Below are 71,633 nucleotides of genomic sequence, written 5' to 3'. Positions count from 1 at the left end.
ATCCACCAACATCAGCCATTATTATTTTTCATCTTTACAGTATGGCATTATCCAGCACATCCAATGCTGCTATGTGTAAGCCTCAGAGTATTTTCAAGAGCCTCAGCCTTTTTCAAGTAACAGCGCTTCAAAGGAAGCTCAGCCTTGAAAAAAAGGAGTGTGCACCGAGGTGGGATAAATCAAGGCATTAATATTGCTTCAGCCCTAACCTCCCTCATCCAGAAGTGGGCTGGCAATGAGTTTTTCTTTCACGGCTTTTAATTCGGCTGCTATAGAAGCAGTCTCGGCCAACTCAGGAGGTAGAGTATTGTCATGGGAGGTATGGCTTGTAGCAGAGAAGGTCCCAAATGCCTTCTGCTCCCCTAGTTTTAGTTCCTTAGTTTTAGGTCTACTCTGAGAAAAACATCCCACCCTCCTCCACACTTTATTTAGTCCAGACAGGTCAGAGAAGAGGGAGGAAAGACATCTCAGGATGGTTTTTACACAGAAATTTCACATCTGATATTTCATCTCTGTGGACGGATGCTGTTTCCACACCAAGTCCCACAGATCTTCGTGGGATTCTAGGCACAGGATAGAAAGAAGCTCTAAAGCTCTACACTATAAAATACCAGAAACTAGTTTTAATACCATTACAACTTTTCCTCTTTTTTGTCCATTTCCCTCTAACCTAAATTTTCCCTGCCCGAACATACACAAACTGGACAATTACAAGGGATGCTACACTCCTGCGCAGCTTCTTGACTCTCTGAATCCAGCCTTGCCAAACTTTGGGACAATTATCTGTGAGTCACGGTTCATGTTGGAAAATCCCAGCATCACATTTTAAATGATATTTTCCAGTTTCTTCCACCTCAGCCCCCATGATGCATTATGAAGATCTTAAAATTCCTTGAGAATTTTAACAACGAACAAGTCGCAGCTAGCAATTCCAAACAGATGCTGCCGGATAGATTCCCACCCCTGCACTGGGTCCCAGCCCCACACTGATGAGGGCACAAGCAGAGCCCCTGATTCCACGGAAACAGAAATCCCCGCATACCCTTTGCATTTAAACCTAGAGAAACCTCAAGCAACCCAGCACAGGGCCCACCACGGGAAACTATGGGGGAGACCACCTTGCAGGTCAGGTCTGGGCTTCTCTGGGTTGAGCGCCCAGAGTCCCCTGTCCCATCCTGCCTGCTAAAGGAATGAGGACCCAGAGGCAAGTTTATTTTGGGCGTTAATAACCAAATCACCTTAGCCGGGCTGGATTTTTGCCTGCCAGATTTAAATGCCACTCATCACAGGAGCTGCCCGGGGGCTCCTGGAGGAGGGGAGCGTCGTGAACCCAGGTTTCCCCAGCAGCCCCTCACATCCTACCTTGACGAAGAGGGAGATGTCGTGTTCCTGTTTCTCCTCATCTTCATCTTCCTCCTCCAGGGCGGCGGGCGAGCCCGTCTCGTCCTCCTCGTCCTCCGCCCGGCCCCGCACGCCGTTCAGGCTCCGACCTGCCGCGTCCCACTCGCCGCCCCCGGGGCCCGGGGACCCGCCGCGCTGTCCCGCCGCTGCCGCGCCGCCTTCCCCTGCCCCCGGGGCCGCGCTCCCCTCTCCTGCCACCGCCGGCGCAGCGGCTTCCCGCTCCGCCACCGGCCTCTCCGCTCCGTCCTCGCCGTCGGGGACACCCGGCGACCACCGGCCGCCGTCGGCCCCCCCGCCGGCCGGCACCGCCGACTCCGCTTCCCCGCGGCTCTCGGGAGCCACCTCGCTCTCTGTCGGGGCCGCCGCCTCCTCGGGGACCGTCCCCGCCGGAGCTGCCTCCCGCACCGCATCCTCGGGGTCTGCCCCCCTCGGGGCTGTCGCCGCAGCCTCCCCGGGGACCGGCCCCGCCGGAGCTGCCTCCTGCACCGCATCCTCGAGGTCTGGCCCCGCCGGGGCTGCCGCCGCAGCCTCCTCGGGGTCTGTCCCCTCTGGGACTGCCTGCCTTAGCGCCTCTTCGGCGTCTGCCCCCGACGGGGCTGTCGCCTCCGCCTCTTCGAGGTCTGTCCCCGACGGGGCTTCCTCCCTCACCGCCTCCTCGGGGTCTGGCCCCATCGCCTCTTCGGGGTCTGGCCCCGTCGGGGCTGTCGCCGTAGCCTCCTCGGGGTCTTGCCTCGCCGCCTTTTCGAGGTCTGTCCCTGCTGGGGCTGTCACCGCCGCCTCCTCGATGTCTGTCTCCGTCGGGGCTGCCTCCCTCACCGGCTCCTCGGGGTCTAACCCCGCCGGGGCCGCCTCCGCCTCTTCGGATTCTGGCCCCGTCGGGGCCGCCTCCGCCTCTTCGGTTTCTGGCCCCGTCGGGGCCATGGCCGCATCCTCGGGCTCGGATCCCGCCGGGGCTGCCTCTTCGAGGTCTGTCCCCACCGGGGCTGCCTCCTCGGGCTCGGTTCCCGCCGGGGCCGCCTCCTCGGGCTCGGTCCCCGCCGGGGCCGCCTCCTCAGGCTCGAGGTCTGAGCTTGCCGGCGCGGAGCCCTCGGCCGCGTCTACCCCCACGTCCGCCGCCACCGGTTCCCCTCCTGGCAGACCCTCGCTCCCCGGGTCGCCCCCGTCGCGATCTCGCTGCTCAGACCCCGCCGGACCCTGCTGCTCCGCGCCCGGCCCGCCCGGGGTCTCCGCCGCCCCCTCGGGGGAGCCGCTCCCCGTCCCGCCGCTGCCCCCGGCAGGCACCGCCGCTGCGACCGGCTCCTGCCCAGCCGCCGCCTCCCCGCTCAGTCGCGGCGCCTCGCCGGCGGGGGACCCGTCCGGGGGCTCCGCCGCCCCCTCGGGGGACACCCCAGTCTGCGGGGGCTGCGGCTCCCCCGCCGCCGCCGCCGCTTCCTCATTGCCTCCTTCTCGCGGGACGTCGCTCCCCTCCGGCGGCGGAGGGGCGCCGAGCCCTCCCGGGCTCTCCGCCATGCCGGCCTCCCCCGGGGGCCGCCGCCCGAGAGCGCAGCGGGGCGGGAGCGTCCGGCCGCCGGGACGAGCGGGGACCGGACCAGCCGAGACGCTGCCGCCGCCGGGGATGAGCGCCGGGCACCGACGGGGGGGACGGCGGCGCCTGCGCACGGCCGCCCCCAGGGCCCCGCGTGTGCGTGTGTGTGTGTGTGTTTGTGTGTGCGGGGGGGCGGCAGCCACAGATACCCGCCCTCCTCCTCCTCCTGCGCCTCCCCCGCACAGGGCACGACCAGAGGGTCCCCGCCGTCCCGCCCCCACCCTGCTAAAGCGCTTCTCCACGGATTTTGGCTGCTGCTGGCAGCTGGCAGAGAGAGGTGACCGTGGTGGCACCAAGCGCTGCCCGGTCTCTCCTCGACCGTCTCCTCCCTGCCCGCCGGCTGCCTGCAGGTGCTCAGCGGAACTGGAGCCTTTGCAAAGAGTGGCCAAAATCTTGCCCCACTCCTCTGCCGGCCCCACCGGGGCTGGCCACGCTTGCCCAGCACCTGCTGCCTGCCCTGCCCGGGCCTCACCTCCCACCCCAAAGCCCCCCGAGCCCCATTTCTGCCCTCGCTTGTCCCCATCGCTGCTGCCCACGGCCTCAGATGCAGCATCTCTCGCAGCCCCTCCAGACGCCCTGCTGCTCTCCCTGGCCACTGGCCTGGCACGCACAAGCCCTGGGCCTGCTGACAGGTGGGGCTGGCAGCCACCCAGGTACTGGGGGGGTTGCTTGCCGCCAAAACAAGGAGAGGGATGCCATTTCCCAAATCCAGGTTTATGAAGGGAACCACTAACACCTCCACTGCTGCTGACACCCCGACAGTCTTGCAGGGTTTCTTAAAAATACAGGTGAAGCAATATCTCGTCCCAGCAGCTACATAGTATCTGAAATGTGTTCCCAAGCCATCTTTGGGCTGCACCAAACATTATTAAGAAGGAAAATGTATCCTTATCAACTTCAAAAAGTTGTAAGAGGGAACGTTGAAACTCTCTGTGTAAAAAAAAAAAAAAAAAAAAATTTGCACACTTTTAAGTAGCTTTCCTTTATATGTGACCGTGCCAGCACTATGTGCCTCTGTGAGAGTTTGCATTTAAATGTGATGAGAAATACCATGTTCTTGTGCAGAGCAGGCAGCTGGTGTGAAAGAAGTGGTAACTTTTAGTTTGGGTAAGGCAGCTGCAGATTCATCCCTCAGGCCTTCTTCTGTTCCAGATAAAAGACATCTTTTCACATCTTCGGTAATTTCTCTGGCTTATGGAGGCACTTTACACACACACAAAAAAAGGCAATCAGCAGGTTCTGGTGTGAGGATAAGCTTCAGTAGTTTTGCTTGTAGGCAAGAAGTCATTTTCTAGAAGATGCAGCCTGCTCTAGTCCTGCTCTTCTCAGAAGTGATTTATGTGAAAGCATTACTTAAGCTATTTGAACAGAAAATAGTCGTAGTTTTCTAGGTGCAGAGTGGACAGAAAAGTTAGCTGACAGGAGTGAGGCATCATATTTAAAAAACATGCAGTTAAACAGTTTTATGTATGCATATATAAAAATACTTTTTTATATTTAAGAGTGAAAAGAGTGGGGACAGACTGAACACAGGGTTTTGGAATGGGTGGGAAAAGAGAAGATGCAGCCACCACGAGATGAGAAATACTACAGGATAAATCATTCCCTCTGGTCTAATACCTGCTCTGATAAAAATAAACAAACAGACAAATAAATAAACAATCCCACAGCTATTTTTCATAGAATTTATGCTTGTCCAGTTGTGCATTGCCAGTCAAACAAAAGAACAGGGACAGTCATGGTCAGAAGGGATGTTTCTTGAACATTTGGGAATGGAGTCTCAGCATCTGGCAATGGAGGTCTTGCAGCTGGATCCATCATAAGGCAATTATTTCACGTCTCTCTTATGGGGTCTGATATCATTAGAATGACACATCTCAGTCATCTCTGTTTCTACATAGGTAATACTGGTTTACTCGTCCTAACCCTTGCTGAAGGGTTCTTGACCCTTGGCCTGAAGGCTGGCCGCATCCCCCAGGTGCAATACAAGTCCCATCTTACAAAGCTTTCAGATATGAGACAGAGCTGTCTTCAACTGTGCAGACCACCCACAAGCACTGCCATGTTGTCTCCTGTCCAGTGGTGGATAGGACCCTGGCTGGAAGGGAGAAGGCTTACCTCAGGTTTTCACTGTGGGAAAGAATAGCAAAGCAATATCCACGGCATAAAAGTGGTGGGAATTTTGCGGAAGAAATGGCAGGCTATAGACACAACCACTGAAGTCAGCTCGTTATGTTTATATGAATGCTGTGTTTGGCTGCACCCCTCGAGAAGCCCTCTCCTGCCCCCAGTCCCCATGAGCTCACCTTTGCCCAGGTTTGGTGGCTGATGGCCCCCCATGTGGCGCAGCCTCCTCCAGCTCACTGGAGCTGCCTCTTCCTAAGTGCTTCTTCTTTTCAGCTGTCCCTTGGATCTGCACCACTTCTCTAAATACCTCCTTCAGGTATCAGTTTCAGTTCTTGCTCAGGTTATGAGCTTGACATGGGACTTGCACCCTGCTGACCTGATGGAACTACGTGGGAGATGATTGTTTCTCACCTACACTTACCCATTGCAGAGCTTATTCCTTAACACCAGTATGCTATTTTTCTTTATTTGCCTATTCCCTGCTCTGTGGCTCTTAGTACAAAACAAGGTGAGGATTTCAAGGCCAGCAAAGAAACCTTCTCAGTGATAAACACTGCCTGATTATTAACATTGGGCAATGTTTAAGCATAACGTAAGATTAGCTCTTGAAATACTCATGGAAGTCTGAAAAAGGCAGAGCAGAAAAGGACTAACAGTTCACATAGCCAAGTTGTTAATTATCTTTGTAGGATGGAGAAAAGTTTAAGGTATACTGTTTGGTGCAGTTACCAATTTTATGGAGTAATGACTGTAGTTTGTAACAGATCTTGCTGTGTCTTTCCTCAAGCGTAGGAACAGCATTTTCTAATTCTGCTGGAGTTGAGACCCAGCAATGACGTGTGCAGGCGCTGGGTTAATGTTGCCGCTCCAGCAAGTCACCCTGCTGGGGCTTATGCCGGGAGGTCCCGGTGCAAGCAAGAGAGACAAAGTAGGAAGTCAGGGAGTTGGGGACAGGGTAAAGAGGGATGGGGTGGGCACATTTCAAAGGAGAGCTGGCCACTAGCCCGACATTGCTTCTTGTCGCTCTTCAGCACCATGGATTCACATAGGCAGTTTTGGAAATACACCATTAAAATTAAAACCGTCCCAGTGAAATCCCGGAGCTTTGGATATCTGTTGTTCTGTGCTGTCTGCATTCAACACAGCTCCCCTCTATCTCAATTACTTAACAATTAATCTCTCCTGCTTCACACTCTTCCTATACACCACCTTCAAGCTCTTTACACCCCATCTGTTTCTAAACTAGGCCTTTGGCTAATAAATATTATTTTCTCAGTTGGGCTTCAGGAAGGATTACTGCACACTTTCTTCATTTAAAAGATGAGTTCAGGTAATTAAATATCACAGATGTTAGACATTAGTGGACAACATGAAGATCCCTTTATAGTCTGTTAGCGGACAAGTTATATCCCTGGGGGTTATCAATTAGGCTGTACTTGCTTGGGTTATTGTAACTTCTTTTCCTTCCCTGACTGTACAGGGAGTTGCAGATCAAAGGTGCGTTTTTTTGCAGCCTGAGGGTAAGGAAAAAATGCCTTTTGCATTGTAAGGGTCTCAGAGAGAGCCCTCCCCACTGGCCCACCTAACTCCTGTGACAGGTCTGCCCCACCGCAAAGGGAGCAGACCGGGGTATTTGTTCATGCCTCTGTGACACCGATTCACAGTCCTGTGCAGTGCCAAATACACAAATGTCAATTATTTAATGGTTTGCCCTAAGTGAACTGGGGTAGTGGAGCCAGCAAGGCTTTTTTGCCTCCCGCTACCCTCCCACTCTGCCTATTCCCTGCTGCCTGCTCTGGCTGAAGTTGTGCTGTTTCATCAAGCGCATGCATCTGCTCTTCTCAGGGTTTGCCACATTTCAGCTCTGAAGCCACGTATCCCCGGGCCAAAAGCTGCCTGCACACGATTTGAATTCTGCTTGTTTCTGCCAGATGCTGAGTACCTGCTATTTTGCAGGTACCCACTGATCTAGGTGGGAAACAGGGGTGAGCAGAGCCTCCAGAAATTGGATGGCATTTAATTGGGTTCCCCACCATGGGATGGAGGGAGGGATTTATCAGAGTATAAAAGTATCAGATGGGTATAAACTGCATGTCTGCAGACCCTAGAGCCAACAGAGGTCTAGTGAGCAGAGTCAGTGAAATGATACTTCTCGTCCCAAGGTACATGTCTAAACCAGATCAGATGGTCCTTGATGGAAAAGTGCCTATTTCTCTACACTGACTGTACAAGGACCTGAGGGTGACTGGCTCAGGGGGATGATGCTTGTGCTGGACACATCTAAACTCATACGAGATGAATCCTGTCGCAGGTGATTTCCTTACAGACTGAAATTTGAAAATGGAGTCAGCAAAACGTATGCCAAAGCCACATTTTCTGCATTATTTTTATTGCAGCTAGCGGTTTAACTGGAATTTCCACAAATTATGTTGTGGTATAAAACATTATCCCATATAAGAATATGACTGCCTCGCCCTTTGTGATGGAAAAAAAGTAAGCCAAAATTTTATTAACGTTTTTATGTAAGTCATTTCTGTATTCTCCTATTTAAAGTATGTTATTTCAACTACAGGAAAGACAAAGTTGCAAGTGAAAAAATGGTATTGGAGGACTACAATTTTTACTGCTTTCAAAATACATGTATGTTTGCAATGTTTGTCTCTGGTTTCTTAAAATTCTGTCAAGAAGTTGGTGTGGCATTCTGCTGCTTTGTAGTTGAGAGGGTGTTCAGTCCACCCAAACAAAATTAAGAGGGAGAGATGCCTCGTTGAAAATTGCAGTGGCATGCCGCATCCTGGGGGGTGGGGGGTGTGATGCCATCTGTATTTAGTGTTCTGAGCTTCCCAGCACTAAGCTGATTAGGGGCAATCGGCTCCCTTCCCAGCTGCTTAGAGGCAGTCTGCTTGGGAAGAAGGTAAGGATGTAGACGTGCAAGGGGGGAAAAAAAGCCTGGTTGCTGGGCTAGGAAACACAGAAAGCCAAGCTACCTCTAACCAAGGCTGAAAAAGCAGAGAGGAAGAGCAGGTGCACCTTCTTGCCAGATACCGCCAGTCCCTCTCTTCCTTCTGTTTGTTACTCAATTCTCCAAATTCACAGCATCCCACAAAGCTGCAGGCACCAAAGCAGCCTTTACTTAAATTCTGAACGAATCATTCTGCAGTGTGTTAAAAAAAATAGAAGAATATAAATAGAAAAGCTTTCCAAAAAATAAACTCTGTACTGCTTACTATTTTTTTAGGTGCTTAAAATCTGTTAATTCTCCAAAAGAGTCTTTGACTTTCCTATTCTTACCTTTCATTTTTGCTAAGCAGCAGTATTTGAACGAAGCAATAGCATCCTCTGTGTGCCTCAGGCAAGATAACAAACACACCTTCTATGTAGTTTTTTATTATCAAGTATCATACCTAATTCAATTTGGAATTAACTTTGAAAGTGGCCCGGAAGCATCAACGTCCTAGAAATTCTGATGACTATCCTGGAGTTCTGTATCATCTCATTTGCTAGCTAAATAAGGCCAGCTCAGCACACATTTTGTCGTTAACAACATGTCTGGCTTGAACTCTGGACCTGCTCTCATTTTGGACAACTCTGCCCAGGCTTTTGGTTCTGCTTGGGAAATCGCCATCAGACTTACTTCACTGAACTCCCGCCTCTCCATCACTTTCAAATGCCTTTCAACCATTCCCATCCCCTACCTCCTGCACCATTGCTTAGGGAAGGGCGTGCACACAACACTATTTAAAGGACCATCTTGATTTGCACATGATTCAATAGGATTACTGATATGTTTAAAGCTAAGAGTCTTTGCAAGGATCTGGGTCTTATTAAGTAACTGTGATTTCATTATTGTCATCCTCATCGTTCCTCCCTCCCTCTATTTTCTGACACTGAATTTGGGGCGTGACTTTTCAAAAGTGATGAACTGCTCCGACTTCAGCTGAATTTCATCAGCTCAAGGCATCTGAAAACTAGTCCTTAAAATATAATCTCTTCAGAGAAGAAAAAAAATGCCTTTACCTGTTTTGCGAAGTGCCCAGAACATATTTATACTCAAAACTAAATAGATAAACTACATATGGTGTTTCACGTCCTTTGTGTTATAAATGCTGCTTTTCTCACATTCACCTGGTTTACAAAATTGCATATGAAGTCCCTAGTTAGAGCCATCAGTGCGTTTTACTGTGGAACCTGGAAATAACTCAAAGCTTTTTCTAAGGTCCAAAAGATTTTCTTCTCTTGTAATAAAGTATCTAGATTTTCTTGATTTCCTCTATTATTTTAATTCCTATTACATTAAACTGTCATTTATTTTAAATGTTTCCTATTTTACTGTGCCTGTTGCATCTTGAAATAATTTCTTAAAATATAATCCCTAATCACAGCTCATTTGATCCTTTTCATACTCTTGCCTCTGTTTTAAATTTCAGTTTATCTTTCATAGCTCTTAACAGATTTTTTTTCCCCATGTAAAAGAGAGTCACATTCTGTACCATTTCCACTTGAACTTGACTTTTAATACAATTCTTCTTTGCAAAACTCAGAGAACTTTTAGAATTATTATAGCTTTTAAAATAATTATAGATTTTGGAAACAAAACTTAGAATATTTCAAAATAGTAATAAAATTACTTGAGTTAATACCTAGAAGTTACACGTGCAATCAAGAGGTACAGTGACCACTTGTCTTTTATTACTGCTGTTGCAGTATTTGCAGATTGACTGTTACACTTACTGTTAAATTACTCAATTCATTAGAAAAACAGATCACATCTATATGTAGTTGTCTATAAATTAATATATAGCTTTAGCTTCAGCAGAATTTTCTGAAATATTTCTATACACTGTAATAATAGCCTTGAAAATAGTTTTTCATAAATCAAAATTTTTTGATTCAATGTTTTTGCAGCCTTGTAGTGAGGGGTTGGAATAGGTGATCTCCAGACGTCTCTGTATCCCCACTTTCCTTTGCTTAGTTCCAATGTGGAATTCCCATGACAGCTATGCAGCTGAATCTTTTTTTTCTTTTTTTTTTTTTTTTTGAAGGGGTGTTCAATGAAGCTGGTTTTGGTGCATCATGCTCTAGAAGTGATGATAAAGACTAGGAAACTGTAGAAAAAGGCAAGCACCGTCTGCCTTGGGATAGAATTATACAGTTTGTTCTGTATGGGCCCAGGTCCATTTTTCACTAATGTTATTTCCCTGCAGGTTATGCCACAATTGGTCTCTTTCTTTTTGCCTTTTTTTTCCTTTTCTTTTTCTTTTTTCTTTTTTCTTTTTTCTTTTTTCTTTTTTCTTCTTTTTCTTTTTTCTTTTTTCTTTTTTTCTTTTTCTTTTTTCTTTTTCTTTTTCTTTTTTCTTTTTCTTTTTCTTTTTCTTTTTCTTTTTCTTTTTCTTTTATGTATTTTTCTTTTTTTCTTTTTCTTTTTTTCCCCCCGGGATTAGGAACCCAACCTTGGTCTTTCTATTAACAGCTTTGACACAGTTTTTGTTGAAATTGTTCTCTATTTATTGTTCCTTTTCAGAAGTGCTTACTGACAAACCCCATTTGTTCTACAGCACTCATAAATGAGCTCTACAGTAAATCAGTAACCAAGTTTATTACTGATTACTCCTGAAATAAATGGCTCTTTTACTTCTACTATGTATTGCTCTTTTAGACCTAATTTAGGAGCTGACTTACCAGAGTGCAGTTTAAAAATCAGTAAGAGGTACACGGTAACCTGCTGCATTACTATAATGAAAAGCGTATCGTTATGAGATCTGGAGTGGCATCCAAAGGTGGCAGTGACCTTGGGAGTCCAACCCTGCCAGGCACAATGCAAATATAAGAAGATGCATTCCAGAGCAACTTACCACCTAACTGAGGACAGTGGGAGGGAAGGAGCATAATGAGCCACGGGAGACGAGGGAGATACATATAAAAGAGAAGAGATTGTGCTGATAGACATTTAACAAAGCAACTGATCTGAATCAGTTACATGAGCTTTGTACATTACCTACCTCTTTAAAGACTCCTTAACAAGCCTTAGCTTCTGCACCTCAAGACTTTTTTTTTTTAGCCTCCTACCAATACCAAGGTAAAGAAACCTTAGCTTCATTGTAGTTATTTTATTTAACAGCATTTTATTTGTATGTTTCTTCTCTGCCCTGGGACCATTCTTACTCTTCCAAGTGCTAGCAGTTCTCCTGCATAACACTCCTGCAGGTGCCAGCTCCTTCTACAAAAGACCCATCTACACAATATGGAACAGAGAGGCTATTATTCTGCTTTCTTATTCTCACTACTGTGTTTTTGAGACAAAGACGATCAGTCTGTACAAGTTAAAGAAGCAAAAAAAAAGCATGGTGTATTGTACTAGCAAATGCAGTGCACCAAACTGCTATCAGAAATAACCCTTTATATTGTGCTGTTAGAGATTTTTTGCTATGAGAGTCAGACTTGAGATACTTCCAGCCAATACAGCTGGAAATAGCTAGTGTAGATGCTCGATATGATACAGGCCTTAGCAATTCCTCGAATGCTATTGGCTACAAAGGCCATAAAAACATATAGAAAAGTGATCTATACAAACTGTTCTAAGCCACCAAAAAAATCAAACCTGTGGTAATGGTGTTTTAAGATGTATGTTTGCCTCGGGAAGGTTTGGGGAAGGCTATCAAACCGGAGTAAGTGCGCTCAGGACACCTGGTTACTGTGGCTGCTGCAGCTACGGGTGGACAGAGGCCAAGCTAAGCGGGCAGCTGTGAAGAGCGCAGGCATCCAGGAGGAAAGGCAGGGTTGAGGGGCACGGGGGTGCTACAGAACTACGGCAGGAGCTTGGCAAGCAACGCTGGATGGCATCCAGACCCTCAGAGGGCAAGGGTGATGATGGTACTCTGAAAAGGAAATGTCCCTTGGGATGTCTGGATTAAGTCAAGGGAAGGAAAGGGAATGCGATGGGGAGAAGTATGGACCAGGCGTGAAACCACTTTTCAGCAGCTCTAAGAGGGAAAACACTCTTGAGAGATTTGCAGGACTGGATCTGCTTAGCTGAACAAAAAGAATAGTGAGGAGGGAGGGGCTCCAACATAAAACATCAAGTACTGGCAGACTTTTTATTACAGAGGAGAAAACCATAACCAGAACAAATGGATAGAAGTGAGAACCAGGCAAATTTAAGCTAGAAATAAACCAAACCTTTAACAGCATTTAACATCAGAACAAACTGTTAAATAAGACTGGGGATTTTCTTTGTATCTATTTTCTTTTCGGGGCATATGCTTTGCTCAAACTGAGTTTAAAGTAAAAAGTAGTGAGATTTTGTGTACTTATATATTCACTTTAAGGTGACTGGCTTGCCTTGAAAAGGGTCAAACCTCTCTGTGTCTATGGGAGGTTGTTTTATGGGAAAGAAGTCTATCTGTGAGAAATTAACCCAGAGGGCCTGCTTGGCAGATAATAAGCACTTGAAAGAGGTAAATTGAAGACTTTACTGAGTAGGATTTTTAGTGACAGCTCCTAGAGAACACAGCCTTCAGGATGGCTGCAGGAAATGTAAGAGGTAAAGCTCTTTGCGCAGCCTGTGAAGAAGCCACCACTGTGTGGAAAGGTCCTCCTGGCTCTGGGAAGGAATCAGGGATGGGCATGTCCTCTCCAACAGAAGAACTGGATTTGGAGCAAATGGACTGAAAAGTGGCTGGCACAGTTAAGGTATGCCCTTCCCCATGGGAGTTAGAGAACCTTGTCCTTGAATCTTGTTAATAAATAAGATCCCCACAAGTCAGTGTTGTTGAACCAGTCAGGCTTTTATGAAGTTTGTATGATCTAACAAGAGAAATTAAGTAAATATCTAAAATGCCATATCATACACTGGTTTGCCATGCTTGTCTGTGAGGAAAGTATCAGTATGGATCAATTTCTTTCGACCATCTTTTAGATTCACCTGGATGGTTGGGGTGCTTTGAGATTTTAAGTCTGTGAATGTGTCGGACATTTGTTATTGTAAATCTATGAGGTTATTTGGTTAAGGTTTAAGAAATCAAGATTTTCTGTTATATATGTACACGGAGAACTGATATACAAATATTTCAATGTCAATATAAGGAAGCAACTGAGGACACGTGCTTTTGTACTTGCAGGATATGGGAGTAAAAAGAAAATTTATTTTAACGAAAACAAAACTGTGTTATTGATTGATAGCCAAAATTAATCTTCAATGTTAATATATGCATATTTTAGGTATGCATATCCTTTGTTAAAGTCTACAGCCAAGGAATGACTGCAGTATTCTCTTGTGAATAGGCTTCTATGCAGGAAAAACCATCAAAGTCTTCTTAAGTACTGTCACTGTTACCAATGACGTGTTTAAATTGCTAACTATTATCTGCCTATGTGTAGCCATTAAATAGGTGTAATGAAAATCTATTCTGAGGAATATTAAATAAGCCAGTGGTTCAAATGAGTGTTTAGGAAGTAAAGTTGCCCATAGGGCTGCATATTCAGTCTTTCTCCAATCATTTTCCATTTAGTTATAATCAAGTTTTGTAAAGCTTGATTGTCTTTTGGTTTTTGTTTGTTCCGGTTAGCTACTTTTTTCTTGAGAATTAAGGATTTTTTTTGCAGATGCACGTAATAAAAAGAAGCCCTTTTGACATCCACCGTGCTCTTTTTTCTACCACTAGATGGTAGTGTGTGTCGTTTAAAACATATGAATGGCCCTGTTCTAGTGTGCATTTAGCGATTTACCCCTGGAATCTTTTTTTCCTGCGTGTAAAGAAATCATTATCGTTAATCATTGTCACTTACATCAAAAGACGCACTCTGTCCCCAAAGATGAACATTGGGGTGAAGATCTCCTTTTTTCTTGGCTTACCAGCTCTTCCAGTCAAAAGCGTACGTCACATTCCCTTCCTATATAACAAAAAGGAAGGATGACACTGTTATTAAATCCTAAGATTAGGGAGATTCAGGTTTAATTTTTCTTCTGAAGCCTATGACTGAATTAGTGCTGGGGGTGTGTGTTCACTCATATTCGTTTTAATTTGCCATATTTGTAGAACGTCAGCAATGCTTTCTCTGAATTGTCTATTTCAACTTTTAAGCTCTTAGGGCAGATAGGTTCTTTGGCTGTGGAGTACAGCAGCGCTTGGTAGGATGTGATAGTGATCTCAGTTGAGTTTTGGGTGCTATTATGAAACAAATACAATTAATAACTTATTTTCACCCACAAATCTGACACTTGAGTTACAATAACCATCTGGGGGGTGGCTTATGCCATTAGACTAATAGTGGGTAGATGAGTCTTTTTCAACAGCTACCACAATAGTAAGATAGCAAGCTGCAATTACAGGAATTTGTGGTCGGCAGGTTTTGTTGCTTAACTTTAAGTTTTTAAGTATACTTAACATCCGATTTCCATTTGGATTCCTCAGGTGGGATTTCTGTAGGGGGCTAGAGCTCTTGATGCAGAGACAGACAGATAGCTGCTTCTCAAAGAGGCAACTGTCACCAGTCCCGTCAGGAAGCAACTCTGAGATCAAAGAATAAGGTTTAAAATGGCATTAGCTTGTCTGGAGGTTTTAATGCTAGTTTAGCATTAAAAAGTTTCAGCTCGGTTCATATACGTGACTTTTCTTTTAAGATACCATTTGTCTGAATTTTTGTGAAAATTGGTGTGAGAACATACAGACTTGTGTCACTTAGCACAACCGATCACCAAAATATCCTGTATCTAAGATGAGAGTTTATCCCTCCGAAAAAGGCTTAAAGGGTTCAAAACAGATTAGAGAGTCTGAAGAAACTTCTAACAGAAGAGGTGGGAGAAGGCAAACGATTATCTCTTCACATGGTATTTTTGTCTTCCTTGTTGTATCCTGCAAGATCTCATTAAAATTGACTGAGACCTGTAACTCATCAGTTTAAAGTCTGATCTGTTGGAAAAAAAGGTCAGCAGTGCTAACTTCAGATAGGGTAACAGCGGTGTCTCCAGGAGTGGGGCTGTTGACTCTGCTGTAACCTTTGCACACCGCAGATCAGTAGGTGGGCACAGCATTCGCAACTGTCAAAATTAGTTTTCCACCTAATTTAGTTTTTCATGTTCCTGCATTTTGGAAGAAAATATCTGTAAGAGCATTTTACTTTGAACACCATTGAAAATATTTGCCATACCAGAAGTGACCAGCCATAGCCTGCCTCAGTATGTCATCTCTTATGCAGCCCCCCCAACAGGGGTAGAATATTAAGCAGGTACTTTACCAACTACTGCCCAGCATCATCTTACTCCTTACTGCCTTTTATTATTCTGCTTCATCCATGTACTAGTACAGGATCTTTGAGGTAGATGTGTGAATGTCACAATAACGTTACAAAAAACCCCCTGTGACCTCTGAAGCTCACTTTTGTGCCTTCTCCTGGAAGGTGATGCTACATGTATACATGTAAGAAAAGCGTCTAGGTCAGTTAGGTTGGATTAACCACATAAGCACATTGGATAAACTTTATTCTTCTACATAGGAATGTCTGACACAAGCAGCTCCTCGAGTGTAGCCACAGAAAGTGCAGCTGTCCTTTATGGCCTTATTGACACAGGTGGTAAAGAAAGGTTGTAGGAAAATGTCTCCTTTGCATCCAAAATAAGGAGGAAAGGACACAGACATGGCTTTATGTGCCATTGTTCAAAAATTTTGAAGTCGAAACACTTTTGGTCTCGTCCCAACAATAGGATACATTTGAAAAAAAGTGTAAAGAAAGGGTGAAGATTAGCTGCATCAGTCGCCAGCAAGAAGAGATGCAAGTGTCCAAACAATGTTATAGGCTTTTTATTTTTCCTCTAAGCTTCCCTTATGTTGTCTGTTCAGCAAACTGTTTGCAGAACATGAAGGGTTGGTTGGCTTGTCCTTAAGGCAGATAAGAGAATTAAGATGTACACGATGGCAACTTTCGGCTGATTTGAGTAAGGTCTTATTTATTCATCTCCTTGTTGCACAGTATTCCTTGTCCTTTAAATCAAGACGTGTTGTTCCGTGCTCCACTTCTGCCACAAACCACAGCAGGCCTTGGCCAGCCACCTTGGCCCTGGGTTGCCGCCATCACCCCTGACCAGGCGGCCACACTTACCGGGCATGTGCCCAACCTCAGCTGCTGGGTCACCTCACCCTCCACGCCACCCTCAGCGCCCTGCCGCCGCTCACGCCCCGCCGTGTGCGTGCCGCTGCCCCACGGGCGGCCGCCCCACGACCCGCCGGCTCCCTCACACGCTTCGGTCCGCCCGCTGCCCTCACTCAAGATGGCGGAAGCAGCGCCCGGCTCGGGCGGGCCCACCTGTTGCTGTTGCGGCGGCTTCCTATTGGCTCATACGGCGCCGCGCGCCCTATGCGGGGGGGGAGGTCAGGAAGGCGCCGTTGTGTTGAGGGAACAATAAGGGGGTGAGGGGGGGGGTGGTGTAAGTTTTGTGTGCGCACGCCAAGGCAGGGAGGCGCGAGGCCTCGCCTCAACCGACACCAGGCCCGGCCCCGCCCCGCCGGGGCTCCGCGCGCCCCCGGCCATGGAGAGCGGCGGTGGCGGCAGGAGGGGCCCGGCGGGGCAGGAGGAGCCGTCGCTCCGGCAGCCGCTGCCGCCCGGGGAAGCGGAGGAGGAGGAAGAGGAGGAGGCGTTGCTGCCGCTGCCGCCCGAGGCCGAGACGGACTGGAGCTTCGTTGACGGGGAGATGGATGCGGTGGCACTGCGGGACCTGCCCACTGCTACCATCGCCTGCAACCTGGACCCGCGCGTCTTCCATGACGGACCGTGCCGGGTGAGCGCGGCGGCCGGGCGAGCCCGCCCCACCGCCGGGGGGACGGCGCGGCAGGGCCGGCTCCCTCTACCGGCGAGCAACCGCCGCCGCCGGCTTCCGCCGGTGTGGGGAGCGGCGGCCTGCAGCGGGGGCGGGCGCTGCGGGCCGGCGGTGGCGGGGGGCGGCCCGCCTCCGCCCGGGGCTCGGCGCGCGCCCGCTCCCTCAGGAGGCGGGGAGGGGACGGGACGAGTCGGTGGCCCCGCGTCCCCGCCCGCTGCCCTGACGCCGAGCGCGTGTCGGGGGGCGCCGGGGCGCTGGCCCAGCCTCTCCGCGGGCGCGGGGTCTTCCCTCGGGTTTTCCCTGACCCGGGGTCCGTGTGGAGGGTCGGCCCGGCCGATCCACCCGCCTGCAGACGTAGGTCAGGGCGAAGAGGTGCACAGAGCAGAAGGGGGGGGAAAACCCCTGCCCTGGACCGCTCTGCTCAGAGGACCAGCAGCTTGTTGATGTATCTGAAAGCGTCAGGGGGGACAGGCGGGTGACAGGAGGGTGGCAGACAGGGTTTGGAGACCTGGGAAGGTGGCAAGTTCGTGGGCAGGGGCCCGAGTGGGTGAGGAAACTGCCCACCCGCGGACAAAGGGAGCTGTTGGGTGGCACACGGGGATCTATAGTGCTGGTCTGAGTTGAGGACTGCTTGTTTAAAAAATAAAATAAAATTAGCAGCCGTTGTTTCAGAGAAAGTTAATAGCCACTCTCAGAGGAATCCTATAAACAGTCTGAAGTAAACTGCAGCTCTAGGTGTAATAAGTGGATACAAATATTTCAGAATTGCTTCTCATGTTATCTGTGGCCTTCTTGATGAAGAAGTAATTCAAATCAATCTTAATTTTTCATCCTTCTCTCAACCCTGGCCAGAACTAAAGAACGAGTGAAACTAACTCTTCTGTCAGTTTTTATAGTTGGTTTTGCTATCAAGCTCTTATTTTCTAGTGACATTAAGGCTGAAATTTTTAAACAGATTGAGATTAAATGAAATGGACTCGAAAAATTAGGCAATAATTGTACTGTTTTAAAATCCTATTAAAACAATTGGCTGTCTCTTTGTGAAAAACAACTTAGAGTTGTTGTAGTAATAGTCTAACAACTCAACCCTGCTAACAGTTATAATACATTAAAAATGAATGGGGAATACAAGATGCAGCTACATGGTATTCCAGTTACTTTCTAAGGCTATATAACTTTTAATGGCAGTATACCTTTGTATGGCTTTGGGCACCTTCAGGTGTGGTGGGAATGGTAAATTGGGATTTACCCTGTTTACTTTAATTGAAATTCACTCCAAGTATGCTTAGGAAAACACCTATTATCAGTTCTATGTAGTATCATCAGTTGCATGTAGTAGTAGTATTTTCTTAGGTGGATTCTTGTTGAAGTGCATGTTTTCAGACAGCAGTTAGATGGATGACAACTTAGATGCATAACCCCATGCAAGTCCAGGAGGTATCTGAACACTTAAACCAATCTCTCCAGACACTTAATTTAGATTGGGACAAAGTCTTGCGCATTCCTAACGCTACAATAAAAAATTGTTTTAACTACTTCTTTTTTTTTTCTTGCCAAGTGCTGCAGCAGGAAGGAATGCAGATTACATAAAATAATAACAAATTAATTCGAGGTTAATCATCTCAGCATAAACTGTGTTATCTTCACTATGGATGACAGCATGTATAGTTACTGCAGCAGTTACTGCAGCATAGCTGTTGCTTTTAAAATTTAAATTCCTAAGGCAAAGAATGAAAGAATTCTCTTGAACTTGAATACATATATGTATCCAAGAGGGAAGAAAAATCTTTCTCAAGGTTTTATAAATAACGTGAAATAAATTAAAAAAGCATTGAGGTGCTTGGGACCTGGTGTTTTGTGAATGTGGTAGATGTATACAGACTTCCAATAGACCGAAAAAACAGCTTAGTTTTTTTGCTAACTGAATCTCAGACTTTAAAATACATTATTTAGCTTCAGTTAATACAGTTATAGAGATGGCAAGAGCTAACTCTTTAAAGGTGGAAATGTATGACTGCTGTGTAGGAAAACAGCAGATTCATGGACTGGATACATTTCTAATGTGTTCTGGTGGACAAATGTCGGGCAGTTGCAAAGAGAGGAAAAAGCAGAACGAGGCACTAAGGCTGGGTCTCAGACTGGATGTGTGAAAGGTGGCTTCAGCACAATGCTGTTAGATGGCATGAAAAGAACAAGGTTATATTAGAAGTGGGGAGAATATTACGGTCTTCCATGCATGTATACGGTTTTACCTTAGCATTTACTGATTCTGGTATCCAAGAAAAGGAAGGTGTTTTGGTCTAGAGTGACGACTTAGCATCTGAAAATAATTCCAAGGTAATTTCAATAGGCTATTCTTCGTTAGGGGGTTAATTTTAAGAAAATTCACTTAGTTTACTATAGGATGTATATCAGTGTAGCAAACAGTTGTGTGGAACTTCGTTTCTGTGATGATAAAGGAATGAGTAAAGGTATTGTAAAATATAACATCACCAGACATAGTGTTTTATAAATATTATATGAATTTTGGTGTGTGTAATAGGCTTGCTTCTGTTTTGTGAACTTCCTGCTTTTTCCAGTATATGTAACGCTCCTAAAATACCTTGTCTTTTTTCCTCTTCAGTAGGCCCCTTAATAATCCTGGATTGCCCTATTTGAGGAGGGTTGATCCAATCAAAGGGGAGATAGGACAGCTAGGCGATGGCTGACAATATTTATTTATATTTTGCCCTCCCCCTTCCCAAACACTAATTTACACTTGAAATGCTGATTGTATGTTCTTGTTCTTCCTCTTCTTAAAAAAAAAAATAAATCTTTTTTTAGTGAGGTGTGAATGTCACAGTTGAGAAATCTGAAGAAGTTTTACTGGGTTTCTGATCACTCTCTTAAAAATAGTCCGCCTTCTCAAGTAAGGTTCTATTAAATAACAGTTTGGTCTCTGCTTTATTCTTATAAGAAAGAATCTGGCTTGTTTAAATACCTTATGGCTAGTTTTTCAGTGTCAGTTCCAAAATATTCCAGAGAACATTTAAATACTCTCAGCTTTTTTTCTAAAGCACAGCTGGAGGAATACCTATAGATTCTGCATTCTCTTTTCACTGTAGTACAAGAAGTTATCTTAAATGAAAACTCTTTATCTGATCTTCAGGTTGGCTAGTTACCTCGGAAAAATGCTGTTCTGATTTCCTGAAGTGTCTTTTACCCCCAACCCCCAGCTTTTTAGTAGTTTTAATGTTGACTCTGTGGTTGAGAAATTGTAATTCTTTCTTAGAGAAAAGCAATATTTCTTCATGCAACATGCAGATGAGTTTGTATTCTTGTATACTCATTTAAAAAAAAAAAGGTGTCAGTAGCTAATTACTAGACAGCAGTTATGCTTTTGCATATTTCCGTCCTCCTCAACTGGTATTCAATTTTTAAGAGCCTTTTTATGTCAGTAGAGGACACTCGGGTTTTTTTATAGAACTTCTACTGTCAAATGGCAAGTCCAGTAGGTAATAGGCTTGCTTGTATCTTGTAATCCTGGAGGGATGTGGCATACTTCACTGATGACTTTAAAGTTCTGAGTACAGCCACGGGGGGGCTAAATAACTTCATTTATGCCCTAGTAGTCTTTTGCTAAGTAGGTTACCTAGGTCTTTTCTAACTGTCAGTTTTCCATTTCAGCTTAATTGTAGACAAGTATAACTCATTTAATTTGTGAAAAGAGGAACATAAAGAGAATCTAGAAAGAATTCAACTTTGGGCTACTGAGAAAAGATTTGGTTAGGCTATTTATTTTTATTTTTTTTTTAGAATGGGTCAAGTTTCTTAAATTACTTTAAAATATCTATAATTGCCTTAATCTGCTAAATCTTGAAAGTTACCGCAAACTAATGAGCAGAATGTATCAGAAGGTTTCCCATAATTAGTGAAAACGTATGTTCATAGATAACTCCTGAAAACAGGCTGTTATGTCATGATAATAATTTTTCTCTGGAGCTTGCTAGGGAATACTTCACTGAAAGCTGGATTTTTAAAGAAACTGAGCTTGATTGCTTTTAAGTGCACTGGAAGGAGGAGTGAGCCAGTCTCCTGCAGCAGTCTGTGTCCTCACATAACCTCCAGTGGCAAGCAAAAGTAGAACTGGCTGTGAAAGTGTCTGTGATTGTTTACCTGTGGGGGGAGGGGATGGGGTGGGGGGAAGAGGGAGAAAGATTATAATTCTGTTTGAAGATAAGGCCTAAATAAGGTCATAAGTCTCTGCAGTAGTAAAACCAAGGGAAAAGCAGTAATGGCAGGTGTACTTAATCTTGTTAATGATTATCACAGCTTTAAAATTCTACTCTGTCTTTAGCTTTATGTAGTTTCAGTATGGAAAAAATTATTTCTGAACTGATCTGAAAATAAAGCCATTGTTAAATGAACCATGCTTTTAGAAATTTTTAACTGACTTACACCCTACTGGAATGATCATGAGATATTGAATGTATTTCATGTTTTTTAAATACTTAGAGAAATACCACTTCACAGGAAGCTTGTCAAATTTCTCAGGAGTATTTATGAAACTTTCTTTACAAAATAGTTCTTGGGTTTTCTGGTAATCTCTTCCTGTCGGTCACATGCCTCATTAATCCTTTTACTTAAAGTTTGTTAATCCTCTTAGATCACATTAAAAAAAATATTTTAAAAGTAAATTTCAAAAAGGTGAGTGTTTTTAACATGTTTATATTTTTGTGACCACAACTCTGTTTCTGGCAAAATGCTTCCTAATGGTAATGTAAAAATTACTTAATCTGTGCTTTTCTGCTTGTATTTTGAATATTTTCATTCTTTCTCTGCCAATGTTTTTCTCAAATAATTTTTTTTTGTGACAATGTTTATAGTTCTTTCTATGCTATTGCTTTCCAAAAATCATATCCCAATAACCATTGCTTTCCAAAAATCATATCCCAATAACCTGTTTTTACACTGAACAATAAAATGATTAAGGAGGATTAAAAAAAAAATAATTAAAAATCTTCCGTTATGAAAATTTTTTGCAATAAAACTTCTGGAAGTATTTTGGTCCTGTACTTTCAGATGATGCAGAGTTATTCTGGAGCTATTAACAGGTTAAGGCAGACTTCTGAGTGATTTGAAGCCTGGAAATGATATAAATATAATGCTATGGCTGACGTAATAGTCTTTGACATTACGGTAGAGCATAATACCATGCTAATGCAGTTTTATGGCCCCTGAGATGCATCCAGTTTGCCAAGTGACCAGTCAGAACTTGTTCATATATCTGCGTCTGAGGACAAACATGAACTCCTGAGAGTCATTGAGATGCCTAACCTCCTCAGCTTCTGAGGGCCTTGGGAAAAAATCGTTTTTGTCTAAAAAGGTACTTTATGAATGATACAAAGAGTTATAACACTTTATATGCATTCTGTATGGAAACCATGGCAATAGTCATGAAGAGGTGAAACATCCAGAGAGACTGAAGTTAGAGTATTCCTGACTTTGAAGACAAAAACTGTATGCTTTATAGACTCAAAGTAAATAGAGATTTTAATGCTTGTAGTTTGCTTGGTGACAGTGCTGTTCTGGGGTTTTTGTCCATTCTTTCTACTCTATGCCTTAATAAGAAAACGGAATTAAAATATGAATACTGTTGTACATATTATCAAGTATTAAAGTTGTATTCAATGTTAGTGTGTCTGTTTAGTTTAAGGATGGTGTCTTCAGTCTTCTCGCTTGAGTAGCTATATTTGGCCTGTGAGCCCAGAGTAGTTTTTCTAGTTGCTTATTTTCAGTTCTCATGTGGGATGCTGAGAGGTGATTTGAATAAATTTCAAATAAATAATTCACTAAAATTCAAATCACAAAGGTGATTTGAATAAGCTTTGAGCTGAATACTCTGTTTTCAGCTGGAGTAGAAGGATTTGAAGAGACTGTACAGTATAAAAGTTTTTGGTGAAGCAGTGTTTGATTGCTTTTTTCATATACTTGGACTTTGAGGCATTGAAAAGTGATTTAGGTGGCTTCCTTTAACTGTTGTCCACATGTTACTTATACTTCTTGTTAAAGTACAGATAATACTAGCTAATGTAGTAGAAAGGCTGACTTCACAAGGGGAGGGAGAATTATTTTCATTTCTGTAGCTCTTTGTTGTGCTCGAGGCATTTCAGAGTGCATTGTAACCAGTTGAAACCGTGATAAAATAAGGTGCTAACAGAAAACCCTCATGCTGCAGCTTTGAGTGTGTTGGTCTTGTTAAGAGGAGGTATTCGAGAGCAGGTTCAGGTTTATATTGTACTTGGAGCCTCTGCAGGTCTCCTAGCTCAGGTGAAAACAGAGAAATGCTTATTTCTATGTCAAAAATCCATGGCTAGTTAAGTCCTTTGTGTGCTGATCATTCTATTCTCCAAGCAAACAATGCAAATACCTTTATAAGTAGAAATAAAATGGAAATATATAATAATTATATAATATGCCAAGATAAGTCACGCATATGGGGTAAAATAGGAGTAAGCAGCAGACAAATTTATCATTGGTTAGAAACAGTTTCACTAATGGTGCACAAGATGGTAGTTGAGTGACTTAAAAATACCTAAAGTAAAAACAGATATTGTAAAATTGTCATTAAGAGCATAATGTTGGAGATATTAACAAAAAATTTTTCCATATGATCCAATGCACTCTCAAAGTCATGAGAAAAGATCATAGGTAAAATCTGTGCTACGAGATTAAGAGCTTTAATCTTCCTGGAGAATCGAATGGAAACTTGGAGAACTTTGTCTGGTTTAAATCACCGTGCCCTGGTCACACCAACAAGTCTAATATACGTTAGAACGCTATGGAATGTGTTTCCTTATATTCTTTGCTATCTGTCTTTTTTTTTTTTTAAGGAACAAATTTAGCTTTGTTCTCCAGGAATACTGGAAAATACATACCTGTGTAAAAAGAAAAAATATGAAAATAATTACAGAATACTAGATGGGATACTAACTTGAAATATATCCCAAACACCTCTCAATAATGTAAGCATTAATGAAATGATTGAGTGACTAAACTCTCCTATGCAGAAGAGGTTTAAAATGCAAAAAATACAATCTTTTTGGCAGCAATCATCCAGAAAGCATAATTCTACAGCCATTTGTTACTGAAATTGCTTATTCAGTTGGGCAACTTTTAATAAGCAATGTTTATAAACTTGTATTTATAAATAATATTGGTCATTAATAAAGAATATGCTTTTTAATGTCATAACTGAATGTTAGAAGAACTGAAAATTAAAAATGAGATAATTTTAAAATGGTTGTACAAAGTTCATATATGGTATGTTAAATAGAAATGACATTGTAGTTTTGTTCTCATATGTGTGAAAACATATTAGAGATGTGTCTGTGTGCATTTGTTTTTGTTGGGTTTTTTTAATGGTATTCTAGGGAAGAATGCCACCTTCCTCAACTGGGATGTTAGGTAGTTTTAAATGGTATTGGTTTGGGTTTTTTCCTCTTGCTCTAAGTATGACTAGATCCAAAGCATGGTTATATACTTCAGATTTTTCATGGAGATGCTGCTCAAGTTAGAGAAGAAAAATTAAGTTTTGTTGTTACTGTTGCTGTATCTTCTGATAAATAATCCAAGAGCTGTTTTGACACCAATGTGGCAGGTAAAACGGAATGCGAAAGAAGAGTTGGTGAAGCTAGTTAACGTTTTCTATGTACTTGTTTATAAAAAATGTAAGATAATTCAGAAGCTCTGCTTTTCACTGAGACTTCAACTTGGTGAAACAAAAGTCCCTCAGCCATGACATGGAGACTGTGGATGTTTTTTTTTTAATTTGTTTTGTGTTTTTTTTTTTTTCCCTCTCAAGACTTGATACATCTGATTATAGAAGTATCTGGGGGATAGATCCAGCTGAGACTCTTGTAAGTAACATAAGGACTTCACTTTGTCTGTGACAAGCGGATTCTAGACACCTCTGGCCTAAAAGCAACTAGGAATCACTTTATAATTAGTTACAGATTTTTCCATTCAGATAGCCAGAACCTGTCCCTGACCCCCAAGGGAAACTGTATTTTTTAAGTCTGAAGAGGTCGTTCATATAATATGAATTATTGTAACCTGGCATTTATGAAGGATTTCCAGGCTTGGTGTATTTTTTCTCCTTAAGAAAAAACCCAAGAAAGACTCAGTATCCACCAAATTCTACCAAAAATTTTGAAGGGTGAAGGATATTCATTTCCATGAGACAGGGGAGCTGTGGGAGTGAGCCACTGTGTGAAATGTTTCCACTCTTATTTTTCTCACAGAAAATAAGAATATGCTGGAAATGCATTAGCGCAGCTGAAATATTCACTGTCTTCAATGAACCTGAAGTTGGGACTGAGGTCTAAAGCATGATTTTTTTGCAATTTCTGTGTGATGCAATAACTGTGGAAGTCATTGTCCTAGAATGTTTAGGAGTCCAGGAGCCTAATATTAAAAAAGGGGTGGGACTGATTCATGAGTAGTATCTGTCAAGCACAGTGATTAGGGTATAACTTAATCCTCAGGGTTTGCAAAGTGCTGTTGCCAGTTTTAGATGGGAGAAGAGTAGTCTATATATACCTGGCTTTATACCTTTTGTCTCTTTCTCCAAGTACTTGTTACTGCTGGAGGTACATAGAATGGCTTTCGTCTTTTCATTAACTATGTGAGTCATTACTTATTGCTGGTCCCACTCATAAAAGCAGAGCTATCAATACTCATAGGGCGTGCAGTGGATTTCATGTATTAAAATATAATCTTATTGTCCAAGATAAACTTTTTTCTTCACTTTGCAGACTTTCAGATAGTTCAGAAGTCAATAGTTGGATTTGAATTGTCTTTCCTTTTTGAAGTTTTCTTTTTTGGAGTTATTTTGGTGTTGGCTGAGTTCCTGGAAAGAAAAGGCAGTCTTAGATATTGACTTGAGAGTACATTGCAAACCTAATGAGTTGGATTTTGGTTACTTGCGGTTCCTGAAGTACAAAAGGTGTTAGGAAAATGCAACACACACGCTCCGCGAACACCATAAACTGTGAGACAGTGCATCTCTTTGATGCAACAGTGGTTTTAGGAGTCGTAAATGTGACCAAACTGCCCTGTTAGGAGAGTGAAGTAGGAGTTGAAAGTATGGTGATTAATTTTTTCCTGTCTAAATTCAGCCTGGCTGAAGGATGTTTCTGATGGGATAAACTTGAGTCATTGGACGGACAATTGGCAAGGAGAAGAATAAGGTGCTTTTGGCAATTCTCTCCTGGAAGCTACCTTGTAGTTGCCCTATTGAGAAGCTGCAGAGAGCTTTCTTGAGGCATACACCGAAACTGCTGTAAAAGCTTAATGCTGTAATAGGTGTGTGTCTTGCCTTTTATCTGTAAATATGCTGGATTGCGTGTTGGTTTTGAGTGGAGATTATGGTGTGATGAGGATTGTTTGACAAATGGATTGATATGTATGTGGGTCTGTATCACACTTTTCTTAAAAAAAAAATAAAAAAATAAAAAAAAATCTTGGTATCCTTAAAAAAAAAAAAAGTCAGACTTTGACTTTTAGATGCTGTATAGTGAGTAAAACAGAATAGCTTTGTTTTCTTTCATTGACGGAATACCATTCTGGAAGCTTCTGTGAAGGTTTGGGCCTGCTTTCAAAACAAGGGACAGTCTGGATGAAAAAGCCTCTTAAAAAAACAGGATGCTTTCCAAATAAAAACTGGCTGAAAGGCATGGAGAATTGTTTCTCTTTTTCCCAGAGATACTGTTTCCTTTCTCTGTAGAGATAGGAAGCCAGGGTAACTGAGCTGGCGAACTGCCAGAAGACACAAGCTGTATTGTTATAATAAATTGTTTTTTTCCTCTTTCTGGTTTTTGTAGGTGAAGAAGTTGTTCATAATCCATATAGCTAAATAAAAGCCATCTGTGGGCTTCTAATGAAAATATGAGAAAGGGAGGGTGTAACCCAACAAATGCAGATAATACACGTTTTGAATTGTGTTAAGAACAACTCCCATCTCTGATACTTCTTTATAGAATTTTGATAATTACTCGGGGTTGGTGGCTTTGCTAGGAAGCTGCAGTACTAATATGTCCATTACTATAGAAAGCTGAGGCTACTTTTAGTCCTGCTTATTGTCTGAAAGTGTGAATATGTATGTTGCAGAATGGTTTGCCCAGTTCAGGGAGGAGGATTGCATTAAGTATGGGCAAAAGAAGAAAAGATAAGAACTAAAAATATACACTTTTTATCAGGTTTTGATATTAAATAATAAAGATATTTTCTTGTGTCAAGTGGAACATATGTACTTGTGAAGTATTGTGGAGAAAGCTTATGTGCATGGCTTCTGTAAGCGAGAGGGAATCAATGGGAATTTGTGAGGTATGTGGATGCTTCTTTGCAGGATGGATTTTATTTTATTTTTTAATCAATTTCCTGTAGTTGGACTACTTGGCACTTTGGCCGTATCACATCAAGCCGATAGCAAAGATCGGTTGGCTAATGGAAACAGTGATTAAGGGCTTGAATTTTCCTGAGGCTCCAGGGTGATAGTGAAACAGCTGCTGTTGCAGGCAGTGGAAAGTATGAATAACTCTTGCCTGGGGTTGTATAACCAAAAGAATAATCGGATCAGAGACGAGGTTAAATCATTGTGACTTCTATTAAAAACGCTGTTAGCCCATGTGTTCACGCCTTATTACAGCATATAATTTAAGGACACTAAATAGAGCCCACCTATTAGGCATGAATAGATAAAGCCTTCTATTAGGAGTCAGATATTTTTCTCTTGAGAAAGGAGTGGGGAGAAGGTCATTTGTCTGAGAGGTGTATAATAACTTTGAACATGTTTTTAAAGTTTGGGTTTTTTCTTTGGTATATGGCAAGCAGACTTTAAAAGCAATTTTAGTAACCTAGCCCATAGACGATTAAGTGCAGTAATTCTTCACAGGAGGTGGTTTCAGGAGAGATTATTCCTTAATTAAGTACATGAGATACAGCTATGTCTCTTATTTCTTCCCAAGTAAGTTGCAAAAATAAAACTCTGTTCTTATCAATATTAGGCTGCAATGATGAAGTTTTCATCTCCCCTCCTGAAAAAAGTGAAACCCAAAAATTTCTATAGGAAGGGTGGGGGAAGCAGAAGATAGAATGAAATGCAGAACTGTATTGGTTTTCAGCAATGTTAATTGAAGTGTAAGTTCATAAACAAAAATGGTTGCCTTGAATATTCAGGAAGTTATAATAGTGTTACAAAACAACTCCTAAAACCGATCTTTTTTTTCCCCTTCAGTCAAAACAGATGTGTTCTTGCCATATATACAAAGAAATGAAATGCATCCAGAAGGCTCTACTGTTAGGTACCTCAAAAGCCAGTGTTTTTTGTTACCAGTAATTTCAACAGCAAAATTACTCTGAGGCATCTCCGATTACGTCAAGTGGTCATATGTCTATTTTGCTGGGGTTTTTTAATGCCAAGATATTGCCACTAGCAGTTGAAGTAATTCAGCCCTTGTTGCTATTGTGTGGCTACCGCAAAGAAAGCATTAGTTACATAGGAAGCTTCACAAACTTTGCAGTTAGGCTATTTGACTGTTAAAAAGCTGTAATAGAGTATATTGTAGTATGTTTGCAAATACAGGTTATATAATTTAACACAGTATCTAGTATGTCACTACCTTAATGTGCCCGAGAAAATTACAGTATACAGTATCTATAAGGTTAATTACATTAACCTTACCAAAAAATGCATGTCATGTCAGGATAAAATCCAGACTCTTCCGTGGCTCCTTTTATTATCTTTATTAGTAAATTTTTGAAATGCTCTTAAAACTTCTAGGTGCTCTTAGTATGTTCTTAGAAATACAATAACTAATTGCATTTATATTGTTCTTCTGTTACCCACCCAGAACATTCTTTAAAAATATTTTGAAACTATCTTCCATTCTTCTTTCACTGATTCCAGTGGAAAATTTCATTCTTTAAAGTTTGCAAAAATACCAGGCTGCTTCTAAACAGCTACTGTGGTTTTCTGAAGACTCCTGTGTTACAATGGTGGTGGTGGTTTTTTTTTTTTCTTGACTTTTGTTTTTCCCTTAGTCACAGAGAATGTAGCAGAAGAGTGGTCAGAAGATGAACACTGTAAAATATGTAACTTTTACTTGCCTATGATAATATCCTTCATACTTGCTAAACAAATACTGTTGTCATTCTATAAAGAACTAGTCATAAAAAAAACCCAAAACACATGCTGTTTTCATACAGTTTAGTCCTTATCTTCCTTCTAACTTTGCACTCCCTCAAGTAGTAGTTTTGGCATAATATAGTTGCATTGTTTTAATGATAGTAAATAGTTAATTGCAGAAGTATTTTTCACTACATTTCGTCAGGATTATGGTCATGTTCTCACTCAGTATGGCAGTTCATATACCGTCATAGCTGAAAAAAAAACCCATAACAACTTGGAAAAATGTTTTGCAGACAATTCCTGCTTTACTTTTGAGAAATGACAGCTAAAGATCAAAAGAAAAAAAAATCATTAAAATACACAAATGCAGCATGAAAAAATAAAAATAAAGCCAAGGTAATATCTAGATTTAGTTTCGCTTGTTATCCTTTAAATGACAAAAGATGGTTAAACTGGGTATCTTAGGTAAGATTTGGCACATGTATGGAGTCTGAATTTTAAATATAAGCTATATTAAGTGCACCAGAGTGATAGCTGACAACATACAGCAAAGAATGAGCAGAAATGCCCCGAGATCCTGCTTTGCTTTTAGAAAACAGAAGCAGCAGAACTGAAAGTGAGAGGAGGAGGAGGAGGTTACTCCTGTTGTGTGATGAGGGAAGTGTTGATGAGTTAGGCTACTATGGAGGCATCCTGGCAACACCAGCCTTCCAATCTTGGAAGAGGCTATTCTTTCTGAGCAGCTGCTCTGTATTCTAGTGCCCTTATCACTAAAGCGGGGACTCACAGGGCTTTTGAAGGCTCTGAAGTGGGCCAAGTAGATAACAAGGCTGCAGCTGGATGGATATCTGCTGTGGGTTGTGAGTTGCTTCTAATAGCACAGGTCACAGTTTCTAAGAAAAGCCCCTTAGAATTGTCGTGAGATTTTGCAGCATTCCTGGCATTGTGTTGTATGTATGCACGAGCCTGTCCAGTGTTGTCAAACCATCATCACATTCTGGCATGAATGAACTGGGTTTGTGTGGGAGCGTTGCCCCTTTGTCTATTATGTATGTTCCTTCCCTTCTGAAAATGCCAAGCATACTCTTACAGCTGATGACAATTCTGAGATCTGTGCGTGTTCAGTGGAAACAAAATTGAAATTGCCAGCTTCTTTCTTGGGAACCTCTGAAGAGCTGCCTTCTAGATACTGTAAATGACAGCAAATTTTAATTTACTAGCTGAAAATAATACCTGCTGTATTACCTACTATAATAAACCTCTGACCTCATAGATGGTGCAGTTCTGAAGGTGTGTTTGAAGCCTAAAAAACGGACAAAACGTATGCTACTCAAAGTGAATTAACCAGTATAAAATTATGTGCAGCTGCTTAATTCTTATGCACTGCTGTGAGTCCATTTCCCCCTCCATAATGCACAGAAGTTCAGGTGTTACAGAACACCACTCTGATTTTGAAGCTTTTACCTCTGAAAATCTACTGAACTAGCTTTTTATTTAATAGCGGACTTTCATTAAATTGGGAATATTTTAGTGATAGTCTTGTGGTAGATTCCTGTAGAAGTCAGTGGAGAAAGTAAACAAAAATACTGAACAGTCAAGTCCCACTGTAACTTGTAATACAGGGGCGATGAAGAAGCGTCTGTATGGCATAGCTGGGACCTGAATTGATGCTATTTAGAGAGTCCTTTGGTCTGGGAAACAGATGATGACAATGGTATTTTTTTTTTTTGAGGGGTGTTTCTTTCCCACAGTTAATCAGCTATTAAAGTTATTTGTAGTAGATCCATTCTTTTAAATGCCGTGGTGAGTAATGAAACAGAAGGCATGTGATGCTTTAAAAAGTAAAGTCTAGTATTACTTCCAAATAAATAAATTAAAAAAAAATCCTAGATTATAGGACAACCACATGGAATTATAAGAGTGAACTTCTGATCACTTAGTGGTTGATGGTAAACTGGAAAGTAGAAGTTACTTAAATCTGTGCTGTCTTTGCTTCTGTATCTCCCCTTTAAACCAAGCTGTGGTTTAAACTCCCACAGCTGAGTGATTGGGATGTATAGTTTAACCATAATTATGAGGAGGGCAGTTGCCCCATCATCTTGTCCTTAAAAATTGCCCAGGTGTAAGCTTTAAGTACTAGGTAAAGGATCTTGTGAAAACTAAGTAACAGGAGAACAAAAGCCAGCTGCAGCACCTCAGTGCTTTAAAACTGCAGTGCAATACAGCCACTTACAGATAAGCTATCAGCAGTTTGTGCTAATGTAGTCCAAAAACCGAGGTAGTGTCAACAGAGGAGACGAGGTCCCTGTGCATTGGGGCAGCTCTTGCAGGAGAACGTGCTGCTTGTGGCACTGAGGAATTGGCACAGCACTGGGAACAGTTAGGCTGAGTGGTGGTGTTAGCTCAGAAGGTCGGCCACGTTCTTTCTGAACAGTTGGACATGGCTAACAGGAGTAAAGGCTAGGAAGACCAAGAAGTTAGCTGTGTGACAGACCATGAGTGTTTGGTGGGGGAAGTGGTTGGCTCTATAAATCTAAAAGCTAAGAATTAGCGTAAGCAACTAAGTGCTGAAAAAGTCCTAATGTCTCAACCCAACCAGGTTGCCTTAAATCTTGAAGTGATGAATCTTATTTTTTAATAGATCAGATGTGGGATGCCAAAGTTTACTACTGAACAGACAGATCTGATTGCATTTATTTTATAGTATATTGGAGCCTCATCCATGTCAGACAGAAAAGGAATTACTGTAATTTCTACATCCTGCAGTTGCATTTAATTATAGATGAAACAGCGTGCAGTAGAGAAATTTAGAAGAGAATTGTTACTAGTTTAGGAGTGTGGGGTGGTTTGGTCAGGTCTTCTTCCTCTCCCCTATAAGGAAGAACATACCCTGGAAAGTTTTGTTATTGCAAGCTGATTTATCTTTAATGTAACTGGTGGTTTCTGAGCCTCAAACCAGGCAACTGACTCTTTTGGGTAGTTGACAATGTCGCTTCTCTTGTAAATTCACAAGACCATGGTTTCCTAAGGGAACTGCTGGTAAGATTTTTTTTTTTTTTCCTCTCCACTTCTGTTTTCCAACACACTTGATCTTTTCATGTACTTGCACATTATTGTTTAATCTCTCTTCCCCTCCTTTCCCACCTCCCTCCCCCCCCAGCATAAGTATCACTTTTGCTGACTGTTCTGGTTAGTGCTTTGCATTGCATATTGTCTTATTTGAAGACTCTCTAATTCTTTTGCATTTAAATCTGCAAAAACCTTGCTGTAACATTTAGGTTGCATAATGTAGAACTGGAAATGCTTGTTGTAAGCTCTTTTTTGCTCTGCTTGGCAGGTTTGAAATGTCAGCTAAAATTTTCTGAGTTGGCTTTAGAAACAAGCAAGGTAGCGCTTTCGTTAGAGCTGTCAGAATCAAGTGGCTTTGAGAAGAAGTGACCAGTCTGTGGTGGTTAAAAAAACAGCGTTTATGAAACTCTGACTCCTAAAAGAGTATCTGTTAATCATGCACAAACTGTTTTTATGAAGAGCACCTGAGCACAAGTGTGTTTTCCTCATAGTCAAACTTGTGAAATGAAACGCTTTCTCTCCAAGCTTTTTACAGAAGTAGTTCGATCAAAACCCAATTCATCTGGAAAAAATGATAAGCCTTAACTGTTCACATGTGAAAGGTGTCTTTATTTCTGTATTTACTTAAAGGCTAAGTATACAATCGTAGTCTTTCCTCTGACTAGGACATTATTGTTGCAGTGACTTAATGAAGTTCCTCAGAAATACCTTGGAGAGTGGCATTAATAGCAAACAGACTAAGAATAGCTCAGGGCAGCACCCTGAAGGGAGCTGTCAGCCTTTCTTCCCTGGCTGGAGAAAAGGCTTTGTGGTTGTATTATCCAAAATAGGGTTTTGGGGACTATGAGAACAAGTAGACAAGAAATTTGAAAGCAGTAGGGAAACCTGAGAAATTGCATCCGTGTTTAATATTGTGCTGAAATTTCCTTATTATTTAACCTTCACTGAGAAATAGGAACAATTTCATAACATTGAAAACCTATTTTGATAGCACTGTTTTAATTATGTGTGTAATAACCTATGTTTCTAAAATTGTTAAAAATTAATAGAGCGTAGAGTGTAAACACTTCAAGTAATTTCAAATGGGGTCTTACTGGAAGCCCAGCAGAACTTGCCTGAAGCGAGGACTGTAAAGCTCTCATCAAAATGAAATTTGTAAGTGATATTCAAGCTATGAGAAATGTGAGCAGTGCTTGGTCACACTGTCTGGGAAGGGAGTAATTGGGTAATCGATTGCCCTTTTAAGCAGGAAAGAATGTCTGGTGAGAGAAATCAACCTGTTACCCATTGAATTGCACAGAGGCAGCAACCCAGATATAAATCATGTGAAATGATGTTACGTGCGGTTTTACTATACCCGGAGCTTATCTGCATACTAAACAAAATTAAGTTCCTTTAAATTTCTTAATGAAAATGGGAGGAGATGATGGTCCTGGGAACTACTTTGAAGACTCATTTGTTTAAGTAGTACCCTCTTGGCTTAGGCTTGATCAGACAGAGGGTAACCAGAACTTTGATCAAGCACTGAAGTCAGCCTCACTGGTGTGTGCTGTGTGGAACTGACACCACAAGGGATTTTAGAAACCGGTTGGGCAAGTAGTTTCAGGGAACTTGTAATTATTTCACAGTCCCTGTATGTAAATAAACTCTTTGTTGTGACTTCCAAGAAAAGAACAAACTCTTAATGCAAGTATTCAGAGAGGCTCCTTCTAAATTTCCTTTAAAAAAAATAACAATAAAATCCTGTTTCCTAGGGCATCTAGGGCTGGAGTTCTAGTAAATGGGGATATATAGGAAATGGAGCGAAAAATATGCATATGTTTTGCTTTTTTCATAATATTTTTGGGGAAAGATGATCATTAAAAATAAGCATTTAGATTTCTCGTCAAAAGTTTTAAACAAAATCAAATTACACGCACCCTCCACCCCCTGTCCTCGACCTACCCTGTTTCCCAAGGCTTCTGTCTCAGAGGATTTGGCAGAGAACATTTCCTCAGAGATGCTCCTCTTAAAAGGCCAGGTAAATTTCTTGCTGTGTGGAACATCATTTTCACCTAAATCTTAAATTAGGCCAGAGTTTGCAATTACCACCTTTCTATAAAGAAACAAGAAGAACTGTGTGGGGAAACTCCAGTTGTGTTTATGACTGTGTCTATAGATTTGGGATGCAAATGTACATACTTTACTGCTTTCTCTTCCCACATGCACACTGATAGAGGATAAGTGTCCTGCTATTTAAACACAGTAGCCCTTTCTGGGTTAATGGAAAGGGCATTAGATCTGCTGACAGTGCTGTTCTTTAAAGCTTCTTTTTGCAGGAACTGTTTGTGTTTTCACTGGAGCCTAACAGCCTCTGGCTTTCGAGGTTGCCATAAAGTCAAATTGCTGTAACCCGTCCTCATAGTCTTACCTTCAGTTGTATTAAACAGGTAACTGTATTTATTGATAGTTTGGGGTTTTTATTTTTGTGTCATTTTGGCAGCAACATCTAAACAGTGATAAATCCCTTCTAAAAGGAGCTTACAGTTAAGGACTTGATCCTCCTTTCATTTAGGAAAGTGGCAATGTTATGGCATCTTTAACGGGTGGCGGAATCAAGACATAAAATAGAGATGTCAGGATCAGGACGGGCAAGAGAGGATAAAACAGACTATTAAAGGATGTACTAAGTCTAGTTACATGTTGAAGTAGTTACATGTGTGTAAGCCTGGAGTAACTTGTTTAGGAAGACAAGTGTGTGCATGTTTGCTGTGATGTCAGTTATTCTGGATATAGGAGTGCTTGAGTTGACAAAATCATGTTTGATAGAATGAAGTCACTAAAACATGCTGTTTGCTTCTAAAGAGAGAGTCTCAAAGATTCACAGTTAGAAACTAGACAATGAGAATATGCTGCTTTGCATACTGTGCAGACTTTGTGAAAGGTTTTCCAGGAAAGTTGAGTACAGCCATGAATCACTTATGGAAAACCCAGTGGAATCAATTAGTCAAAGAAATATTTGAGTGCCCACCCTTTGCCTTCTGCTATCAGGAAATAGTGCAGCTTTCCATGATTTTATACAAATCATGTGGCATAAATAAGGAAAGCTATAGTTAGAATAGCAAGCAATTACTTTCTCATAGCTTTCTACAAATGCTTCTTTTGAAATAAATACAAAATTTAACATCAGACAAAAGGTGTGGGTATTTTGGGGGAAATCTTCAAATTTTTAAGATGCTCAGGGCATTTCTCTACTTTCTTCTCTGAACTTGCCTCTTCTACCTGTGTTCTCCTGCTGATATAATTTAAAAGGGGGGGGCTTTTCACAAATAGAGAGTTTTCACACTCTTCTGAAACTGTTACTTGCCTTCTCTCCTTTGACTGTGAGGCTTTTACTTTCCAGGTAACAACAAAGCAAAGTCAAAGACTGCAGAATTGAGACAGCTTAACTATAGAAATGGAGGCTTCTGCATCAGTACTCCACGAGTTATGTATTTGACAGTGTATATACACTGCAGTATTGATAACTGTTGTTCAGAGAACTGATGGAAAATTATATATGCAGTAAACTGTCCAAGTATTTCTTTACTGGATGGGCATGTTATCAGTGTAACTATTAGCCAAGTTCTGTGGTCTGTTGTGTGGTTCACTCGTGTAAATGTATTGAGGTGTGTCAAGTTTCATGCTCTTTGCACTGGCAAGTGTGATCTGAATGGTGTTAATGATTATAGCATTCAAGACTAACAGGGTATATCAGAAATGCCAGAAAAGCATGCGGGGTGAGTGAGTGTACAGCTTTCAGTCTTCCTTGGAGCAAATCCTGCAGTGTTTTTTTTGTGACACAGGCTGTTGATCCAAAAGCCTAGGGAAGCTCTTGGTGTTTGGAAGGGAGTTGCTTGGACTTAACGACATCCTTTCATAGATATGAAGCTGTGAATATTGAACGACTGACAAGACTCACTTTTTGCTGCTTCCTCTTCCTTGATGAGAGCTGGTTCTGCCAAAGACGATTACATCCAGGTTCTTTTAGGGGGATGCATAGGAAGTTTGTTTGGGTTTTTTTGTTTGTTAGGTGCTTTTGTTTTTTGGTTTTTTTTGTGGGCAATAGCTTGCGTGTGGATATATTCTTGATTAAACCAGTTAGGTCTAGTGGAATAGGTTGAATACTTTGGTAAGTGAAAGCTGTTACATTCACTTTTCCTGTTCAGCTGTACTGAACTGTGTCTTGCTAACTTACTGGGCTATTTTTTGAAAGAGGGCAATGTAAAGGAATGGCACTTAGGCAACTTTAACTTTGAATTTCTTTGGAAAGTGGATGGGTGCCTAATTTCCAGTTAAATACATCTGAAGATTTTAATGACAAGAAAGGGCTTTTAGAAGTTAATTCGTAGTCGTGGAAGATACCATTGATCTGAACACTGTCCTCCTGTGCTCTGTATACAGAACCAAGCTTGAACCTATCACTGCACTTCTCCATATATTTGGATACTTTTTTTCTCCTTAATTTTTGTCCACTTTACCATGTTCCAGATAGCTACTTGTAATTCTTTCTGTCCCTTCTGGCTTCTGCATTCTCATTGCATGGCCAGCAGGTCAAGGGAGTGATTCTGCCCCTCTGTTCCACTCTGGTGAGACCCCAGCTGGAGCATCCCTGGAGGTGTTCAAGGCCAGGCTGGATGGAGCTTTGAGCAATCTGGTCTAGTGGGAGGTGTCCGTGCCCATGGAGAGGGGGGTTGGAACTAAATGATCTTTAAGGTACCTTCCAACCCAAACCATTCTATGATTCTTAAAACCAAAAGCGTGCATGTCAGTATACTCTTCAGATTCATGTTGCTTGCTCAGTATGCATTTCAGCTTTTATGTGCAAGTTAGGAGGTGGTCCTTCTAAAGTATCTTTAGCCCTCACTCGTTCTTGTTTCGAGCTCTGGAAACTCCTAGAAAACCAAGAAAACATTTTTTCCTGAGGTAACTTCAGTGATTTTTATTTTCAAAATTTTATTATAGCATGTGGATTAAGTGAGCCCCTAAAGCTTGCAGATTCCTTTGCACAGTAAGCATATTTCACAGACTGTGGAACGAACGTCTGTCTTGCTTTGTATTTGTGTCCTTGGCCACCAGCTTCTACAAAGTTGTGAATTCTCTCTTCTTTACATCCTGCAGCGTACTCTGATACTTGTTCTAGCTTGTCTGGAGGCCCACATAAGCTGCCTGGCTGGCTTCTGCCAAACAAAATAGCTGACAACCAAGTTCTGCATGCTTCTTTCTTGGTCTTCCTACCCTGCCCAGTCTTTGATATTTTCACGCAACTCTTTATCACAAATGCTGTTCTTTAACCCTTTATCCTGATATCATACTTGATTGAAGCTTGCCAAGAGGCTCAAGACAGTGTACTTTTTGCCTGCTGCCTGATGACTTTGACAAAACTCTATCACTTTAAGGGACATTTTTCTTCTGTGGATTTATACATGCTTGAAGGAGCTCTTTCAAAGCAAAACACAATAAACAATGCCTTTTTTTCCAGATCATTCTTTAAAGGATTAAGTAATGTCCTGAGGAGATTATCCCTGAATGATGTCTGAATATAGGGTTATAGGCTCTTAGTAATCCTCTAAGTGAACATAGAGCGTTCCTCAGAAATTCCTAACCTTTTAAGATGCTATTTGCTAATGACTATTTTCTGCTTTCCAGGTGAGAACAAACTTTATGGGCTTTTTAATATACTTTCTAGGTATACAGTAGTCGTAAATATTCTTTGCTCTGTTCTTGTGTCTTCCAAAGAGACACCAGCTACTCTGGACTGAATGGTTTATAGCTTCCAAATGCAGGATGGTTTGAAGTATAGATGAGTGGGAAGGAATTCTAGTGCTGATCAGGCTTTCAAGAGGCATTATGTGAATTAGTGACAACTGAGCATCATGGTTGCTCAGTTCAGGTTAACACCTTTGTTCCAAAATGTCATCTCTTTAACAAAGCAGACAGGTTTCTTGGAGATTTTTCTTAAGAGGACTCCACTCTTTCCTCAGCAGGCTTATTTGTGTTCAGTTTAAGATGCTGTTTTGCACAGGTATTAGAGTATTTGAGTAGCCTCTGTTTGTATAATCTGTCCATATGGACAGATTTATCTGTTCTGGCATTGCTTCTTATTAAAAATATTTTTCTCAATGAAACCAACTTAATTAAACAGAAATTGTTTCTCTTCTAAAATGCTCTCAGGATATAAAATACTAAGATACTTACTCTTTTTTTTGTAAGTCCACTATTCTACTTTGCACTGTAATTTTGCAGACTTTTGGATGCTAGTTTTTAGCACTTAGAAGTCATTTTTCCAGGTGGAATGGTGTTTTTAAATGAATAGAAAAATAGTTGCTTGTAAATATACTGTATGAAAATGTTTATTTCATTCCAGAGTACTTTAATGTAGGCAAAACTGTAGCGCATTGACTATGGATCATTTGAGTAAATTCCTTGCAGGAATGGAAATATGTTGAAAAAAGACTTTTAAATTTTGGAATATATTTGCCATATTAAAAAGTTTTCTAAATGAGTCTAGTTGGTTACTCAAATATTCTGTAGTGGAATTTCCAAATTACCACTTTTATGTTGCCAGTCAGTGAACAGGAATTCGGTGTTTAATGCTTGGAAATGTAAGTGTAAGTCATGGATTTTTCCAAGGAAGGAATAAGCACACTGTAGGTATTTATTTTTCAGATGGTTGGCTGGAAAACTGTCACACATCGAATCTGTAAATAGCCTTTCTGTGATAGAGCACAGCTCTTTATATTCTGTTTGAACATATGTAGGCTACATAATGCAAGCATGACAACAGTTCATGTATTTTAAGCTCCGATTAAAAACATAATCTTGTAAGAGTCTATTCAGTAAAAACAGCTACTTTCCTTCTTGGCAGTGCATTTGGAATCTGTGTTTAAAAAAAATCGTCAGTGGGTTATTTGAATCTTTTTTTAATCCCTCAGTGGAGTAATTGTGGAGTGGATAGCTTCTATGTGCAGAGAAATGGCTGAATTCAGCACTTGGCTTCATAGAAGCCTTGCTGACGTCCATAGGTGTTGCACACTTCTGTGGTCAAAACTCTGGATCCCTTGGCATTATGGCTTTCTGCTGAAAGGAGATACAGCTTCAGGGTACACTCTGTAGTTTCAGACTTCAAATAAATGTTTGTAATTGCATTAAGAACTAATTTGAGTAGGATTTCTTCTTTATTCTCCTTTTGAAATAATAGCAATAGGTGCAGATAACCTTCTGGAAGCTTGTTTTTTTTCCTTCTGTCATGTGAAAAGCTGTTGAATTAAGATCAAGAAAATTAGGAAGTTAACTGGCATTCATTGGAGCAAGCCTAGGCTGCAATTCACACGTCTCTTATAGGTGAAACTTTAATTGAAGGGAGAAGAAATAAGGTTGGAACTCTCAAGAATTATTAAATGGTAAATAAAATTGTCTCACAAGTTTTGGAGATCCCCTGAGGAAAAACTGATTGACTGTTCCAAACCATTCTCCGTGATATTTTATTCAAATGAAAGCACTCCAAAGTTGCTGTAAAGTAATTGGACTGTAGGCAAGCCAGTATGCTGCTTCAGCAAATGTCATCAAAGAATAATAATAGCTCGTGAAGATTTTGAATCAGCTGTAGTCCATCTGTGAGGGGGAGTAGTCCATAGAATGACACCTGTGTATTATCTTGGAGTGTAAGACTATACCCAAATTCTCAAAAGTCTACCAGAGTAATGTTGAGAAACAGCTTCTCGGGGGGGGGGGACCACCAAGACCACTGGTTTGAGTAAAGGTAGCACCTTGGGGGAAGTAAATAGAATGCTTATTGCAGTGATGGCCCAAGCTGCCTCTTTTTCTACTTTCATTAGCCTTGAGGAGTGTCCATCTGTTTTGGACAAACTCCAGATTGCAAAATTTCAAGACCTTCTGATGAGAAAATACAGGTGCAAGTGAGGAGTGAATATTGTTTTATCCTTCCCTATTTACTACTGTTTTGTTTAACTAGCCATGGTGAACTGATTTAATTTCCCCAGTGTCATCATGGAAGATTCATTGCAACTCAGAATTATAGTCTGGTTTGAGTAAAATCAGATAAGAATGACTGGGTTTTGATTTCTACCATCAGATGTCACGTTTTGAAATTTTCACTTAACACGTTATAGACATGTCATATTGCAATAGACTTTATGGACTTGAGGAGTAGAGGCAATGGTGCAAGTCATACCAAAACACAGGTTGGTGACATGCTCCTAGCAGCTTCCAAAATCATCAGTAGAAACGTCAGCTGGTTTCAGAGTTTTCTTGCATTAGAGAACTTTGAAACTCTCTGTCTAACCAGTTGATCCAAAATACCTACCAGAGATCCTTGGTCATAGGTCTGGAAACCACTAAAACACTGTCTGATTGTTTCAGAAAATATTTGAAAACAAGACCTTGGTTGCTCAAAGAAAAAGTACTTAGGCTTCTTAAATTGGTTTATCTGAAGCTTTAATATGCAATGATTCATGCTTTATAATGGTAACTCTCGATTTAGATGTTGAGTAGGGGAATAAAGATTAGCTGACACAGATTCATTCCTTCTGCTTTTTCTACTCAGTACTGACCTTTTTATCATTATCTCCTTCATTATATAGAATGTACAAAGTGAGATAAAAATATCTTGACGTTTTTTTGGTCTTCAGAAAAGTTTCAATGGATATGAAAGAATATTGAACAAAAATGCTACCTGCCTTTTAATCCTGCAGTGATTGGTGTGTGTTTTGTAAAGCCAGAGAGCTGGACAAATATATGTGTGGTTTTTTTTTTTTCTCTAGCAACATTTGAAAGGCTAGGATGTTGACATCAAGCTTTTATTCTAACTTATTTTTTACATATATATATTTAAAAGACACGGTCTTTCATATTTCAATCTGGATCATAACCCTGCTCAATCATCTCAAAATTTAGTTTTTAAAAACTCCTGTTTTGTAAAATATAGCATGTCTTCATCAATGTACTTAAGTATCTATCAAAATGGTTCCCAACTTATTTGAATGGATTTTTAAAATCATAACTCAAACTTAGTTTCAGTGTTCTGTTCGCATTTTTCATTCATGTTGTGGATGCTGCTTCTAGCTCCAGGGTGGAAGGCAGCAATTCTAAGGCGTCCACTTGCTATTGGAATGCCTGAATATTGGGGAGCTTTGACCACGCTGGCATCCATTTGATAGGGTTTGAATAAATTACTCTCAGTTGTGGAACTGGATTGTAATACGGTACCGGATCCCTTACTGGTGTCTTTTTTCCTCTTGCCCCAAGAGATATTTGGGGAACTTGGTTCCTGTGTCTTTCTCTGTCTACATCCTTCCTTGTAAGCTGTTACAACGTGACTGCAAGAACTTCCATTCCTCGTCACTTCTTGTTTCAACTGCTGAAGATAGTTCTACTTACACCCCGTCTAAATTTAAATATATCTAGATTAACACTAAAGACCCATTTCTTTTAAACTTGGTTCCTGTTCAGTCTTCAAACATGGTATCTTTTAGATACCGGTGTTCAAGCCCAGCACCAGCATTTCCTCAGTGCCCCTTAGCTCACCCTAATGCACGGACGACGTGCAGAGGCAGCACCAGAGCGCAGCACTCCAGCTGTGGTAAGTGTCAGAATATGTATGACGTGCTTAAAGAATGCATGAATCCCACTCTAAGCATGTGCCCTATCCCCTAGACCTCTCCCTCTGCTGAATCTAACTTATAAATAACTTTACAGCTGTTGTCTCTTTACAAAACAAAGTGCTCTTCATCTTCAGAAGGTGCCCCCTCACTCAAGAAATAATTATCTGAAGGGCCATTTTTATTTTATTAGCTGATGTGTATAGCATGTCCCATTCTTTCTTAAATTGTTTCATCTTCCAAATCCACCTATCTGTTAATTATTGTCTAGATTTTTTTCCCACACTAGTATTCAAATAAATAACCTTGAAAAGGTCAGACTGCTGGTGATTTTTCCTAGCTATAGTGATAGGAAGAATACCTCATGCTTCCTTTACTTCATAGTTATACAGTGCTTATGAGATATTACTTTATATCTTGGGGGGTGTGGGAACATTTTTTTAACAAATAACTTCGTTCAATTCTGCTGTAAATAGTTTACAAGTGCTTTTTCTATAGTATGCAAAAATGGCCTATTAACACAGTTTAAAAGCCCTTGTTCTTTTTTAGTTCATAATAAATATAGATGATCTTTAGAGAATTTTACTCTTTCCCCTTTTTAAATCTTCACTCTGAGGAAAGGATTTATATAGATATCTACATTTATAGAAGCCTTCAACAGGTTTAAGTTAGAAGGGAAGAGTTGTTTAAGGATTTCCTGCCCTTCCCTTTCCATAGTTAGCCTTTTCTAGTGTGGCATGTGGACCGCTTCCATGATGAGTTATAGACTGTACTATTGTCCCCGTCACCTTTTCTTTCCTCTCTCTGCCTTAAATAGAAATAAATAATCAACACTGCAACTGCATCCGGCCATGGGAATAATCTTGTTTACATTTGTCTTGGTTAAAGATTATCATCTTGGTCTTTGACTTTTTACTTTGTGGAAATTTTTTTTTTTCTTGCAGCCCTTCCCCCTCCCCTCCCAATATGTAATGGATTGAACTATAATATTGCTGGACAGTCTTTTTTAAGTATTTTCATCCACTTTTAAAAAGCATCTTATTTTCTTGAAGGTTATAGAATCATAGAATTGTTAGGGTTTGTTTTGCTTATTTGAAACCAAGTTCTCTTTCAGTGATGGGGGTGGGGGGAATGTTTATGATTGACCTTGCAAGAACTTTCTCCTTCCTTCTTTCAATCCTCCTACCCAGTTACTGCGAAAAGACTGGGTGTTTCGTATGCTCTTTCTACTGTAAATATACTGTCTGTAGATAATTCTGTAATTAAAGTGAATCAGTTCATGAATTTAAACAAATAAATACAGGAGAAACAGCTAGAGATTTTTTTTTTAAACTTGTTTTGATTGGTATTTATCCTTCTATAATTTTAGGCATATAAAGGTGTTTGAGTCTTGCGTCTTAAGCGTGTGTGCCGTCTTAGTACAGGTGCAGAATCTTAGAGCTTTTCTGCTTGCTTTCACATGTTTTGCCTAACATCTTGGAAAATGGTCACTCATTCCTCTGCTCTGTTTCCTCTTTGGAAGCTCTTCCTCTGGAAGAGCTAGGAATCTAAAACAGAGGTGGCACCGCATACCAGATGCCTGGCCTTTAATTTTTGTCAGCTGAGTCTAGTCATTGCAGTCTATCTGCAATAAGTATCTCTGCTAACATACAAAGTATGCCAGTGATAATTGTGCTGAACTAGTGCTCTGATGAATATTGCTGTCAAGTATTGAAGCTTTATTTCTGAAAAGTTGCTTTTTAGATATGAAAATATTGTCCAATAGTTCAGAGTTTTAGAGCCATTGAATACTCTTTTCAAATGGCACTCCTATATAGTACTTGACATAACTTGATGTAATACAGGGAGATAGGCTTTCCTTTTGTGTACCATATTATATGGAAACAGATGCTTAAATTTTCTTAAAACTGCACAAATTTTTGTCTCTATTTTTATGACTGGAAATTCTGGTGACTAAAATACTTGTAAGCATATGAAATAGTCAATGGTCATGTGTTTGCCGTTCCACATTATAAACAAAGTTAATGAGAGGAGCTGATGATGACAGTCTTAACTCTGTGCTTCATGCCCCTTTTTCCATTTTGTCATTGTGTGGGTGTTACCTTGACTTAGTACACTGCACATTGCTCTGTGTAATTTGGAAAACCAGTTTGTGTACTTGCATTGCTGTGCTCTGTGTGATTTCTTTACTGTAACTAAATTTGCAAATGTTATTTGTGCAGTTTATTCTGTAATACTAAAGCCTTTTTCTTTGCTTGTTAAGAAGGTGTTTTCTTGCAGATTATTTCTGTGCTGATGTACTAATGCAGTGCATATACTTATTTCGCTTGTAATATTTTTCTGATGAATGCATAGAATATAAAATCAATGAGCATACAACTTTGAAAAACTTAAGGTTTTTCATAACCACAAATCAGAAGAAATTGTCCGTTAACATTTTCAATTGTATGATAATTCTGTCTCCCTTCTCCCTGTGTTTGTATAGCCATTCCAGTGTTCTGAATTAGACATCAAAGGTGCCAGTCTCCCAGTGCTCAGGCTGTTGTAAGGATTTTAAGGAGGAAAAGTATACTCAACTATGATTGGTCTGCCAGTTAATTTTACTTCATATCAAATCCTGTCAGACTTGCGAAAAAAAAAAAAAGTCAAGTCCAGGTTTCCTTTCAGTTGTCCTTGTTTTGCGGGGAGGTTTTTGTTTGTGGTTTTTTTTTTTTTTTTTGAGGGTGTAGTGATTAATTTTTGGCTTGTAAAATGAGACTAAGAACTGTGCTGACATTTTAAGGCAAGTGAATTAACTCACTGCCCTCACTCCTGGCTCTTTGGTTGAGCCAGCATTGACTTCTCTTGCGCATCAAGTGGGTTTCAAAAAAAAAAACAAACCTCACAACACAAACCTCTATGTGAAAACAACGCACTTCTTGAATCCCAAGGGAAAACCCAAGGTTTTTCAATGATGGAGAATGTTACTGTTTCCCAATGGCAGTGTTAGTTTGCAGAGCACCCTTAAAGGCAGTAGAGAAAAATACTTCATCAAGGACATGTGCTCTTTAGCCCTTCATATGTTAAACTTCTTTACTTTTTGAGTGGGTCTGAGTTCTGGGGATTTTCTTTTTTTACCTGAATGCGTGCTGAAGCCACGCTCTAGATGAGTGTTAAGTTCTAGACAGGAACGCTTATTAGCTTTTCCCATTCTCTCCTTCAACGTGCCTGTCCTGTGCAGATACATAGCACCCCTGCTCCTGCGCTGATGGAACAGTGCAGATTAGAAGGTCGCCTGAATTCAGGTGCGTGCTAGTGCAGACAGAGCAGAGTTTACTGACCCTGGACGTGCATGGATAGCTCTGGAAGCTGTTTGTACTTTACTGTCTGCCCCTCCCTCTCCTTTCCCAACCACTAGGAAAATGAAACCAGTAAGTATGGTTATTCATTCTAGATAATTTCAAGATGTTTATCCCTGTCGTAAGTAAGGGCTAAGGTAAGATAATTAACATGAAGACAGGAATAGAAACTATATGTTGATAGAAAAACATCAGCAAGTATATATAGTGGGAGTACAGGGATTACATAAAGAGCACCCTCCAAGGGCAATTGTGAAAGTGTGACAGGGATGAGAGAAAAGAATGGACTATATTGTTCTGATTTGTACCTTGTAGGTGATCATTTTATTAGGTTACTGAATTACCACCACATTTATTTTCATGTTAATTTTCTTCCTCATATTGTTAGATTTGCTAATGTAGTTATCAGCAATGAACAGTCACTTTTGTGACTTGCCTTTTTTCTATTTCTGTGGTCTCACTTCCTCCTCTTCTGTGCCTTACCTATTTTACTGCATGAAGAGATTAAATTATGTGACTATTTATGGCATTCAGTCATTTTGTATTCCTACTATTCTGTATGCTCATTTGACTCCTTATTTTTCCTTTCACACCCAAAAGTAATCTAAAAAATGGTTTCTGTTACATTTCTCTGCCTTGGAAGTGCTACTAATGGAAGATCTGTTAGGTGATGTTGATGTTAGGGAGTACTTTAGGTCTTCATTGAGCATCTTGTCTGCAATTTTTAGTTAAAACTTGAGCCTCGGAATCTGTACCTGTCAAGGGAAGGGTGAAACCTGAGAAAGCAGAGCTGACCGTGTTGTCATGTCATACTATTCCTACCCATTTAGTTCCCCCAATTCTTGTTCCCCAAAGTACAGAGCATCCCTTTGTACTGATGAAGTTCTTTAGTATCAGACGTTATTTGGTATCTGGATGACAGCATATATCTTTGAGCAGATCATCTCCTTGCCCTTGTTCTCTTTCTGTAGGTCACTAGGAAGTCTCTAAGAGAAGGCAGAAAGCAGCAAACTCCCTGAGGACAAGGGAGAAGAAAAACTGCTCTCTGATAGTATTAGAACATCAAATCCAGAAGTTCTGATAGTCTTGCCATGTTCTTGTTCCAGACAGTTTGTTAGCATGTGGTTAACAAATGTTACGAGACCTGAACACCACAGAAGAAACATTGCAACACTGTCAGGATTTTGTAATGGTGGTTTTGTAACTTCGACTCTTGGTTTCTACAATAGATTTCAGGGCTCTCAACATAATGATGCTGCCTTAAATAACACTTCAGTAAACGAAGCAGGGGTAGTGAGAATTTTTTTTTCTTTTGAGAAAGTAAGTCTTTCTGTTTGTTTTTTAATAATTCAGCATAGTTTATTTAATCCGCTAATTGAGACATTGTAGACTGCATTTTTGTTCTAATCAAGCATAGCAGTAAGGATATTAGACCACTTCAAAGTGGTTTTTTATTTTTTTTCCCCAGGATACTAGTTATCGGTTTGTTCTGTGTTGTGAATGGAGTGTTAGTGTGCAACCATCTCTTTTTGCCTGAATCATTTCGTTAAGAGTGGTTGGTGACACAACCTTAGCAAAAAAATAATGATGATAATGGTGAAATGGAACAGACTAGGACTGGTTTCTTTTCTTTGTCTTTTTAAATGAGTAAAGTAAAAACCCAGTGTGTATCAGTAGAAGGCTCAATGTTTATTTTAAATCTGGAGAACACAGTGTGAAAATAGTGTTAAATGTTCTCAAAAATGGTTGGTTTGTTTACAGCTAACACAGTAATACAGCAGGCTAAAGTCCTGTTTTAGATGACAACATTATATTTGAAAGATGGCTGAAGTAAGACTTGTAAAGTAATTTTCCTTGGGTCTCAGTAACATGTAGGTGGCCTTGAGGATAGAAATCAGAAGTATTTTTAATGTCTTGCTGTTAGTGGGATCTGTGCATAAACATGTAAGTCTAGACTTACAAAGGCATGCAAGTGTCTAGGATCTACCTGTCCTGCTTTAAGCTGTGAAGTCCAAAATAGGGCTTCTGAAGACTTTTACAATCACTGGCCTGCTAGGAAGTTTTGACATGCTTAGCTATATAAAGGTCTGCAGCTAGGTTGCCAAAGGCTTCATTCTGTTGAGCAGCTCAAACTGCCTCCTGTGTAGGCCCTGTGAGGCTCCACAAAAGAAATATTCTTTCCACCAGCCACCCACAGAGATGCTGCAGTCCCCTCGATAGCCTCAGAGTATGCCAAATGACTCTGACTCAGTAGGAGGTTAAAGGGGGGACCTTCTTTACTTTCTTATCAGTAGCTATAGCATTCACCTAGGATGTGGAAAGCCTGTTTTTCTTTCATGCTCAGGTGATTCATGGCCATATTTTCCAGATGAGCATCCTGACCGCTGGTCTATGGAGTCATGCTTGGTGCTTCTACTTCCGAAGTCTTTAAGACACTTGGCGACCTAATTCCAGGGCAAGGGCAGGATTCAAGACATACTCGGCATGATTTTCTGTGTGAGCTCAGGTGGTTCACTGCTTGGTGTGATGGCTGTTTATGAATCCTTTTCTTAAGTATCTGTGTTTCTGGGTACATGTCATGAGCTTGGGAACTCAGACCTGTTCTCACTGTATGTGTGCCCAGTCCAGATTTTGGAAGTGTGGAGTGTCTGGATAGCCACTGCATCCCATCTTCCTGGGAGCTCAGGGAGGTGAAAGAAGCTGTTGTTTCTTCCTATCTTTCTATCCTTCGGGCACCCAGTATGTTAGGTGCTCCTGGAGCACTGGAGGCTTGTTACCATTACTTTATTTCAGAGTTGAGTTTAATCTCACTGACAGCACCTACACCAGTTGTTGAGTTGTCCTTCAGAGCACCTTCTTTCTTCCTGAGCTGAGCTTATTTTTAAGCAAGGGCTTCTAAGGAAAGGAGCTAGGAAGTTGGTCTGGGTAGTCTTTCACGCTAAGGTAACTTTTTCACTAAGATAACTTGACAATAGTAGAGAGTTTGACTACTAAATGGGGATATTAACCTGTGGCACAATAAGCATCCTTAACTTTACGCAAGTAAGTAGAGCCCGTGGAAATGGAGAAGGCTATTCATGTGAATAGTTATACATGATGAAATATTTATGAAATAAGGTTTTCATCTTATGCCTGTCTACTGTTTCTAAGCATTTCATAAAACGTGATGTTTCTGTCATAGCCCTATGTTATAGTAAAATGAACTAAATGCAGTTACGATTTTAACTTCATTATAAATTTTTGATCTGAAGCTGCATAGGAGAATTCTAAATAGCTTGTAAAAACTTCAGCTTAAACTTAATATATTACTTTAAATGGTAATGACTTTTTAAACGCTTCTTGATTTTAAAAACAAAAAATAAAAAAAAATCAACAAACAAAATCCCAAATAACAACACTGAAAAAACCCGCCTGTGTCCTGTGACACTTCTGGGAACTGTTCTGAAACTGGAATACAAATATCTGTAAACCAGAAAATGTCAGAAATATAGGTTTCATACCTCATCACTGCTGTTAGTAGTTCAGGTTGTCTCTTAAAACCCTACCAGCAGATTTCTGATGAAGGTCCTCTTAAAAAAAACAAAAAACCAAACCCAAAAACAAAACCAAAAAACCAAACAACCAAAAAAAGAAACAAAACCAAAAAAAAAACCACCACCACCCCCCCAAAATACCAACAAAACCCCCTAAAACAAAACTAAAAAAAACCCCAATACTTTGAGGTTCAGACTGAGTTTTTTTAAAAAGTGAAAATGGTAATTAATCCATATAGTTGCTTTGAAGAAAGCTTCAAAATTAATTCTCACTGTAATGGGGGGAAAAAGTATTTTCTCAAATCAGTTCCTCCTAATCTCTAAATTTCAGTCCATGTTTTTTTTTCCACAGAGTTACCAAAAGCTATTGACCTGAGGGATTTGTTTTCCGTTCTGAAGTCTTGAAATTTTCCTCCTGGCTAATTACAGCCTATTACTCTAGACTTTGGTCCTTTAGCAGTAACATTTTCCATCTTAAGATGGGTTGTCCCATTCCAGTGAAGAGCATGTTGTCTGAGCGCTGAATGGAATTACTACCAGTGGAAACTATGCTGCAAGAGGCTCGATAAAGCAGCTGCTGTGCAAACCTCAGCTGTTTTTTCCATCCTCCCGAGCACTGGTAATTAGCATAGGGAAGCTGACTAATGTGCTGACGTCACCTCTTTCCAGTCGCAGCTTACATTTTGTTCCTGACTGCCTCAAAGCATGCAGGACTTTGTTCAGGAATTCGCTGTCACATACAGGATGCTCTGAAACCTTTCCTTTTTTTTTTTTTTTTTTTGGAGGGGCTGGACTTGTTTCCCTTATAAACGCTGCCTGCAGGACCAACGGCTTCCTTAAAAGTCATTGGTTTCTGTGGAACAACAAGTATCGCTTTGGCGAAGCACAGAATGCATTTTAGAAATTTTAACTACAGTTTTAGTTCTCTGATTGCCTGTGTGGCAGATAGTGATGTCTTCAATCAAGCAGAAACAAGGGTATGCTTTATCTGTTGTGTTTTATTGCTGTGTACTACTGGAATACTGAAGTATGTAGATGCTGTTTCAAATAATTTAAAATTCGTGTGCCTTGATAGCTTTTTGACTTGTAAGAAAATGTCAATTTGATGTAAGAGTCTGGGTCTTACCAGTCTGCAACAGTATGCTCTGATATGAATGACTGACTCTGGAAATTATTAGATCTTAAGCTATGTGTTTCTGAAAATGATCAGAAGTTTATCTCTAGACTTACTTGACAGTCTGTATAGTGTATTCTTCACTTGCATATATGTCTTTGGTAAATGTTTAGATTATAATTTTGGTAGTAAGAGTTGCATAATTTATAGTACACTTTACACTTTTGGGGGGATTTTTTGGCTGGCACTGTAGTTAAGAGCATAATGTTAAAACTGTAAGAAGTCCTCTCAGATTTATATTTAACTGATTAGAATTAATATAATGTAAGTAATCCAGTCCTGCTACAGAATCACAGAATCTTCATGGTTGGAAAGGACCCTTAAGATCATAGAGTCCAACCAAAATACAGCGAATTGTTGACTGCTAAGATACCTTAAGGACGAAAATAACATTTTGGTTAGTGCATATTGCTAGCATGACATTTATGACCTCTATAATCGCACACATTTTAAAAAAACCTATATTTTGCACAAGTCTTGCAGATACTCTCAGAGTTTAAATGTTGAATGTGACCTTTGAAATGCAATTTAGCATGGATTTCGCTTACTTTTCATGGTTGCATCCAGCGCTCTCTGGAGTACAGGAGGCTAACAAATACGGGCTTTGTGTCTGCAGGGTCCTGGTCTTGTTTCAGGGCTCACTTTGAAAAAGCTTAAGTGTGGCTCAGCAAGAAGCAGGACAGCTCTGTTCTTTTAAATGTTCTTAAATTACAGTGGTTATATACACAGCTGTAGCAAGTTTGTGAAGAGAGCTTTTCAGGAAGGAAAATGAAATATTGAAGTAATTGCTGCCTTCTTATGTGATCTTAGTTTATTTTTTCTACTAATTCAAAATGTAACAGTAAAAAAAAAAAGAGAGAGAAAATGTGATTTTTACATACTTGTTTGTTTTGGCTCTGTATTGAACTTCAAATAAGCTTTTATGAAGAGAAAATATCTGAAAATATCTGAATGCTTGATCTATTGCCATGACTGAAATAAGGCTTGTGACTGGTAACTGTGTTCTCATTGTGAGCCTGAAACACTTTGTAAGAGCATGGCAGCTTCAGAACCTCCTGCTTCTTTCTTCTCCTTTGATCTGGCATCCTGAAGTAATCAGGTTATCGTATAAATGATAAGAAAAATACCCAAGTTGGGTTTGCATAGGTGCCCTAGGAGCACAACCCGAAATGCAAAATGGAAATAGCCAGGTGTTGGTAAAGGTGCTTCAGTCTTTTCAGGCAGATAGGACAGCAAAGTAACTCAGCTGCAGATGTATGAAGGTATGAGGTTTTGGTCCAGTTCCTACTCTTACCACACAGTCAAAACAGAAAGTGTGTCAAAGGCCCTTCAGGAGCTGTATGGTTAGTACTTTAGATTTTTTTAGGAAAGATTCGGTTCTAGAAATAGAAGAGGCTATTAAACTAGAGTTCAGTAATAATATGTTTATTTTGCTAAACGAAAGTAGCAGCTATTAAAACAGGAGAGATGTTCATGAACTTTATCATGCGTGCTGAGTCACTGAAGAAAATTACATTTAGCTTGCAAATATGCTTTTTACGTTTTTCTGTATTAAAACTGTTGTGTTGGTTTCCTTGAAAACTGTACACTTAGACAAAGGCATGCTTGGCAGACTTTTTTCAAGGCCTTTGGATATTAATTTTATGAGACAAGCATTTCTTTTCAATATCTGACCAGTGCGACTATTTTTATTATGTCACTAAATCAGAGTATCATGTCCAACACTTATTAATGATAATGATAAACTTTCTAATAAGGAAGAAAAAAGCTGCTATAGAGAAGACAAGCGATAGGTTAGGAAAAAAACTCATAAAAAGAGAAGAAGAAAAATAAATCTAAGCTTTTATAAATACATCAATGTTCAAGAGTGGTGGTATGCCTCTGCTTAGTAACTGCAATTTCTTTATTTCTTTGAAGAAAGGTGTTGCATATTCACTTTCTTCTCTGGTACTTTCTTTTCAGGCCAAATTTGAATCGCTGTTTAGAACATACGACAGAGATATCACCTTTCAGTATTTTAAGAGCTTCAAAAGAGTACGAATAAATTTCAGTAACCCTTTATCTGCAGCAGATGCTAGAATCCAGTTGCACAAGACAGAGTTCCTTGGAAAGGAAATAAAACTGTATTTTGCTCAGGTAAGTCTCTTTGTGATTATCCTTACAAGGTACTAAAGCATAACGTACTCGTGATAAGCTTCCACAGCTCTTCAATCCTGCTAACGAACGCTGTTAACTTTTTCATTTTGATTAGAGAATCACATGTTGTTCCAAAGCTACAAGTATTTGGAGGCTGTTGCATATTTTGCATTTGTCTCCCTCTGTCTTGTTTTGATAACCTTGGGGAAAGAGAGTAGATGATAGTAATCAGCACAGTCAAAGATAGAGTTTAACAGGGTGGGGGAAGCCAAGTGTGCTCTGCCAACAGTACACAGGCACGCGCATACATGCTCAAGTAGTATCTGAGGGAATCCAAAGTGCAGAGCTGCACGTTCAGGACTCTACCTGTTGATCTTTCCCTCACTGCTGCAAATTGTTTGTTTAGCACATGTTTGTAGTTGGAGACTGCCATCAGTGCGGCTCTATAGCTGGCTAGCCTCTGCTGCTAAAGATGTGAAACTCTCATGTTCTGATAATCTGGGCGCTTTGCGGTAGTACTGTGTATTTTCCTCCATAAATTTAATGGGAAAAATTAATCTATGTGTGTCTGTTTCAGATGTCCCTAGGGACAGTCCTGAAGGAGCCAGTTTATTTATATACCTTCTAGAATTCTCACCACTCTCACTTGTGGTAATGAGTTTCAACACCATTTGTCATTAGGCCTTAAAGCCCATATCCAGCTTCCTCCTACTTCAGTATTTTAAGGGCAGCTATTTTCTGGTGAAATTTTTGTAAAACTCCATAATGAGAAGATGCAGATATGCATACTTCATTGCATGTTTCATCAGAGTTAATGAATGTGGTGGCTTGTCTGTATTTTGTATACTGGGTCTTTCATATAGCTCTCTTCAGTAATCTAGTTACATGCTGCCACCTTGAGTGCCTGTTACAGCATAACATCTATCCAAACCTTAAAATTCCTCATGAATGATGGATTCGTGGGTAACAGTGAAACAGCTTTGGCATTTATACTTTTTTTCAGACTTTGCACATCGGAAGCTCGCATTTGGCACCGCCAAATCCAGACAAACAGTTTTTGATTTCACCTCCAGCCTCTCCACCTGTTGATTGGAAGCAAGTAGAAGATGCTACTCCAGTCATTAACTATGACCTTTTATATGCTATCTCCAAGTTAGGACCAGGTAAGAAGGAGTAGGAACGCTGGAATTCTCGTTGAGTAAAACACCTTTTAAACTTTCTGAATTTCTACAACTTTTCAAATTAATTACCATCTACCAATTAAATTTGTAATATCAGAAAAAGTATTAATAAATGGTAGTTTCTTACACACATAGTAATTCCACAGGATCACTTGGAGGGCCCAGGCCGCCACAATGTGATCTTTTTTTGTGATTTGTAAAGAGCGTGAATGTTGCTTCAATAATATATTAGCTTGTTCACCAGAATTTTCAAGAAGCAGCTTCCTGAAAATGAAGAGGCAGTCGTGTAGTTACACGCCTCTTGAAGGGACAGGAAAGTCCCGTTTCAGACAATGAACCAGTTGACAGCTGTGTAGCTCTGTGCTAGAATTACCTCTGCATCTGAGTGAGTAGTATGTGTAGGAGGGAAACTGTCAGTATCAACCTAATTTTCTTTTGGAGTTAAGAGGGAGAAGTTTCTGCCACTCCTTGCTCCTTGTAACTTTCGTCTGCTGCAATTTATTCATTAATTGGAAACTTTGAGATAGTTTCACCCTGGAAAGGAAAAAAGTTTGTATCAGGTTCCTCTTTTTTTCCCCACTGTCCAAACTAAAGGAGATATTAAGAACGTACACTTACCCCTTATTTCTAGTGCTTTCCCGTAAGTTGCTTGTCACTTCAGCTAACTGCGCTATGCAGACTGTTTATAGGTTTATTTATTAAAAATAGATAGAACCACAGATAGCATGTAGAACTGTTTCTCCTATTTGTGTTTTAAACCAAATACTACTTTCAGAAATAGATGTAGAGTTCCACTAAACTGAACTCTTATTTCAAACAGGTTCTGTTTTTCAGTGATTAATGATCGCATCCCTTGATGTCCTTTTATACTGCAGTTAAGACAACCTTCTTCATAAGAATTGGTGCAAATTATATTTCACAAAATCTGCAACTCTGATTTAACTTGTTTGCAACTGTACTATTAATTTTAGGGGAGAGAAAAAATGGCCACATTTAGTAGCAGTATCAAAGAGCACAGAAACTGTAGTCTGAATCATTTTACTGTAGTATTTTTATATATTTGTTTACCTACCAGCTTAGGGAACACATCTTATTTTGTCAGTAGTAAGGGGCGGAGAACAGGGTAGGGCAGAACTTCTAGCTCTTCATGCAACAGCCTTCTGTGTAGTAGTGTATGGTTGACTGCATACTGGTGATATCCAAAGATTCTAGCAAAAATAATGTGCTTCTCACAAAACACTAGGGAATTCTTCTTACCTGTGAAAATTCAGCCCTTAGCAGTTTGTGGAGGGACAAAAATTATGCTTATGCTACCATAAAAATTGGGGTAGATTATTGCCAGTTTTTAATAAATACCATGTTTTAAATGGTATGTGAATTCTAATGGCAAGAATAATTTGTGGAAAGGTATTAAAGTTAGAAGTGGAGCTATTAAATGCCACCACAAATCATTTGTTTATCCAGAAATATGCAAGCTAAGCAGATAGAGCCTGCATGTAGGTCTTTAAAACCATCCACCAAGAATACTGCTGACATACTTACTATATGTTTTTATCAAAGATTTTATTTTCCTGAAACCAGTTTTTGAAACAGAAGTCCCATAAGACTGTGCTTGTCAGAATGGAAGTTGGTTTTGATGAAACACGTGGAATGAATGAATAAATAATACTACAGCTTACTGATTTGGTACAGCTTATGAAAGGTCAGACCTTGCTCCATGGTGGCTGCTTACTTTACTACAAGCTTTCCTTTTAAGTTTTAGCAAGACCAAAAAGAAACCTGTAGGCCTTAAGATAAATACTTAAGGGCTTACTAAGCAGTAAAAGTTGGTCTTTTTTCTCTGAAGGTTCTGTTATTGAAGTGCCCTGCAGTAAGCTTACTGGCAGATCTGTGATCCCTTTTCCCATGAGATTTTTCATATATATTGTGAATGTTGAGCCCTATAAAGCTCTGTCTCTTTCTTGACTGGGATGTTAATTGGAACATGGAGTTAATGACTTGGTACCAAGGAGCAGGCAGGGGTTACTCTAGCACAATGGCTTGTGTGTTTCTGAAGAACTGGAGGCAAGAGCCTTTTCCTCCATGGAACCGCTCTTTGTGCCGGTTCCCCTTCCTAAAGTTCTTGGGGAAACAGAGCAGAGACCGCTTCAGAGCCTTAGCACTCTCGTGTGTGCTCCTTGCCACCAGTGTTAGCTCTTTTGAACAGCTAATGGGCAGATCACTGTAGGGATCTTAATGGAGACTGTTCTCTCCACTGAGAGCTAATGAGTATAAGGTAACAAGAAAACAACATTAAGGGGAGCTGATCAGGGAAGCAGTGAAAAGGAAGAGTTTGCTCTTTCCCTGATCTAATGTAAGATTAGAATTATTTAACACCTGGTTAGATTTAAAAGCGACTCTTTATATTATGGAAAAAACAGATTTCAGATCAGTGGCCAATAAAACTTGTATCATAGCACTTCTGCACGCCAGTTATATTATATCTGAGTGTTTCACATTATATATGCATGAAGCTTGCTCTCTAGCTCTGCTGCACCACAGAATGCCAGAATACTGTTAGAGCAAGCACCTCTGTGTGAGGTGGGAAGAACTGCATCCAGCTTTCTTAAGACTGAAAGCTTTTGGGGGGAAGAAAGATCCTGTGGTTTTGCTTTTATTCAGGAAAACAAAGTCTACCTGAATGTGGTACAGTGGATAGATAATCTTGTATGCTTTAAAATGACAAAAATCCACCAACAAGACTTATGACTGCTCATGTAGAATGCTTTCCGGAATGCCTCCGGTAATTTATGTAAACTTGCTTTTAAGAGAGCAGCTGAGCTATGTTGCTTTGAAAACAGAACCTAAGTACTTCTGGATGGTATATGTGACTGTTGGCAGTGCACCTGCCTGCACCATCCAAGGCATTGTGGCATCAGGCTTTTGTCAGCAGTGTATTACTTACACATTTTTATGAATTCCTTTTTAGTAATTTTTGTCATACTTTTTCTACAGAAGGGATCCTTTTTAACCAGTTTTGCTAATATTTTAACTTTCAGGAGAAAAGTATGAGCTACATGCTGCAACCGACACCACTCCTAGTGTTGTCGTCCACGTATGTGAGAGTGACCAGGAAAACGATGTGGAAGAAGAAACAAAGAAACCCAAACCAAAAATTATTCAGACAAGAAGGCCAGATTATACTCCTACCCATTTAAGTTGAATTGCTGTTGTTTTTCCAAGGGTTACAAGTAGGCATATGCAAGGGAAACATTTACTGTGGAAACAGCAGGTCACAGATCTGGTGGAAACAGCAGCAGTTACAGTAGGAGAAATTCCAATATAAGTTTGCTCAGAAAAAAATATAGGAAGTTTCATCCTTATTTTTTGATGCTGCGGGTTGATGGATGTCATGAGTGTATTCCCATGTCACTGGGAACAAAAGATGGGCAGAAGATGACATTTTGAGACCTAACAGGACAAACTAGGTTAATTTTTTGGGGGTACTGTAGGCTGTTCCATTATAAAGCAACTGGGGAAAGCTTTCTTTGTTCTGACTTACATAAATCCTCAAACTACTAGGCTAGTCATTGTGTCAAGTACGTAGCGATAACAGAGCTGGGTTTAAAGATTAAAGTATGGGAATTCTAAACCTTTTTCTTATAATAGATTTTGTGCATGTGTATTCTTGGTCTTCTAAAGTAACTTTGCATTATTTTCTATAGTTTCTCACATGTTTCTGGAAATCTGGGAAATTGTTTAAAGTATTTATTATCTCAGCATCCTGGACTTACTACTAGATGTGTATATACATATATATTTATATTTGTTTTTATTAGCACTCATTTTCCAGCAGGCATACAATTTCTTCAGCACCTTATTTTGGTGCTATGTAACTTGTGCTTTTAAAACTTTAACCTTTTAAATGCCTATATAGGATTTTATCTGATAAAGTAATGGAAAAATGTGCAATAGGAAAGTTGTTTAAACAAGTTGATTTTAAATTATTTAAGTTTTTAAATAATTTATATCTTCAGTAACATTTGTTCGGTAGCTTTTGACTTTCTCATTTGGAAAAAAAAAGTATTCTTAAATGTATAAATAAAGCTAATGTTGCATATTCACAGCAATGTAATTTTTCAGTGAAAAAAAGATGGTAATGGAGAGACACGAACTCCACGCAGTATGTGGATCTGCATTGTTGTGAGCAAAGGTTTAACGGTGACTGAAAAATTGCACACGGTGTGTAGAACAGTGAAGAGAAATGGAGTGCCTTTTCCTCGTTCATTCCTGATACGAACTGTTCTACAAGCTGCACACTTGTATCTTTTTCTACTGGCTTTGTATGTCCATAAATACAAAATTTCTTAGCTTTGCATCCAAAGTAAGCTGGTATTAGAGATGCTTAATGCCAAGTAATGATGCATACTTAAGTAATGGGTATATGTGGGAGAAGCTTTAGGGGTTTTTATATGTTAGTGTTTAAAGGCAGTAGCTCATGACATACAAGTTTAGAGGAAAAAAGATGGCAGAAGTGTATTTTATTACTTGTTTTTTAAAATGGAGATCCTCACTTTGAAATAGGCTTCAGTATTTTTTTTTTTAAGAGATAGTAACTCATATCTGTGGGAAAATATCACAGTTTTAGAAAGGGTATGTTTGAATCTTCTCAACATGTTTTTAGAAATCAAAGCGTGGTTCTCTGTGGGTTTACTTTTGCCACAGTTGGTTTGAGAATAAGTTTTGTAGCTGGAGTTAATACAAAGAAATCCATTTGGTGCCATTTGAAGCAAACATTGACTTAAATACCCAGGCTCACACCTTGTTTTTTAAACAAATAATATATTTTAAAAAGTAAGATGTCTAACGAAGCCATTCCAAGCTGTGGTGCAGTGTAAATGTGGTGTTATTGAAGGCCTGTCATTGTCCTAGGCATAATAGCAATTGATATCCTGTGACTACAGAGAGCGGGAATATATTGAACTTGAGTAATGTTTGCAGTTATGATCTTGTTTCGATTGGTATGCCCTGTAAACTGAAACAAACACTGGTACTTGGTGTCTGTCTTGGACCTAACTCAAGTGGCACTCTCCATGTTAGCAGTGTTAAGAAGAGCTAATGCCATGTATTGCTGGAGCCGTGTTTTATGGACATGGGGGTGCATAAGGTTATTTTGTGTTACTAAGGTATAACAATCAGCTGGATACATGTACTACTTATTAACACGCAAAATAAATAAAATGGAGAGAAACTTTGTAGGTTGGCCACAACTGCCTTTAAGCCTTTCCAAGACTTTTTCCATGTTTCTCAAATTACTGCTGGACTTCACTTCATTCAATTTAAAATTGTTGGAATAATTCCTGTGTTGTCCTTTTTCAATCTTTCCATGATTACCAGTTTAAGCAGCAGCTTTGCATTAGAAGCCCGGGTAGTTGCTGTTGTGTTTCCTAGCAATCCTAAGAAAGCAGCGCTACCTTTCAATTAAAAAGAACAGAATGTTAAATACCAATATGGTTTTTGTCATTTTAGTACACTGACATCTACCTAATAAGGTGGGCACTAGAAACCATGGAAGTCTTGGGATGGTTACAGTGTGTTTTCCCCCTCTGATGGTAATTGTAAACAAAGGTTGTGAGACAGTAACTTGCCTGTCTTCCTGGTTGTATATCCTGGCTTGTGCCACCTTCTGTTATCATCACTACAGTGTGCTGCTTGCTTTTTCTCTTTGTTTTGTTTTGGTTTTTTTAATGTTAAAATGAATGCTTAGTTGGTATTTTATACGGTTGTATAGTATGGGGCATATTTAAATTAAAATATTTTGTTGTCTTCTTGTAAATGTCATGGTATTTATGCACGGAACTAGTTGAAGATTTTGCGCCAAAGTCGGAACTTTAAGATTCCAAGTACTTCTGATTTGAAAAAGGTAAGAATAGTGTCCTAGGTCGGTCACATCCTTACCAAACAAATGAATTTATTCAGAGTAAAGCTTTCCAGCCTCCTGCTCAAGAGACTTGCATGATCTCAGTCGAAGTATGAGAATTTACTAATGAGTAAGATACAGTCCAGAATATTCCAATTAAAAACTGATACTTCTGTGCCTGAAGTTGATGTGCTTTCTAATAAAGGTGTCAACATCTTATTATTCTATAATAATGCCTGTGCATTCATAATATCCTTACCAGTTTTCTTCTACAACATGAATAATTCTATTTTAAAGCCTTTGGAATATGAAAATATATCAGCATATAAATGGCTTTCTCTAGTAACTGTAAGCCTTTGTGTTGCAAAACATGTTAAGCAAAAATGCATTGAAGGCTTCACTCTCGATATAGACAGAAATCCTGTCATGGCAGAAAGCAGTTATTCATATTAATGCTTATCATTCTTCTCTACTTATGACTGGGAAGCATTGATGTTTGTAAGAAAGTGTTCTATACATAGAAATGGTTTGAAGTAGCAAAGAGGTGCTGCATGCAGGCCCATGCAGGGGAATTCCTGCACAGAGTAACAGAAATAGCTTGGTCCTTGACTGATCTAACAAAAGATAGAAGGTGAAATAGCAATTCCAACTGAGCCATCCTGCTTTACGTAGACGACCTCATGTCTTTTTTTTTTTTTTTTTTTTTTTGGAAGTATAGTTCATGTTTTATTGTTTGCCCTCTGCATAAGGGTAGCATGCACAATCTCCATAAATCTGTAAGTAATCACTAGCATTTGTCATTTTGCAAGACTTGTTGCCAGCTTAGAGATACACATTCCCATCACTGGGTTATGCCTTTGTGCATGCATTACTATATTAAGGACTTCACTTGATACCAAGGTGAATTCAGCAACTAAAGTTTGTTTTTAATCAGGGTTTGTTTTTTTTTTTCAGAGCAGCAACAAGTGCAGTAACTTTGGTATTTGAAATACTGGACAAGTGTATTAGTTTTTCTTCTCGCATAGTCCAGACTTGTTAAGGGTGGGGAAGGAATGAACACCAGCAGCTCACTCTCATACCATTTTAACAGTTACAGCACGGATTTTTGCCATAGGCATAGTCACCAGCCTATTCAAGTTTTGCTTTGTCACACTAGAAAGAATGTCTTGGGGAAGACAAGTTCTTTAACTTGAACTTGTTATTTGTATCTATAAAGCTTGCTTGCTTGTTCTGGTGTGTCCAGAATTCTCACCCAGTTCCAAACATAGAAAATGATAGCAAGGGGTAGACCTTTACTCTAGACATAGACTAAGTTCAGAAATTCGCTTACTAGGTCTTGGGTTCAGTTGTTGCACTACCTCTATCGTCTTTGCTTCTATCCTGGCTCGCCCAACACACTTTAGAAACACTTTGCAGAAAATTACACCTGCGTAATGCTTTTAATAATTTGGGCTTGGATGTCTAAAAAGAAGAAAACAAAGCAACCAATAATAACAAAGATAAGACATCCTCCAAGATACTGTACATTACAGTGAATAAAGTGAGACCACAAAGGTGACTTGACTGATGTGTAGATGACAGGATGGATCTGGCAGGACTGGATTTACCTTCTCTGACAAAATTTCCTGTGATAAAGTAGTGACTATCACACTTGAAACTGTTTGTCAGTTACCTGGTCTGTATTTATGTATCTAAAATTACAGAGTCACAGAATGGTAGGGTTGGAAGGGACCTCTGGAGATCATCTAGTCCAACTCCCCTGCCAGAGCAGGGTCGTCTTAGAGCAGGTTGCACAGGAGCGTGTCCAGGCAGGTTTTGAATGTCTGCAGAGACGGAGACTCCACCACCTCCCTGGGCAGCCTGTGCCACTGCTCTGCCACCCTCAAAGTAAAGAAGTTCCTCCTCATGCTTAGGTGGAACTTCCTATGCTCAAGTTTGTGCCCATTGCCTCTTGTCCTGTCCCCGGGCACCACTGAAAAGAGTCTGGCCCCATCCTCCTGGCACCCACCCTTTAAGTATTTGTAAGTGTTGATAAGGTCCCCCCTCAGCCTTTCTTCATAAGAGAGGTGTTCCAGTCCCCTAATTATAGCATCTCTGTCATTCATCTTGCTTGCTTTTTTTCCTTTTTTTTTGAGTAACTGGGAATTGTTTTTTACAGTGGTATATTCCACCTGAGGTATGAAAAGAAAGAAGATGATGGGAGTTTAAGTATGAAAGGTTGACCAGGGGGAGGAAGAGACAGAGGCTCCAAGTGGCACGTTGTCAGTTCTGGCAATCATGTCGCCCATTCTGTTTCGGATTTTCTGCCTCCCAAAGGCAAGGTCAAAAAGCTCCAGTTCTTCCTAATGTTGCTTCCTGCTCCCACTCCTGCCCTTCTTCCACAAAGTATTATTCCATGTTTGCAAAGGATTTGAGAATCTCTGAGGTTTACAAGGATTTCCTAGGTCTTCTTTCTGAAATCACTTTTACCCAAGGATAGGCATAGCTCAGTGCCTGTGGCTTCAGAACTTTGTTACAGGCTTTACAAAGGTTTTGCAAGGGTCTTGTACGCTGGTAGCACAGCATGGGAAATTTTTCAGTAGTCTCCAGTCTGGTGCTGATCTTGCTGCTAGATTTCGAGTCTGTCAATAATTACTTTCATATTTGGAGTGATTATGTATTTATAGCTTGCACTTGTTAGCTCAATCCTTTTTAGAAAGTGTGAATTTGCTGGGGTGGGATTTTGGGGTTTGTGTCTTTGTCCCATCTTCAAATCTTTCTTCCATTTTACCTTTTATTTGGGTCTTTTTTCCTACATATTGGACTTCGTTGTGTACCATGTACCAAGCAGGTCCTTTTAACTCCTCAGCTTTTACTTTTGACTTTGTTTGTGTGGACTTGCCTACGCTTTGGTCGTGTGCATGTTTTCTTGCTGCTGAGGTTGTGCCAGGAACTCATTTCATTTGCAGTTTCATTACTACCGCGTCCTGCCTCAAGGAAGCCTTTAAGTGCAACTAAGAATTTTTCCTACATTCACCTAATGCCCGAGGTGTCATGTCCTTCATTAATCCTAATGAAATGATACCTGATTTTCTGTTTGCTCTGTGTCGCATGTTTCCTACTGTCATACGTACATGCTTATCCTTTATTTTGCTGGTGCAGACAGTTGTACTGTGTTCTGATGCCATGCATTTGTAACTGGCCATGCCATAATTAATTCCCTGTCTCATCGGGTGTGTTGTGATACCTTCAATACCTCTGTAGGTCTGGGAACAAGTCAGACTCACGCGTGGGATGCTGGCAGCCATCTACCACTGTCTAAACCTCTGGATGGTGCCTTGTAAATGGTGCCTGTCCCACTCTTCCTGAGTCCAGTGAGGAGAAGCTCATTCAGGGATAAACAAATGTGCAAAGAGCCCTGGAATACTGATAGGAGTTTGACTCGTGTATCTCTTTTTTTTTTTTTTTTTTAATGTGTATCACCTATTAATTAATTCTCAACTTACACTTGTTATTCAGGATAGACTCGTTATATCAGAGTACTTGCACTTGATACTGCGGATTTCAGTGGGTAGCCAGCATTTTGCGCACAACTCCATTGTTTCCAAATCCATTTTGTTCAGTTTCATCTCAGGAGCCTCACTCTTCGAGTTAAAGGTTTTACAAAATAGGGCTAATTGAGGTACTGCAGAAATCTAGATGAAGAGGTAGAAAATATATCTGTCTTTGAGTCTTTTGTGCCACTGAGCGTTATTTCTCTTGACTGTTTGGAGTTACTTGGACATCAAGCCTATAAAAGTACCAACGAGGAAAAGCTAAAGAGGTCCTTTAAGTGTCATTCAGGTAGACGTTACCGTTATTTGATTCAAATTTCTTGTGTGGGAATGGGGTGAGCTTTTTGGGGTGCTAGGGGTGCTGCTAGGACTAGGCATGTTCTTTGAGCTCTCTGCCTCTGTGCATTTCAGTGTTTGGAAGTTTATATTGTGGTCTCTGCCCAAATCCTATTGTTACTTTCCCATCTCCCTTACATCATGCACTTATGTCCCCTGATTCTTATGATATTTTCAACCTTTTCTGTAATAGTTCTTTAAAAGCTTTAAAATACATGTTTCAAAACCTGACAGGCTTTTAAATGGATTTTTGGTGAAGTCATCTTAGTGTCGTTTCCTTACAGGGTCTCTCTCTTGTCCAGAAAATTAAATAAAATAGTCTGACTTTCTCATAAAGTGCATCTGTAGTATTCAAAAACTAAATGGGAGATGAGCAGCTCATAGCAAGTGGCCATTTCTTGTTAGAGTGTTACAAGTCTTTGGGTAACTTTCAAAGGAACTTAAGTGTTTAAGCTTTACAGACTTTTATGCTTTTATTTTGTGATTCAGTGTACAAATGAAATTATAGATGGTTCTCAGTGAGTTGCTAACTTGTATCAGGCTGTTTTAGGAGGTCCAGAGAAGCTCTGTGAACTAGAGATCTTGAATTAGGTTGTAACTTGCAAGTCAGCTTTTGTTTGAGAAAGCTATCAGAATTTGGACTTCAAAAAAAAAAGTCAATACTGCTTAGTATACTGAACTCGGTTTAAAAGAGTCAATAGGAATGCTTTGGAAAATAAGGAAGTGAACTTGTATATTCTCTAAAAAGAGATCCTGAATCTTTGTTGTTGTTGTTTAATTTCTAAAATGCAGTGTTCTGGGTTGCTTTTTTTCCCCCTTTTCCCTCATTCTTCTCCTTTCCATTAATCAATTTGGGTGCTGTATGATTTGAATAATTACCTGCATCCTAACTTGAATGCAGTTCCCCACAGAATTGTGCGTCTACTTTTTGGGGTGGGGGCAGGGGACACTTGTGTGATTAGAGCCTTAAAGCATAACTAAATTGTTAATTTCAAGGTACAAGGAGGTGCCCATAGGTGGAGCTAAATATCAAGCAATGTCATTGCATACTACTCAATGAAACTGAAAACGCAAAACTCAACCTCCAGCTAAGGCTCCCATCGCAATAGCAGATATTGAAAAGAAATAATTTCACTATTAGGTTACGAAAGTCCAGCATTCTTTGTCTCTGATCCCTTTGAATATAGTAGATTTGAAACTTATCTGTGGTGTATAGGAAATCTTGTCGCAAAATACTTTTTAAAGGTAATCATGAGCCATTTTAGCAGTAAATTGCGGTGTGGCATGCTGTGCTCTGCTTAATTTCATTGATATCACTCATAAGAAAAAGTTGACATATGCAAAGTGTTTCAATCAGCCTGCTAACAAATCTTTGCTTTCAGGGCAGGTGGACTACTGGAAGATAGCTAGCAGTTCAGTCTCACATCTCAACTTGTTAGAGGGCCACAAGGATGCAGTACAGGTTTTAAATGGAATGCGTGCCTGATATTTCGCGGTAAGGTTGCTTCCAATGCTTGAGTAACTTTGTGCATCTCTGGGTATCCCTGTATGCGAGTAACATGGGGTTACTCCGAATGATTAAAGCATTTTGTACGTGGGCTGTTTATGCTGGGGTGTAGCGGTTCAGTGGAGAGAAGTTGGGGTTTTTTTGTCACTGAAAGTTGTCACTGCAATACTCAGGTAAGAGCAAAAGCAAGTTATAAAAGGCTGGCCGTTGCAGGCTTGCAGTGATGGTTAATGCTTGTAACTTTGCAGATGGCTATCATAGAATCATTTAGGTTGGAAAAGACCCTTGGGATCATCGAGTCCAACCATCAACCCCACTCTACAAAGTTCTCCCTTACACCATATCCCCCAACACCACATCTAAACGAGTCTTAAACACATCCAGGGATGGTGACTCCACCACCTCCCCGGGCAGCCTATTCCAGCGTCTGACCATGCTTTCCGTGAAGAATTTTTTCCTAATGTCCAGCCTAAACCTACCCTGCTGCAGCTTGAACCCATTCCCTCTTGTTCTATCGCTAACTACCTGTGAGAAGAGACCAGCACCAACCTCTCTACAATGTCCTTTCAAGTAGTTGTAGAGAGTGATGAGGTCTCCCCTCAGCCTCCTCTTCCTCAAACTAAACAGTCCCAGCTCCTTCAATCGCTCCTCATAGGATTTATTCTCCAGGCCCTTCACTAGCTTTATAGCATACCTTTTCAAGCTAGTGTTACCCTAACTCTGGTATATAAGCACGCCAGCTCAAAGGAAGTGTAACCAGCAGTGAAGCTACCTGTTAAAAGTGGGGTATAATTTTTATGCCAGGGGATGGGAACTATCATCTGGGGTGTAGTTCTGCTTGTATCACATTCATCATTTGCTGTACCAGCTGCCCCAGCCTAGCTTTGTGCCATGTAAAAGAGTAAAAATTGCTAGTGTTATGTAGCCATTAGATGTGTTTAAAGTATTATGAGAAAAATTTTGAACTATTTTGGTCAACTTTTCTTCTTAAACCCGTTTGCTTTAAAGGGGCACGCAAGCGCGCCCGCTGTGAAAACTTGCTGGTTACAAATGTAAAAGGTGAAGTTCAGGTGCACAGCTCCTTGTGGCCACTATATAAAGCGATGCTAATTCACAGGGTGTGTCTGACTTGCATCCAAAAGCATTTCTTAACGTGAGTTACTGTCAGGCTAATACAAAGAGGACCAGCTACATAAAGTGCCTTTAACAGCAGCGGGGAATTTTTTTTGGCCTTTTCCAGGATTGGAGCTGAACCGTGTTGGATTGAGCCTTTGTTATGATAAGTAAAGTAACGATCAGTTTATTGATCTTATTTGAGCTGGGGAGATATATGACTTGGCATAAAAAGCAGTTGCACGGCCCTCTGTACCTCTTGTTTTCCATTCTTAATGTTTTGCCCATTCCGTAAAACGAAGTTTAATCACGCTGGCCTGGCATGGCTCGAAGCAGCAAGTGCTGAGGCACTCGTTGCGCTCTGCAGTGACTGCAATGGTTCGCGTGCTGAAGAGCTTCTGTGTATTAGACCGGGGGGGGACTCACCCCTGATTTGGCTGGTCCCTGCTCGGTGCAGACAAACAAAGCAGGAGTCAGCTGGCGCTTTACTAGGGCAAACGCGTGGAGATTTTGTGCTTGTTTCTTTCTCTAGAAAACATCAGATCTTGCAGTGTTTGTTAGTATCTTCTCAGATGTCCCTCTGGTATTTTATGTCCCGTTCAAACATTTCTAAAAAGGCTGTTTCTGATCTCTTGAGAATTGCAGAAACAGGCAGCCAGTGAACAATAAAGGCTGCAAGGAAATTTCTGTTCAGCCAAGTAATTATTTCTCAAACATATATTTTAGATGCTTTGTGTGTATTCCATACCTCGTAGGGAGGGGAGAGTATGCAAAGAGAATACCGCTGCTGATGTCGCTCTTGCGAGAGGGAATTGGAGTATCTTCCTTGTTCTGATACTGAAGGTCAAAACTATTGCATGTCATAACGTGCAGTGTTCTGGCTGAAGGCAAATGGGCAAGTTGGTGACGAAGGACACCTGGAAGGACTTTTACTTCTTGTAAACGGGGGGAGGAGAAAAAAAAAGCTGCAGGGAAAAGTCTTGCCTGTAATTGCTTTTCCAGTCTATGTAAGGTGGCTCTGTCTGAAACAAGGTAGCTGCCTGAGCTGTCTTAACATACACTTGTTAGATATACCGGAGTTATTCTAAAGACTGAAAGGGTCAGGCTTCTATTTCTGCAGCCAAGCACAGGATTTCATTCAAAGAGATGGAAAAGGCTTCCAAGAAGAGGTTTTGTATAGTGAAGGCCATTGCTCCAGAAGTGCTTTTTTTTTTTTTTTTTCCATGAAATTTCCTGTGTTGAGATTTTAAGGAAGAGCAAGCAGCAGTCAGACTGAGACAGCGGGAGCATGATGTGATGGAAAAGGTGGTAAGAGGCAGAGGGAAGACAGAAGGAAATCCTAGGGGCAGGTAGACTGATTTGGAATTAAGAAACTGGGAGGAAGTGTGAACACAGAGCAGCTGTCACTAAGTGTCTTGCTGATTTGCTGCTGTACTTGAGGTGGTTGTGTGATCTGTGACCTGATCCATGACTAGATCCGAGCCACTTCAAGAACTACAAGGCAGGTGTGTGGGGAAATGGGTGAGGGCAGTGGGGACACTGTCCCTCTGTGGCTCCTGGATGAGAAGATGGTCTCACCAGACCACACCTGGGACTCCGCCACCATCATTTCCCCTGTCTGGGCTAGTCAGCAGGTGGCTGAGTGTCAGGTCATTCACTTCTGCCTGTGTCCTAACCGGGATGGCCAGCAGCAACTGCAGTTGTTGTTCTTGGTCATGAGAGGGTCACCTCGTAGCTTGGAGTGTGAGGCAGCTGGATGCCTGCCCTGGCTCCTTGGCTTATGCCAGGCCTGCATTAGGAAAAGGAGAGGCAAAAGATTCCTGAGGCTGAGATGAGGAATCTGCATGTAGGAAGGAACCAAAACAGGGAGAGTTTGACACAGACTTGGGAGCAAGCTTGGCTCAGACTTCCTCTGCCACCACTCCTCAGTGCCCCCACGTATGCCTCCTTATGGTGGACACAACAGTCCTCCAGCTTCTTCATATCCACTGGCAACGCTACTGCTGTAGGGACCATCACACCGATCCTCTTTGTTATAGTAGCTCTGATCCAGCAGCTGGACCTGTGCCCCTGACATGTCACCTTCCTCTCCCAAAACACATGCTTCGCATCGCCAGGTTCCTCACGCAGCACCAGGTACTTCTCAACTCCCTGCCCTCCTCCTAATTTTTGAGGTGCACAGAGAGTAAGCCTCTGCTTTCTTATGCTCCAGTTGCATATCTGTATTTCACTGACCTTCCTTCACCACTTGAACTTGAACCACTGGCCTTACCAGTCACGGTGCTGCTGATCAGGATCTCTGCCTTTCAAGGTTCAGCCAAATACAATTGTGGTGGTATTTTTAAAAATACGAGTGAATATAATTTCTTAGATTATTTTTAAAATTAAGGATTTATGCTTTAAGGAGAATACAAATTCAGTCTAACAGCAGGTTACACTTGTGTACAGAGTACAGTCGTGTTCTGTACTATATAGCTGAGCTCGTCATCTGAAGGACCGGTGTTGCTGCACCGTAAGGAAGTCCACTTAGATGCAGTGTGCTCATAATAAGCAGGGAAAAGCCAACCTAATGATGCTGGGGGACTAGTAGTGTGAGCGCAGACTTCTGCTGCCTTAGATCAATGGGGAAAGGTGTCATGGAAAAGTTCAGGCTCGTGAAAATAATGCAGTTTATGCTGTGGGAAATCTTCAAGAAGGGACATGGGGCTGTTGTACCTGACAGTAAGGTCTTGAATTCATTTAGGTGGGTCACAGCGAGGTATTCAGTTTGAAGTCTTAGATGTACTAAACAATTTACGTTATTTAAAAAAAAACCTAAACGAATGCCCCAAGAAATTTGATGAGTAACCATGAATTTCCTAGGTATCTTCAGCTCTGAATACTCTCTCCTTCCAGGGCAGCGTTATAGAGTGGAAACTTTGACGCCGGCTTAATTATAGGGTAATGCTTCTATATAATATAGCTCCTGTAGGTAGGTCAAAAAGCTTCCTGGGCACAGTACAGTGTTCCAGCATGTACTTGTTGAGGCGCAGTTCTAATGGTGCTCTGCTGATTAAGGAGAATGGTTTAAGCAGTCAAAATTTTTACATGAGATTAAAAAGATGGTGCAGTACGTTATGCTGTTAATCTCTCTGCCAAATTGTGTTGTGTGGGACAGACACTTAGCAAGAACTTTCCATGCTTTGTCAGCCTGTGGAACCATCTGGGGAAGGGACTAACACCATTTTGGGGGGGTGTTGTGCTGGTTAGTAGTAATACCTGATCTTTCCTCGCCATAGAGCGTGGCTATGAATTAACTTATCCATGTGTCCTGTAACTTCCTTCTGTTCCCAAAGGTTTAGTGCTCAGTACTTGATCTCTCTGCCCTTACCTCCTTTCTACATCTGACGCATTGCCGGAGCCACATTGGGACTCATTTTATGTGTAGCCCAGTTTCCATGTCGGAGAACGTCAGCAGGGAACAAGGTGTCGCTGTGTGGTTTTAGGGGTGTGTTGCTCATCAGATATCAGGGTTGCTGAAGGCTGTGGCAGATGTGTGGGCTGCAAGGAGGGAAGAACAACTGCTCAGGTTAAAAGATATGATTAATTGTTGTTCACCAAAGTTCACAATGATGCACGCGCTTTGCAAACACCAGGCTCCAGAAGGTCTCTGTCTCAAGCAACTTCGAGCTACAGCGTGAGCAGGGAGGACCAAGACACCCAGGCATGTGAGAGGAGACACTGAGGAGGCCAGAAAGAAGTACTGATTGAGCATGAGTGAGGTGTCAACAGCCCCAGTCTATGGCTTGGCTCTGAGCTCCCCGGTGTGGAGGAAGCTCTCAGAGATATTTAAGAGAACGCTTAAAAAATTAAGTCCTACTGGAAATCAATTTCTTATACCCTGGGGTGGATGAGAATTGATCTAAATTCTGGGAAATTGTGCCACCTCTGCAGGCTGGATGGCGCAAGGCGGTGGTGAGCGGCGAGAGGGAGGGTGTAGGCAGCCCATGCTGGCGTTGTTCGTTTCCTCAGCAGTAGATGCCTTCACTTGGCCAGCTGAGTCACGCAGCATTGCGTCTGCATCTAAAGAGATGCTGTCTGCTGTCAGAGAAGGAAATGCGCTGAAGAGATGCATTAGCTCTGCTCCACGCAGGGTAACTCATTACAGCCCGAGGACTTGCTAGCGGAGGCGTCGCCTATCGCCTAGGGTGAGCGAGAAGTGAAAGGTTGCCATTTTGCTACTGTTAGTCAATCTGAACAGCAGCACGGTCCCCAGTCGTTGTAAAAACAAGCGCTTCCTCAGCTGACATTGCAAAAATCACCGAGCCTGGAGCTCAGAATGGCAGACTTCTGCCAATGACACCACAACTTGGCTGGCTATGGGGCTGCTCGCTGTCTGCAGATGCTAGCTATTTCGCTTCCAAACGTCTCAATTTCCCTGTGCTCCACTTGATTGCACGCTGCCAGATGGCGCAGCAAAGTCTGCACCAGCTCCACAAACAAACACCACAAAGAGGGCTTCAGACAGAAACCACGTGGAGAGCTTATACTGCAGGTAATCCTGCCGTCTGGCCAGGTACGTGGGGCTTCCATGAGAAGACGATAAATAGCCAGGCACAGGAGAGGTGCTTGCTAGTGCCTCTAATGGGGTCAAAGGAATAAAGAGGCCTTTTCTTTATCGGAGACCAGAAAATCACTGTGGAGCTGGGAAGCAAAAGGAGGGAGGGAAATGCGCATGGGAAGTGTCCTGCTTTCCAGGAACACTTCTGCCGTTTTATGGGGGTTTTTTTTGGAGCACCGAAGAAATCCAACTGGAGAGTGGGTAATCCATAAGAAAGCAAGTTTCCTTCATCCTGCTGCTTCTGGAACAACTGGCTTAAAAATATCTATTATAGGTGAAAATTATATGCTGCAGTGATTAAGCTTTTAAAGTGCTTTTAAAGCATTTGGTAGAAAATATAGGATGACTTTTTGATGCATGGACAAGGTCTGTTCACAGAGGTCTGAATTCTTTTCAAGCTCCATGTCCCAGTCTGTCCAGCCCCACAGGATTTCAGGGTATCACCAGAGGCCCATAAACACATCAGAAAACAGACTGCGTTAAACCCCTGAGCTCATCTACCGTTGAATCATGTCCACGCTGGCTGCCTTGGCGCCACAATGAGCTGGCTCCACTGTAGGCCAGCCTTTGCATTTGGGCCAAGTCCAAACCTGTGAGCATCCAGCCTCTTGTGATCGTTTCCTTTAACAGCAAATCAGACACCCGCGTTGTGCATCTTAAAACGGGCATCAAAGCTCTACCTGGTGCGGCAGATGGATCCTCAAGCACCAACAGCTGCTTGCAAATTTTCTGTTTCCATTATCTCCTAAGCAAGTGCATAACTTTCCCCTTGGGGAGGTGGGAGGGAGGGGGAGAGCCCGTACACTTTGCCAGGCCCCTGGCAGGTTCAGGTTCCCCAGTGAGCACTTTTAACCCGGCAGGCATCAAGCTCTTCCAACTAGAAGCCACGCTTACAGCTGCCGGCAAAAGTTTTTTCCGGTGGTGAAAGCTGCGCTTAGCAGCCTGAAAACCTTTTCATTGTAACTTGCAGACTTGAAGCTGCAAAGTGCTACTCCCTGCCCTTCCCATCAGTGCGATCCACTTCTATGACTATTAAAAATGGAATTAAAAAGATATTTGGATGACTTCACCCGAAGATTTTTCCAACCAGGGAAAATCCGTTTTCTTTGTTTCTTAACACTTCAAAGGGTCAGAACTAGAGCTGCAGAACTTCTCCCCTCCTTTTCACCTTTGGCTGCAATGTCCTGACTGCCAGGTGGAGGAGTACACTGGGAGCATCTTAATGGGAATTACCCCATATCTTTGTTTTTTTTTTTTTTCTATCTATAATTACTTGTTGGTACAGAAAATGGAGCAGAAGAGATGTCCCTATGCGTGTGCAACCACAGAAATGGTGATAGACGTGTGCTGGGAGTCCTTGTGTTCCAAATCAACATATTTCCACGTTTTTCACCTCAGTTAACAGCATATTATCAAACACACTGAAATGCCGGGGGATTTTTACTTGGAAGAGCGAACAGAAGGCTTTTGTGTTTGGTTTGCTCT

At 41.0% G+C, this 71,633-nt stretch overlaps 2 protein-coding genes across 3 annotated transcripts in view; one reads left to right on the top strand and one right to left on the bottom strand.

Annotated features, from left to right (window-relative positions):
- CLIC6 (chloride intracellular channel 6) overlaps window positions 1-2,979 on the bottom strand; it is a 34,633-nt gene extending 31,654 nt beyond the window's left edge. Inside the window, exon 1 of the mRNA XM_074572860.1 lies at window positions 1,363-2,979. Coding sequence (XP_074428961.1) covers window positions 1,363-2,910 — 1,548 coding nt within the window. The 5' untranslated portion in view covers window positions 2,911-2,979. The remainder of the gene's footprint in view (window positions 1-1,362) is intronic.
- Window positions 2,980-16,525: 13,546 nt separating this feature from the next.
- RCAN1 (regulator of calcineurin 1) lies at window positions 16,526-58,975 on the top strand. 2 transcript variants are annotated; one of them, XM_074601635.1, is made up of 4 exons: window positions 16,526-16,883; window positions 51,806-51,979; window positions 52,983-53,142; window positions 56,199-58,975. In XM_074601635.1, the coding sequence occupies exons 1-4, from the start codon at window positions 16,635-16,637 to the stop codon at window positions 56,360-56,362; spliced, it is 747 nt and encodes a 248-aa protein (XP_074457736.1). In that variant the 5' UTR covers window positions 16,526-16,634; the 3' UTR covers window positions 56,363-58,975. The 2 variants fall into 2 exon arrangements, with proteins under 2 accessions (XP_074457736.1, XP_074457744.1); XM_074601643.1 differs by lacking the exon at window positions 16,526-16,883 and adding an exon at window positions 49,341-49,646.
- The last annotated feature ends 12,658 nt before the right edge of the window (window positions 58,976-71,633 follow it).

The sequence above is a fragment of the Larus michahellis genome, chromosome 1 (genome assembly GCF_964199755.1).
Source record: "Larus michahellis chromosome 1, bLarMic1.1, whole genome shotgun sequence".
In the NCBI taxonomy this organism is placed as follows: Eukaryota; Metazoa; Chordata; class Aves; order Charadriiformes; family Laridae; genus Larus; species Larus michahellis.
The sequence above is the reverse complement of the archived record's forward strand: the minus strand, read 5'-3'. Positions and strand labels throughout refer to the sequence as shown.

Excerpts from the sequence above, each read along its gene's own strand:
- RCAN1 (XM_074601635.1), top strand. The coding sequence starts at position 16,635 with ATGGAGAGCGGCGGTGGCGGCAGGAGGGGCCCGGCGGGGCAGGAGGAG. Across the intron at positions 16,884-51,805 it reads TCCATGACGGACCGTGCCGG|GCCAAATTTGAATCGCTGTT; the intron begins GTGAGCGCGGCG and ends CTTTCTTTTCAG. Across the intron at positions 53,143-56,198 it reads TATCTCCAAGTTAGGACCAG|GAGAAAAGTATGAGCTACAT; the intron begins GTAAGAAGGAGT and ends TTTAACTTTCAG.